Raw genomic sequence first — 72,089 nt, 5'->3', positions numbered from 1 at the left:
ATGGTTCCTTTAGCAGAGGAAGTACAAAGACTTCTTTCAGACTGGTGGGGACTTGGCAGGATGCAAAGGATGAGTTGAGAAAGGTGGTGATGAAGGGGACTAAGGCTTCCGCACAGTCCTTGATAATGTTTGCAGAGCAGGCATCACCTTTGCATAAAGAGGGGTTCATCCTCCGAGATAGCTTTAAAGCTGAAAGGAGGGCTGTCATGTGAGGCTGTTGGGATGAGCGGTGGGGTGATGTGGCTAGTAGTAGCTTTCTTTCGTAAGATTTATTTTTTGTAGCAGGTCGATTTTGTCCTGAGCGGCCTTTTGGACCTTGATACATCAGGTCTCATCTTTGGAGAAGTTGAGTGTAGGGGATGCAGGTGTTTCAAGTTCTCTGAGTATTGTGAAAATCTCTCTGGTGTTTGATTTCACATTAGTGATTCTAGAATTGTATGTAGCCAATTTTGTTTGAAGGATAGCTGTTTTACAGGTTTTGGTTGCAGTGGTGAAAGTGGATTTGAGTAGGGTAGAGGGGGTCTTTCTCCATTCAATCTCAGCCTCATGTTTCTTCACACAGAGTGCCATGAGGTCAGGTGTGAACCAAGAATTGAGATGTGTGGAAGGTTTGGATTTATGAGGTGCAAGAGGTGCAATGCTGTAAACTGCTTGCAGTGTCGTGTTGGAGTATAGGTTGGTTAGAATGTCTGGGTCAAGGTGGGTAAGGTGTGCTGACTGTAGCTTGTTGAGCAGTGGCCTTGCATGCAGTCTTTGGTAAGTTTCCATCTGCGATGTGCGATAGTGGGATGCAGCAGCATAGAGCTATGGGCAGGTAGTCTGTCAAAATCAATGGTGAAGGATACGATGTGGTGGTCAGTCCACGGGCAAGGAAGGTTAGGATGGAGATTTTGAAATTTAGTGTGGTTTGCCAGTATAGGGTTTTACCTTTTTGTTGGGTGGGAGCTGAGATGCACTGTTTTAAGCCAAGGGCATTAAGGGTGCTCACTACCAAGGCAGAATTTGGGTTGTTAGGGTCATCGAGACCTAGATTGAAGTCGCCAAGGAGAATCGTTTTTTAAGTGGTTGATACTGGTGCTCAGCAAGTGGAGTAAGTGTTCCTTGAAGGAGTTCAAGGGATATGGGGGTTATGTATGTCATGCAAGGTGATTGTACTAATGTGGGATAAGGGTCTCTTGAAGGAGAGTAAGTTTAAGTTTTCTGTCAGTGTTGAGCTAAATTGTCTGATAGGCAGGGTGTCTCTTGCTAAAAAGGCTACCCAACACAACCCCCCCGCCTCTGGCGTCAGTTCTGTCACAGCTAAATATGGTATGTATAGAGGAAATGTCAATAGATAGATAAGGGCCAGAAGTCGTGTTAAGCCAGGTTTTGGTAAAGGCTACCATGTCATGGTTATTGCCCATGATGAGGTCGAGGATGTCAAGGGAATGGGCTTGAACAGATCTGGCATTGACTAGTGCACAGTTAAGTAGGGGGATATCTGTCCTGTAGACAGGGATGGTGGTAGTGCTACTAGGTATAGTTGAAGCCTTTGGCAGGTGTGGCTGTAGGTAGGAGCCCTTCTTTGCATGTTAATGTTACATCTGCGCCTATTAGTGAGGATGGGGGTTTGGAGAATGGTTGTAAAGGTGAGAGGGGCAGTCTGTTAAGGACATTAGGCTTTGTGATGTGTTGAAGGATCAGAGTGGGTGCAGGTGGTGGAGCGCTGTTTTTCTAGGCTCAGGCAGATGGTGAGGTCAATGAGGTGCTGATAGCGAAGTTTGGCTTGGGAGGAAGCAGGAGCATGTTGGTGGGGTTGGGGTTGCCTTCCAGTGTGCAGTGTAATTCTGCTGATATTTTGCAGGGGGATTAAGCATTAGGGTGCTTTGCCATAGAGGCAAGGTGTTTAGCAGCTCTTCAGAGGAGTTTACTGGTCAGGGAATTGAACCAGGTTGGCCTGCCGCACATAGCAGGGCCTTTTTATGGGAGATGTAAGCCATGTGGTGGCCAGCTGGATGCAGTCAGAGGACAGCGTATCAGGCCTCCAAGCAGGATTGCTAATGGGCATCTGGTCACAGGCATTGGGCCGTCCTTTACCTCTGTGAGAGGTCAGACACTTGTTGGATGCAGTGCATGCAGGAGGTCTGTAGTTGGCACCCCTGTTTTGAAAGTGGTGGGTCTGACTGCAGAGTCGAGCATTCCTGGTCTGTAAGGGCACAGGGGATGCCAATAGGATTTGTACAGTTCTAGATCTGAGGTGCTGTAGTCTTTTGTGAACATTGGGCAGCATTGTGGTGAATGCTGGGCGTTCCTATTGTGTGCCTATAGTTACCCATTTGCATAGTTCTCCATGTCTCTTAGTTTCTATGTTTTAGTCTTTGTGTCTCTCCATGTTTCACACTCCATGTGTGCCTCTTTCTATGTGTCTCTCACCCCACTTACCCCCTCCCACTTCAGTCATGTTCTCACTCTCTTTTTCAATCTCTCTGTAAGTCTCTCTTTTTATTCTGGGCTAAGACCTTTGAAAGCATAGCGCACTGAAATATTTACGTCACCTATTCAAATGGATTGGGGTTGGAAGCCCGTGGCTTGGAATGCTGCAGCTGAAATGTTAGAGGGAGAAAAGACTTGAAGCTATTTTTCCGAAAATAACTAATGGTCTTCTCTCCCCTGAGAATTTCAGCCACAGGCTTCCAACCCCACCTACATCCACACCCCCAACCCCTACTTACCTTGCGGTGGCACACTTTGCTGTGTGCCACCGACTCGCAGTGTCCCAGCAACACATGTTCCCTTTCACTTCCATAATCAGGATCTGCGCTGCAGGTTCCTTTTCTTTTATATTATTTGTTTTACTTTTTTCGGGGCCGGCTGGGGGGGACACGCCAGCAACCTCCACCCACAATATAGTGAAAAAGGGAGCAGGGGACACCCCTGCAGCCCCAGAATCCCTTGCTACTGAATGGGGGATTTGGTCAAACTTTTCGGCCATTCAGAATTTTAGAACGGCTGAAATTCAGCCAAATCTCCCATTCATTCTTTTTTTCACTGGCTTTTTGGAGGTTGCTGATTCAAACCAAATGTTCAAGAATAACGGTGTACTATATAGTTATTTACTTTAAATTTGATGCTGTCAGCCTAATAAAGCCATCTCTTGGAGAGGTTCATCAATCACAGAATGAGTTTTCCCTGTTTTTATATAACTATTGTTATGTAGAAAAATGGGCAGGTTTTCAGAAAAATGAGGGACGCAATGACAGTTAATACTAAATGAATAACAATAATATATGGCTGAACAAGGTTTTGCAAAGAAAAGCACATTTGCATGCTCATAATCCTCAATGAAAATTGCTAAATCAAAGTGTTAGCTGACTAAGAAGCCGCTTGAGACTGCAGCTCCTTCTCTCCTATCTCTATCTATTATAGAAGATCACTTGATTACATTCTACAATAAATAATAAAAGCAAGAAGAAGATTGAGACAGCTGAGAACCCCACCCCGAAAAAAAGAAACAAGGATCAGAAATGGACAAAGCCCCAGGATCTAAGGACATCTACATCCTCTTGTTTAAGGCTGCACAAGATGTGGGAAAATGTAATCTTTCCTCACTGAGCTTTCCCTGCAGGTTAACCACCTGGAAACCAGACTATCAAAGTAAACAAAGACCACAGTGAGCTGATAACAGAAATATCTGGCATCTTTAATGCTTATAAAGATTCGAAAGACAAATTATCAAATTTAAAGGTCAGGAATGTTGATTTGGAGATGAAGATTAAAATAAAAAATCTATGCCTCGTGCGGGTCGAAAAGAATGAGCAATTGGAGAAAAATATGAACAACCATGTGATTAAAATTTCATCTGAAGTATATAGAGCTGGAATTATTGATCCAGTGGATCTGGACTATGCCTAATGAGTGAGTATAGAGGAGACAGGCAAGCTTCGGGAATTGATTGTGATACTGACAACCCTTTGCACACAGGAACATGTCATGAAGGCTACCAGAGAAAAGGGCCGAGTCTTACATGGTGGAAAACGCTTTTCAGTATATACAGACTATCCAAAAGAAGTTGTGGAGAAAAGGAAGGCGTTTACGGACACCAAAGCATTAACATGCGAAAAAAATATTAAAGCTATCTTGGTTAAACCTACAATTATGATAACATTTCTGTTGGATAGGGTAAAGACCACAGAGGACCCAGAGAAAGCCACAGTGGTGGGTCATTTGCCTAACATGGGGATTACTTTGTTTTTTTCCTGGGGTGGCTTCTTTTTGTAAACAGCATTCTTTATTTCATTTTTTTATCACTGTCATCATGTCACCAATGTTTAAAATCCAGTAAACAGCTCACCTGGAACAATTATTGTGATGCCAAATCCTGGATCAGCCTAGGGTCATTTTATCATTGATGTGCATAAGTGAGTATGCATGTGCACGTGACATGGCGGGCATGGCTGCACAGGTTCATTATTGACACACCAGGCTCCTAAACCTGTTTTGACTCGACTGTAGTCAGACCCTGCTCACTGATCCAGACTAACATTGCAGTGATGACGGGGGTGTCTCACTCGAGAGTGTGCCACTGGGGGCTGCATATCTCTGGAAGGATGGCTGAACATTCACTGACAAGGGAGAGCCTATGAGTGAGCCCATGAGTTGGACCGGAGCCAGAAGACCTGGATAACCGGCACACTCTTCGGAATGTAAGGACTCAGATAGTAAACGAATGAATCAAAATAATGAACATTGGTTTACAATGTCAAGGGGTCATAACATAGCAAATGTGCCTGAAGTCTTAATGTACGGAGAAATCTAAATATGTCATGAGATTTTAACTTTGATACGCTAAGGACTGGGGAGAGGGGCATTGCATTGGGAAATTGTCAATATTAGGGTTTGTAGGCGGTTGGTTGGTTGGTTGTAGCTGAAACCACCAAAAACATCTTTGACCATTTTAATTTGAATTACATGTATTTCTTATTATTCCATTGGCATATTGCTAAAGAATCTGATGTATCTGATGTGACCATGGCAGATATTACTAACCAGAGTTTGAAAATGGTATCTTGGAATGTAAATGGCATTAACTACCCCAATAGGAGTAAAAGGGTGTTGGATCACTCTGGGAGCATGGGGGAAGATACAGTCTTGTTGCAAGAAACTCATATGATTGATTCAGAAAATAACAAACTGTGTAAAGGTTGGGTTGGCCAGGTATTTGACTCTTTATTCTCCTGATATTCTAGGGGTGAGAATAGTGGTCAAATATGGTCAAAGGCGGTATTGACGGCATTCCTGAAGGTTATTGGCAATGGTTGCCATTGACCTTCCAATCTCATTTTGCAGAGTCCCGCAACTGACTGCACTCCCTACAGTTGATGTACTCGTGGAATACTAGAGGGTACTCACATTTGTTTGAGGAGGAGGTTTTTATTGAACATCTGGCAATATTCAAAATTGTAGCACTCCAAGAAACTTGGTTGACCTCTGAGATACAATTGGATGATAGAAGCTTTGTACATCATGTAGCTACCAAGGGCCCTCTCGGCCGTCCGAAGGGGGGGGGTTGTTGGTATCTGTTCAATCACCATGGAAGATATTGAAGTTACCTCTGTCTACTCAGCACGTATTGGTTACAAAATTAACCTGGCTTTTGGAGGGATAATAGTCAATAATATTTACGATCCTCCTAATTTGGTCAATACACTTGAAAATGTGCGGACTGTTGATACTGTCCTAAAGCTGTATAATCACTGCCATACAATATGGCAGTTAGGTGACTTCAATGTCAAAATCGGTGACCTTAGCCAAAACATAAAGTGGATCAGTGGGTTCATGAGATCAGGAAATAATCCAGTGTCTAACAGGCAAGGGCAAATATGGGCTAATCTAATTAATACTCATGGTTTAGTGAAATTAAATGCTTTGACTCCAGGTGATGCACTTATGAAATACACTATGATTGAAGGTACATCAGCTGCCATCCTGGACTATATTTTTATCAACAATATTGGCTTACATTCTATTAGGGATATGGGTATTGTGGAGAGAGAGGAAAGTGATCATCTTCCGCTTTGCCTTTTGTTTGCGCTTCCCTGCCAATGTGATGAAGGCTCTGACCACGATGAAAATGGGATGATTCATATTAATGAGGGTAAAAATAGAATAGTTTGGCATAGCCGTAACATAGAGAATGTTACCCAAGTGGTCTCTGCCCTGTTACCCGAGTTTATCAAGGAGGGGGTTTCGGGAAAGAAGTCTGAGACCCTAATTTTGTCAAACTTCAGCCAGTTTATGCAGAACATTCAAAAACATGTGGGTGTACGAAGAAGCTATAAATCTGTTGCTGAACGGACTAATATTGTGTTACCTCACAGGCCGGGCAAGGATAAAATGATTAGAGAAGCAAAAAAGAACCTTCGCAATGCAATCCGAATGGTAGTAAAGAAAAATGACCTATCATTATCTGTGCAGGTAGTCGCATGTCACATCAAAACACTCAAAAAGAACTATAAACAGTGGCTTAAACTACATAAAAGGGAAAGCGAGATTAATCTATGGAAAAAAATTGCGATGATGGCCCTATCAAATAATAATCAAGGTATATGGCAAACCATAAAAAATGAGATCTGTCCATTAATTGTATTTCTGAGGAAACGTGGGCCCTTTATATCAAAGATACATTGGGTAAAATTGAATTGTCCGTAAATATCCTCCCAATCCCGGACGCAATATGGGCCTGTAATGCCTCTGAATTAGATATTATTAGGATCATTGAAAAATTGAAAAATGCTCGTGCCGCAGGCCCTGATGGTGTCTGCAATTTAGTGATTAGAAAACAACCAGCTCTATGGGGTGCTGCATTACTATTGTTATTTAAACAAATTGGTAGGTTGGGTGCGATTCCTCCTTCATGGCAAACCAGTCACATATTAACGGTACATAAGAAAGTGTCATGGGATAACCCGGAAATTTTAGAATGTAAGCAATGCTTGATGTTTCCTCCAAAATGTTTACTAAGGTTTTGCTTCAGGAATTGAATGCATGGATCGCTGACTCTAATATCCTACGATTTAATCAAATAGGCTTTCGCGATAAATCTAGTACAACCCACAACCTATTGATGCTAACATTTGCAATTGAGCATGCTTGGGCTAAACGGAATTTAGATGTTTCTCAGCCGCATTTGATACTATCCTCCGCAATAGATTGTGGCAAAAACTTAATTCCTGGGGAATTCCTCAAGGCCTCTTATGGATGTTGATGTTGCTTCACACAGATGCCTCAGTAAGAATAAGACTAAATGCCGCAGGTAGACTATCTAAACATATGGCAACTTGTTGTGGAGTGAAACAAGGATGTATGATTGCTGGGATCCGTTTTAACCTTTATTTGTCAGATATGATGAAAGCTTTCAATTTACCTACAGCAAACCCCGTGAAAGTCAATGGTGTGTTTGTCAGATGGCTTGCCTATGCTGATGACCTGTTGTTACTGGATTACACCCCAGTTGGTCTGCATCATATGCTTGACTCCTTAGTTGCTTATTCTATTGATAAAGGATTGACTATTAATATTGACGAAAGTAAAATTATGGTCTTCTAAAAAAAAAGTAGACCAAAGAAATATTCATGGAAATTGGCCTCTAAAAAAGTGGAACAAGTTAATTCATACAAATATCTTAGCATCATCATTGACGAGAAGCTAAATTGGGAAATACAATGGTCTGCACTTAAGAATCGGTGCATAGTGTCTGCGAATGCTCTGAGTGCCATCATTGGCCGAAATAGCGGCTACTTAGTCACTGCGGTCGTAAACATCTATCTGGCAAAAATTAGGTCAATGTTACTCTATGCTGTAGAGACATGGGGACATTCTTTTGGTAAATGCATGGTGGTATTTAAAGCTAAACTTTTGAGGAAGTTTTTGTGGCTACCACATAATCTTAGTGTGGAATATTTGTATTTAGAGTTCACTATTAAAGGTTTCTGTTATGCCTATACGTGTCAATGTGTTCTGTCTTGTGAAAAGGTGGTCACTTTATCCAATGACACGATTATTGTGCCATACATGAAAGCGTATCTTCGCTTAGAAGGCAATGTGTTGGTTGGTACTATAGGCACCTTACAAAGATCACATAGAAAATGGTTGCCTGGGAGTGCCCCTGGAATGTCAACGATTAAGAATAGGTCGGATAACCTTGGGACTGACATGACAGAAAATAGATGGTTCAGCAATTGCAGGACTATACCATTGACGCTCCAGAACCTCAGGAAAAGGGTCAGGCAGATTAAGATTCTCAACAGATAATCTTTTAGAGGACCTAACATACCTACAGAAGTGTTTTTATTTTTAGAGCTACACAAACTGCCAAAAAGTGATTCTGAGATAAATATCTATCTGCTGTGTTTTGGTCGGATGAGCATTGAGGAAAGTCTTTACTTTAGAGGGTCACATTTCATTGGTAAAAATATAATGGACTGCATAAACTTAGTTGGAGAGGGAAGGGAAGGGGTGGGGGTAGGATGAGCGTGAGTGTTATTTATGTAATTATTTCTATTTGCTTTTGGTATACAATCAATCAAACAAGTTTATTCGGATATATACAAATATCCATTAAATGACAAAAATACAATTATATACATATCACATTACAGAAAATAACATGCATATGGAATAAGCAGTCACATAATTTCGTATAAAATGGCCACATTAAAATTGAATAATAAAATCATACAACAAACGGTACTCATATAGTTAGCGCATTGCCAAAGATGATATAGTTCCCCACTCTAGCTTTTATGGCCTTGCAGTTTCAATATACTATTTCTGAAATACATCGCTCTTTTCAGAAACATCAAAAGAGCCCAAGCTGTAAAGACTGTATCCGCACTCAAAAGAAACACAAGAGCAGCCCTATGAGAACATATCACTGTCTTCTTAAGAGCAGGAATCAAAGTCATTTTCCGAATACCCACATACCCTATACAAAAAAGCGGCAGATGGGAAAGATCCTCGCGAGAGTGGCCACACACCGGGCAACCGGCAGAGTCAGGGAAACCTTTCCACTTGTGGGTATTTCCTTGCAGCGCAGTGAATCGAACCGTGCCCTCGTGATCAGCCACCTTTTTTTTTCATACGAGCTCCATGTCAGATATGGTTGTATTCCAGTAAACCTGCTGATACTTGTGTGCACTTGGCCAGATTTATGGCCATATTCTTTTTTTTAAACACTTTATTTAAAAATTTTAACAACAAACAACAAAGAAAAACAATCTCCAGTACATTGCATCGTGTTCAGATTACAATGTCTAAAAGAACCTCAGAAATAAACAAAATAATGTTGAACACATGGACATCAATAATAATTGTAAAAAACAAATACAATTTGTACAAAAATCCCTGACACTCAACCAATAAGACAAAACAACAAGAAACAAAAACACACAACAAAACAGGCCCCCATCACCAGAAGTATCAAAGTATCCCCAACCCAAGTAAGGGATTACCCACCCAGGTTTGGAACCCATATTCTAGCAAAATTATTTTCCTTACTACAGTGTCTCCCAGTGTAGCTTTATAGACTGCCCCCTCGCTTTTGGTTATCAGTGTGGCGGGAGGAAAGAGGGCACCTAAATTAACTTCACCCAGAGTAGAGGAGACATAAGCAAGCCAATGGATTTTTTTCCAGCCAACTTTACCCAACACAGTGCAAATAATAAATTGACAGAGGGAGGCATGTTTATTAGCCCACAGCCGAACCCAAAATAAAAGTGGAGCCATCGCCCACTGGTCTTCCCAGAACTCCACACCCAATTCTCTATGGATGGCTATTCCAGAGGCACTGGTTGGGAGCCCCAACAGATTTTTAAAAAATGTGTTTTCTTTACTTTGAATTTCAGCCACATTTTGGAAGCCCCAGATGGGTGCACCATACATAGTGGTTGCTACAGTTTGCGTGCCATAAATCTTTGTTATCACATCCAAGGGCTGGCCCCTACACTTTGACATAAATCTACATATGCCGCCTATCTGTTGACTCAATTTAGCAGATTGCTTGGCCACGTGGGCCCTACCATTTAAGGCCTCTGAAAAACGTATTCCAAGATAGTCAAAAACTTTGACTCTAGGTATGATTTCTCCTGCACAAACCATAGGTTTCATGGGCACAGGACATTTTCCTCTTACACAGGCCATTATTGCCTATTTCTTAGTATTAATTTTAAGGCCCAGGTTATCCAGAAATGTTGAATAGGCATTGATCAAAACCTGTAACACCCTTGGTGTTCTTGCTAGTAGGACTGTGTCGTCCGCATAGGCCAATACTGGAAACCCCCGTCCCCCCAATACCAGGAAGTCAGCCAATACATCCATGAGATCCTGAGAAAGGCCATTAATGTAGAGGCAAAAACAGAAAGGGGCCAGTACACAGCCCTGCCTTACACCACACCCCACCCGAAAACAGGCCGTACAATGCCCACCTGGGCCACTACGTACACAGGCTTCATTATCAGTGTGGAGGTCAACTATCACCCGCAAGATGTCCCTGGGGCACCCTAGGGACCCAAGCACAGCCCAGAGCTTCGCTCTGTCCTCCTTATCAAAGGCCGTGCTTAGGTCCATAAAGGCCAGATTTACTGCCTCAACCTGACAAAAAACTGAATTGGCCACTAAAATATAAAGATTAAGGCTCTGTTCTATTGTGCCCACTCCCGGTATACCTAAAAACAACATGCATACAAAAAAAGAAAGAAAACTGCTAAGGGCCATAGTTTATCTGCACAAATGAAATGATATACAGGTAGGTGAATAACCTGCTTTCCCCAACAAGATGATCTGCAGTTTTATTGAGGAATAATATAAACACTGGTGTAGACCAGGGCAGTGATCCAGCCAGAAAGTCCTCACACTGCACCAGGTGCAGCACTGTGCACATTTGAAGCTGAGAAAGCTCTCTGAACAAGGACATATCCAATGGCACTAAAATAACTCGACAAACACAAGAGAAAATACTAATTCAAAATTACAGGGTAGCAAATAGTTTCACCACTCCTGCGAGGCAGTGCTGTGCATAGCTCAAGCAGCTCGGATGATTGGAAGCAGCAGAAGAGTAAATGTTTCGGGGTTAGTCCCCTATAGAACTCTATATATACTCTCTATATACTCTGGTGCCTTGACTGGCTGGTGAGAATATATATCCACCTGTAAAATCAAGTGATTTGGGAGTGAGGCAGGGCTGGTGATAAACTAACGCAACTCTAGGCAACAACCTTGGGGTTCACCAGATGAGCTTCATAAAGGGACACTATTTTGTCCCTTAAAGGGGTCTTTTTCATCTACCATCTTGGGATATCTGCAGAAGCTATGAAATGTTGCTCAACCTACCAATACTTCTCCATCACAGACTGATGCAGACTCTACTCATTGCACGTTGCTGCACTTAACTGTTTGTGTGATTTAACAATGTAGAGGCACAGCATACCTACCAAGACGTGCCTCCTTTGGGTCCTTACTGTTAGTTGGCACTGTTAACAGAAGGACCACAGAGTGTGCCACCTCTAGTGCCAGGCAGCCAACAAGCATGAAAGGGACTGGACTTTTAACAGAAACTGCACTCAGCACATTTGGATGGACTTTGCTAGATTGGGGGAATTGATATAGACTTTCGGACTCTATGTTGGAGTGCCAAGCCACCAAAAGAGATGTATTTTATTTTTTTATAACACACCTAATAGCAAGCGTGGATCCAGGATTCAAACCTCTGCTGCTCTTCATGGTTTTGCTAGCAAGACCAACGCGTTGCCCATGTGAATGGTCATTTGCTGAAGGCCAAGTTTAATGCACTCCCTACATTTTAAAATATGTGTATGAAGAGGTCTTTATTCACTTTTTTATGCTATATTGGTAGACAAAAGGCGTCAAACTGTGTCTGACGTAGGAACAGGACAGGTGCCACTACAATCAGTCTCTTATTGGGTGAAATGGTTTACATTCCAATTCGTAAGGTAGGCCAGAATAGTCCATCCAGACTCAATGGACCTCATTCCGAGATTGGTGGTAGTCATGGCACTATTTGCGCCATGACTGCCACCAATAACGGGATCGACTCCGATGTGGTGCAATGGGGCCTTACCGGTCTAGTCCGACCATGGTGGGACTGGTAAGTCCCCATTGCACCAACCATTCCCCAATCCCATTTGAGCCTCCATAGGGCTCAACGGGAATGGGAAGGCGCTATTTAAGGGCCTGCTAATGGCAGGCCCGTAATTAGTGGCCTGGTCCCCTAACGGGACCCGTAAGAGACGTGTGGTCCGACCACACGTCCCTAGCGGTTCCCGTTAGGCGACCTCGGAATCGGGCGGAAGGGGATTACCGTCACTGGTCTCCTTACCGGTGCCCGGCATCCCCTACTGCCCGACTCGTAATGAGGCCCAATATATCAGCCAATCATGGGACCTTATAGCTCTGTTAAGGAATACCCTGTTTTCCTGACACGTGATTGGCCAGCACCCTTTGGCCCTTTAATGTGGGAAGCATGCAGGGCACTATGACCAAAATGCATGAGAGCAAGTTGAACTTGCAGAATGCTATTTCATTGGGCAGAACATTCAGAAACATTTCACAAATTGTTGCTACTTCACAGAATAATGGATTAGATCCTAGATCGATGTAGTATCTGAAAAATGAGTGCCAGCAAAACAAGTGATGTGACAAAGGACCATGTGCTTTTTAGAGGCTTCTGCAAATGTTCTATGGGCAATTTTGTACAGTGTGTAGGTGCAGAGGTCACGTGGATTCGGCCTCAATATTGTACATTCCTCAGACATGCATTGTAATTCTGGAAAACGCATTCATTTTAAAATAGTTCAGTTCTGTATCACTGTCTAAGTGAACACAGACTTTAAATATTGAGTTTGAAGAGCATTGCCACGTTAAAATGAATGGTATCCTATGGCCAGTGTACAAGGCTCCCTACATGTTTCAAAGTCTATGCCTCCGTGTTGCCCATTTTAGAGCGCCATTAAAAGAGGGTGATTGACGACAAATCATTTTAATAGAGATTAGCGATACTCAGCTTTTAATGACAAAAGTGATAGGAATATAAAGTTTATGGGCAGCGAGTGCCAGCGGATAGGACACCCCCTCCCACCATCACATACACTGCATTATTAAGCCTGTGAGGAAACTGCAAAAGGACATTGCCTCCTGAAAAGGATGACTTGTCTGTTCCTTGGAGGTTGGCGGCATTTTTTAGAGCAGCATTACAAACCTGCATTTCATTTTATGTTGTGAGGCATTAACATGATGTTCTAACACTTGTAAATGAACATAGTGTTGCCTAATCTGTCATTTTAATGCCTTATAGATTTTATTTCACTTTGTGTTGTACCGCATTCTCAATAATAATAATCCACTGCTTTGTTGTTCTCGTGCAGAAATTAAATTTCTGTACTGAGTGCATTTATAATAAAAGATGTTGCTTGAGGAAACAAAAAATAAATATGATGAATCATAAAAGTTAAGGGGAAGCGGGCGGGATTGCTTCATGTATGAAAGACAATTACAAAGCCTGTGGTATATTCGTCTGCTTATCGTGCTGTCAGCCACATAATCAGACACAAGAAAGGCTTAGCACAAACAGTTTGTTCTACTGCAGACGAGCACAAACACATCTGCATTGGGCTTGTTCTACCTGTTTATGGTATCTTTCAGGCTAGTCCTGCGGACACTTCCTAAAATGGGTCTCACGATACATTTAGGGAGATTCGTCCTTTCTCGAGTGTATCACCAGGGTTCTGGGACCGTTGAATCCTGGATCAAATCTTTCTATCTGTTCCCAAGTCTCATGTTGATGCGGTGCTTCAATCACAAGTCTGAACTCTAAGATTGAATCTTGGGTTAACTCATGGAGATCGTTCAGCTAATAAGATGATTTCAATCTCCGACAGGTAGTTTAAGGCTCTAAAAACAGCCCAGCTCACGTCTTGGTGCTTTTTTGGGTTCTGTTAGAAGAGGGGTCTGCAACGTTTGCAGCTTAAAATTTTTCAGACAACAACTCCCATCATCCCTCGCCTTCACAGTAAATAGTAGGGATCATGGAAGTCGTATTCCAAAATATCTCTAGCGCGCCATGTTGCAGACCCCTATTTTAGGATGTAAAAGAAGAAGTTAGACAGGGTATGCTCACTATTGCAGTGTGTTCAGGGAATTTTGACAGGGATTGAAAACCTTGGTGTTTGCTTTTTTGTGTTGATTTCTGTTGTTTGGAGAGCATTGTTGCCTGTGTAGTGTTCATGTACCCCTTTGTCTATTGAGCATTTTGTTAGTTTACCCCTGATAAAAAAAGCAATACAAAACTCTGTCATTTATTTTGGTCCCATTTCCTTTTTGTTTACCCTGATAAAACTTCAAACGGCAAAACATCTGCTCCGAACTCCACGGAGCCTTCATGGAAGAATACTTGAGAGCACATGCAGCACCCTATGGCCTCATAATACACATTGAGCCACATATTTTCTTAGACAATCTGCAATTCCGGAAGGACTGGTCATTTATAGCTAATAAATATACCAGAGACTGGTTGGTGTTGATCATAAACACGGCCAAATCAGTAACTGACAAACTTGTAGTGGAACTGCTACCAAAAAGGGATTTACTACAGACCAAAATAGCAGCAGACATCTATGCAGCCAAACTGGGCAGCCTTGAGACATCCCTGAAAGAATTCAAGGACACAAACTTGAATAGAAAAATTACCAAACTTAAGTAGGACTTGCAAGCCTTTACACACGTGAAGATCTACCCTTACGTGACCGATGAATACTTCATGGATGAGGCCAGATAAGCGAGAAGAGATGCTGCACAACTCTGGTTTCAGAACACCCAAAGAGGTACCAACCGATCCTGGTCAAACTCAAGTTCCAATTCCAGCAACAGCTCTGGCAGCTATGGACGACAAAACTGACGGGTCCAATTCATGGGCCACGCCCAAAACAACATCACTGCGGTTCCTTTTTTAGGACTACACGGCAGAGGGCAGAGGAAGCCAAGATGGCAGACCCCCGCAACAACTATCGGTGGTCACCCGCAGCAGGGGACTAGGGACAATACCACCTCCACTCCCTCCATTATTGTAAACCATTCAGAATACATCTTGACACGACACAAAGAGGAAATTCTACAAAAGGGTCTTACATTCATACCAATGGCCAGATATGACCCCTTCCAGCCAAGAGTGGAGTGTATGCAACTCTTACGGAAGATTCGCCTCAATCTATTCTTTGACGATAAAGATTACAACCAACATGATGCCACAGGATTACGCCCTCCCTCCCAGTTTTGTGCACCATCTTGCTCTAACACAGCCGAATCAATCACCTTTCAACAGGCTCTCCTTAAGAGAATAACTGAATTGGAATAGAATATTCCTTTTATTTATAACAGCTGCACCAAAGACCAACTTCAAGCCTTGTCAGACTTGGCATTGAATAACCTGATCACTAAAGAAAAACAGCTGATAAAGGTGTGGCAATTGTAATCCAAAACACCATAGACTACAACAACATGGTCAAAGCCTTCCTGTGTGACAACATAAGCTACCAAGACAACTTGCCTTTCGGTCAGTTTCTTAGATACCGTAGACTATGCAGCAAGACCACTGATTACACTGTTGACTCAAAAGGACTCAAAAAACTGCTCAGACATGCGGCTATCCTACAAGGATTGTCAATCAGACATGTAAATGGGCCATGAACATTCAACGTCCATGCCCTTTGGAACAGCATGAGAAAAAGAACAATGATCCATGTCTCACAACAGTATTCAGTTACTTTCCCCTTTTCAACAAAATAAAAAAGGAAGTGAAAGCTATGGCCCATTCTCAACACCCGGAAAACTGAAATACCATCACCCCTTTTTGCCTTAAAAAGAAGACGCAATATCAGAGATACACTGGTCAATACTGTATCTGCAAGCAATGCTATTTCATATTCCAGTCAGTCCACCTTATCGAACGCCACTCCAGCCACTGGTCATTCCCCATGTGGACAATGTTCCATGTGCACCCAGACCACACGTACTACCACATTGGACATTGGATGAAAAAATCTGTTGGGTCCAGAAACACTTTACCAACTGCAATACAAAAGGTGTGATCTACATGATCACATGTCTCTGTAACCTCAGATACATAGGGATGACTATGCGGGAAGTTAAAAAGCACATGATACAACACCACTTATGCATTAGCACTGGTAAAGTCACAGCACCATAAATCTCACATTTCTTAGCTGAGGGCCACACTGCAGACAATTTCAGATGGACCATTCTTGAGAAGATCAAGCCCCCGATACTTGGGGGCATCTTCCACGACATCCTGTTCAGGCAAGAACAGAGGTGGATCTTCCGACTAAATATGTGTCAACAGGGGCTCAACAAGGCCATACAGAGGCAGGAACTGGCAGTTTTCACTCGCTAGGACAGCACCACACACAGGATATACATTATTTAGGATTTGTTCAGACGAACATGACATAGATCACCCTGTAGGCACCCTATAACAGCCACTCCGACGACTCTGCCTTGGCATTGACCATTGCTCCCGGTCACCCCTGCCATGTAGCCCAGTACTGTTAGTTCATCCATGGCCAACCTGACACCCCTGTAGTACTTTCACTCAGTTCCCCGCTGCTGGGACCTGGCTACAAACTATTCCTGTTTTACACCCACTTGCATTACCTCTCCACCACTCCATTTTTGGCCATTGTTTTTAGCACAACCATGCCCAGTGATTGCAAGCATCTCTGCATTTAGGGCATTGCACACACACTTGCATGCATGTTGAAGAATACACCCCCAACGCTTACACACAGGCGATGGCAATCCGATTTACATTATGCACTAAGCATTGTTTTTGCCGAGGCTTGCCACGCACAACACTGATTGATAGCTGGTTTCCCGGCCCCCCATCTCTGCCCATGCTGCTCTTTGCAACAGGCTTAGTTAACCACACATTGGTTTTCCTTTTGCTTATTCATACCAACAGGGACTAGCCCCTCCTTCATGTATCACACAGTCACCAGCACGCACACGACCCAATGGACAAGCACCCTCGTGGGGCCACACCCAATGCCCCGCCCTCTGTGACGTACACGGAAGAGTCAAATGATCATGGATGCACGATACAATGGGCAAGCGCCCTCGCTGGGCCACACTCAATGCCCTGCTCTCTGTGACACACACAGAAAAGTCAGATTCTCACAAACGCACTTGCCAGAAACATTTGATTTGTGTTCCAGCTATGGCGGCTTCTGTTTAAGATTAATTTCCAACTACATTTGATGTAAGCCTGTACACACAGGCGCAACCTCAGCCTCCAGAACATGTCCACGGCATATATGGAAACCAACGAACGCTCATGGCACCCGTGTTTCTTTTGTGTTTCCCTACAGCTCTGCACTTGCTGCTTTCCCCGAGTCAATATATACTCTGGTTCTTGATACTTCGGCTCCCTGATCTCAGGTCAGCATATAAACAGGTATCTCTCCTGTTAATATCACAGGATGCCCACAGGGTGGCCACACAGTGCCTAGATTGCACCAGTACATGCATGATATTCCCAGTAAGCACGCTGTTCATTCCCCCCATCCTCACTCCCTTCCCTTGTTGGTTCCCCCCGGGATAATATACACACACACAGCCACATAGTGAGTGGCAGCATATTTACATGTCCTCTAGTTACATTTTTGGATATTTTACCAACTTTACTGAAGACTGTGTACATCCACTACTCAGTGGATTGCCATATGTTTTGACTTGGTGTCTGGACAATTAAGGCCCAGCCCTCCTTGTTGTTTTTGTGTTCCCTCACAAGGGACGAAGCAGCACGCCCAGGCAGCCTCAATCCGAGACATGCTGGAACTTGTAATGTTGTTACCACTAAATCGCCAATCCTGAAGAAGATGGTCTACACCGTTGGCAACATCGAATCCGGTCGACCCCCTTAGTTATGGTGCTTTACATAACCTCATGAGATATCTCCCTGAGTCAGAGGGAATGCTCCTTGTGTTTAGTGTATTTTCCTCATGCAAAATGAGCCTTTTAAGGATATCCCATGCAGATGTGGGATCAGTTTTTATACTGTTTTTTGTTCCATGCGAAAACTATCCACATGTGGTTAAGTTGTAGCCTAAGGGTGAATAAATGTAGTATTGAAATTCCCATCGCGCCACCTACCACATGTTAGCTGTGTAGCTGCTTCTTCACAAGATTTAATAAAAATACTTGTTGTTTAAATTCCATGTGGTACTTTTACGCTGGACATTGTTGCTCTTTCTATTTCAATTAAATGTGTGTTGTGAGTACTGCCCACACATTTGATGAGAACTAGGGACACTCTCTTCTTGATCTATCCTCTTTTAGATACGTGGTGCATCATTTGCCATCTAGGGACAGGCACCCCGGCTAGGGCTATGGTGTTCTTCTTGAGGGCCAGAGAGGCCATTGTCACCCTTATGTGGTATGCAAACTTGTCTTTAATGTCATTTGTTTGACCTTTTGCACTTTTTACTCCCAAAGAATCGAGTAGGTTGTTTTATGATAACTGTTACGTTATGGTTAGGGAAGGCAGTTGTATTCTCTCTTTTGTTCTGTGTTCAAACAAGCCCTGTTGTTATTTAATGCTCTTTGCGCAACTCAATGAGTTGTTTGGGTTTTGATTCACTCAATCTAGAAAAGAGGTTGCACCCGTCTTTCTACCATCTATTCTATTAAGAGCGTGATATATTCCCTGCACTTTTCCAACACTCCCAACCCCCTAGCCCCTCAATCCCGACCATTTTCCTGCCCTTCCATTTCCCTGCCCACATCAAAATGGCAGAAGGACATTACCTTGCCTTTGCAGAGGAATTGGTCGATGGGATATTAGCTAATTCATCACTGCTAGTGATGGACCTCAATCAGAATGCCAACGGAAACACTGATGAATGGAATGACATCGAGATTTTGAAAAAGAAAATCATCCGCTCTGAACTCCACAGAGCCTTGATGACGGAACACTTGAGAGCCCATGCGGCACCCAATGGCCTCATTATACACATTGAGCCACGGATTTTCTTAGACAATCTGCAATTCCGGAAGGACTGGTCATTTATAGCTAATAAATGTGCCAGAGACTAGTTGGTGTTGATCATAAACACTACCAAGTCAGTAACCGACAAACTTGTAGCGGAACTGCTACTAAAAAGTGATTTACTACAGACCAAAATAATAGCAGATATCTATGCAGCCAAACTGGCCAGCCTTGAGACATCCCTGTAAGAATTCAAGGACACGAACTTGAACAGAAAAATTACCAATCTTAAGAAGGACTTGCAAGCCTTTACACATGTGAAGGTCTACCCGTACGTTCCCGATGAATACTTCAAGGATGAGGCCAAACAAGCGAGACAAGATGCTGTCGAACTCCGGTTTCAAAACCCCCAGAGAGGTACCAACCGATCCTCGTCAAACTCAAGTTCCTATTCCAGCAACAGCTCTGGCAGCTATGGATGACAAAACTGAAGGGTCCAATTCAAGGGCCGCACCCAAAACAACATTACTGCGGTTCCTTTTTTAGGACTACGCAGCAGATGGCTAAGGACATCTTATTTCGATAGGAAGGAGCAAGTGGGAGCGCTCAGTAGAGGTTTAGGAAGAGCAGCTGCACATGTAGGTGGATGGTAGGGAAGGTTTTGTTGTCCTAATTATGTTGATTTATTTTGCAGTTCTATTTTGCAATTATTTTACAAACACAGTTATGCCCTGGGTATGCTGAGTATGTGCTTTCTTAGTTTGATAAAATCGAAGCATTGCTCGTATACTATTAAAAGCCCTTGCAGGAATTTTTGTAGGCTGTACATTGTTTTTTTGAGCCAGGGTGACACATTGCATACAGCATATCTCTGAATGTATATAATGCATTACTCACCAACTTCAGTTTTAACGAGTACACTTTTTTAACATGGTTTCATACTGTTATAATTCTTGTTCTTAAAGCAGTTTGAAGATTGCTAAACAGGGAATGTGAGGCCTAAAGCTAAGACTCTCAGGTTGATCTGAATATTCCCTAAACAAGAATCCAAACCGACAAAACCAGGACTTATCTAAAAATGCTCTGCAAGCGTTCTCATATATGCAGGCATGTTCTGCTGATGAGCCCTGCCACAGCACTTCTACTACTGTGTACTGCGCAACTGTCAACATATCTCACAAAGACTCCTCACTAAGGCTGCTTCTGTTGATGCTGTGCTATACCTTATTCCTTTGGCAAACTGTACCGCAAGCAGCAATCATTGGGTGTGGTTGGGCTTCATTCTGTTACCAGTCCAAACATCTCCAAGATGTCTGCCCTGGTTGCATGCTGGAAATTGTAGTTCCCAGAAATGCACCTGCGACCACTGAGGTCTCCCTTGCAACCCCTAAAAAATGGAAGCACATGAGCTTTGGCCATCGCACTGTGGCTCTTTGTTTCTGGAGTGGCTGGCTTTCTTGTTCAAACCTCTTGAAAAACAGGCGGTTCCAAAAGCGTAACACTTTGAGCAGTTATCCTAAATAAGAAAGAATAGGAATAACAAATACTTTTGTCTTTCTGGAATACTATACAGTAATTGCTAGACTCATTAAAGGATTATTCCAGGCACACATCAGGGGTGAGTCACATTATTTAGTATATTCTTACATTTTTCAAATTCACAATGCAGACAAACACATCCTAAAAGCATTTAGAGTAGAATAAGCATCCATTTCGGACTACGTATTTTTCTTCTCGAAAGTTTCAGTTATAGCCTGTTTTATTTACCGTTGTCTTTGTTACGATCATCAAAAGACACTCCATCTCCGTGTCCTCGGTCACTTGACAAAATCCTTGTGCCTAAAAGCTTGTGTACAGTGTAGAAATGTTTCACCATAGCTCATAAAGTGGACCTTGATTTCATTTTTCCACAATTAATGCTTTGTAGTAATGTGTCTATCTTTCCTATCTCCATGGCATGCTGTTCAGGATGTTTGTTTGCATGTATGAGGTAACGAGTGCCAAGAGTACCGGATGCCGTGCGCTGCTTTACCTTCGCTACTCTAAATTATTTGATACACAGTTATGAAACCTCCCAATGGTATGTATGTTGCCAACCTCTGAAGCCTGAAAAGTATATCCACACAGGCTTGACAGATGGCCAATCTTGCACCAGACCTGCAGATGAACTGGCCTGCTGTTAATCTCAGTTGCCAGTTTAATGGTATCCACTACAGAGCATAATTTGCTTTCTGACTTTGAGAACAATCAGACACGTTATTGCACATTTTAATATAGCCAGTAGGATAGCTATAGCTGGTAAAATAGCTCAGTGGGTTGAGTGCATGCTGATGCGACATGTATGTGTGTGATCTGCAGGTTGCAGGTTCGAATCCCAGCAAGGTCAACTCAGCCTTTCATCCTTCTGAGGTTGATAAATGAGTACCAACACAGGTTTGGTGATAGCGAATGTATATTTGTTCTGTATAATGCGTGTAAGTGCTATATAATACCACATCGTTGTCATTTGGCCTTGAATTCACAGTAATCTGGTAATATGGGCCTATACACACTGATATTACTGATACATTTGGTGATCCATTCTTGCATGGAGTGTATATCACATTGCAGTGATACTGTAACCATAGTGTACTTAGGAATAATGCTATGTGATAACACTTCCTGTTTTGTCAAGGGGTCAAAGGTTGTGTTCCATTTCTTCCGGTGATGTCACTTCAGGGCGGGGTCAAATGGCATCACAGGAAGTGATATCATTAGAGGTCAAGGGTTGTGTGATGACACATCCTCTACCCCTGGCATTTTGGTAATACGAGGTCCCTGTAAAAGCAAAGCACCAAAGGGTCCCCATAATGATGGCATCCCATTACTCTTTCTTTTGCAGGGGTATTTGCAAGGGTAATTGGGCCCAAGTGACATGTCCATAGTGGATACTTGTTTTCCTGGGCTTTGCTGGTGAACCCTCACAGTACTTCCTCATGCCAGCAGGGCACATGGATAGGAATTGAATGGTCCTTAACCTGGAACCTCTGATGTTTCCAATACCCAGAAGTGAACTGGATTCCACTATCGAATTTAGCATGAAATGCTACACACCTCTTATAAAATATTTTGAGTTTGCATGGTTTACTATGCAAAATATGTTATAAAAGGTTTCTGGTAATTAACTAGCTCAAGTTCATCCTTGAGATGGCAAGCCATGGACCAATGTTGTGATGCTTTATATGGCCTTAAACATTGCTGTGTACCTCTAGGTTTATGAATGGTCAGTTTTAAAGTCCATTGTAATAGCATGCTAAGTCCTTGGTGTTACAGTTTAAGATGGTGTAAGACATGTTTTGGTTATATTGTTTACTATAGCTTTAGTTGATTCTGGATAGTTTAAAAAATGCAAGCTTTACTGGTTTCAATGCAGTCAAATTCAGAGAAAAAGAGGGGCCATTCTAACTGACGTGGACACAGTATAAAAACTGTTAAGAAGAATTGCAAGTTCTGGTGGTTAGCTAAGGTCTTTATGGTATGCCTGGCACCCATGAGAAAGTTCAGCCACTCCACAATTGCTGGTTTTACTGCCAATAACTCTTTGTGAGCAATTGTATAGTTGACTTTAGCCATTGCCATTTTTCAGGAAAAAAGCAGCGGGAGGAGTTTCAACATCTTGCCCCTCATGCATCAAACGATTAATGGGAAACATTATGTCTCAGAAGTTCTTTATACATATTGTATAGAAGTTTAGAGAAGAAACCTCTCACCTGTTCTTTTTATGACAAGACAGGTAAATATGGTAGTTAGAACCAAAACCCTTCTCTCCTGTCCAACATTGTAAAAATTAGAAGGATTGTGTATTGGGGCAGCTAAGATGCCCTCATTTAAGGCAAATACATTGGAACTAGGTAACACTGATCACACTTACTTAGGGCAACATAGACCATAAAGGGTAAGTTATGCATACATAGCACACAACAATAATTATAACAGAATATAGGTTAGCAAAAGATAGCCATTCAATTATAGATGGCTGTAGGCCTCAGAATACCATGAAGGTTTGAAAAGTGCTGGATGCATCAGAAAAGTTCTTTGTGCAGAAAAGGAAGTTTGTTGGGCAGAAAAACAGAGTAGAGTGAGATGGCAGGAATTAAATATCAGAATATATGATTCTAGTGGTGTGACTCATACAATGAAACTGGTTAACCGTCAGAAAAGATAAGGGAAAGAAATGACACCAAGAGAAAAGCAGGCAGGTTATTTAAGTCTTAAAACACAGTGTGCTAAACAAGTCTGAAGCAAAGTGTCGCACTCAGAGTGTTTTTGTTTGGTTTAAGCTTGCAACACATGTCGAAGAATTAGTGAAATTTAGGAAACTACCTAGTCCTGCTAATTTGCATAGGGAGTCATGTGTTTCAGGAAGTTGGGATACCATTGTTGTTTTGACCTTTAAGTAAAATGGCCAATTAGAACATGTTACATTCTAATGTTCAGATTAGCATAACAATGTTTCTGCAATACTATATTTTCTATAAGTGTGTGTTAAAATGGGCAGGCATTTAGTCCTTGCTTTGCTAACTGACCAACTATGGCTTGTATAATGGCTCCAAGTTGGCTGAAAATAAAACGTCTGCTGTTGGCACAATTCGTCTCTAATGGGGCTTTTATTGAATTATGATTGAGCATAGCCTCCGTAACAGAAGTTTTTAAACCCCAAGAGGGCATTTTGTTTTCTGAAGTTGGTGCTGGCCAAGCCAACATGGTTTGCACTTTCTTTTTGTCTATTCCCACATCGTCAAATCAGAGGAAGTACCCCACAAACGCCACTGGAATAGTGCTAGTATTTGCTGATTGCCTGCAATATCGCAATACTGCTTGAACTTGTTTAACGTGTTCATCTTCCAAAATTGAGAATATGAGGATGTCAACTATCGACACTATAGGATATTTATCCAGAAGTCCCTTTTGCAATGCACCATTCAGGAAATATTGAAATGTTGCCTGCTGTTGCAATGAACAAGGGCATTCATTACTTGGTATTCACATAATCAGAAGCATGTCCAGAAGGTGCTAGTCCATTCACCAGTTCTTCAGTCCCTGACCAAGTGATACGCCCTTCCCATATTCGGTTTGGTAGAAATCCCAGCATGTTGGGCTGGCCTGATTCAGTAATACTGGAATGAATGAAAGCAGATATCAATTCCTAACTGTCACCTTATTTATTCCTGGTAGTCAATGTGGGTCTTCAATGTCCTCCCAGAATTATTATGACTGAAGTAAAATGGGAAGGGACTGATGAGACTAAATGGTAAATACATTAGTTTTATGATTACATTCAATATATTCCTTCAAATGGGCATTTTCTGCTTCTTTATCAGCGTACATCATACTGACAAAGTGTACGTTGTCTTAAAGATAACAGTTAGAATAGGCCAATGGGTTTCTTATTACTTCACAGAGTTACAACACTGCAAAGCTTTATAGAATGTGCTTTCTCCATACTTTCTAATTAAAGCATCTAATATTACAAATAAAGTATTTCGAGTTAAAGAACTAACTTCAAATACATGCACTGCTAGGTAACCTTTGAATTGAATACACTACCTGCATAGTTTTTTAGACTTAACAAAATACACATGTACCTGCATTCTTAATTATTTTTATGATTGCAGTTAGAGTAGCCCATTTTGGCACAGATTGCAGGAATGTTGATCTAGTGCAAGTACAATGTTATTCATTGATAGCACTAAAGCACAGCCTGCCCTTGGGCAAAACTAGTTTGTTCCATATTGAAAACCATTGCAACATGACAAGAACAATTGTTTCTAGTATTAGCAGTAAGGCAAAGATTCCACATCTGCAAAACTCATATATTTTGAATGCATGTTTGTCCAGGGGCAATGTTTTCCCTAGTTCTAATACCATTCTGCGTTGAAAGAATAGGTACTTTCCCAAGGGGAAACTTTGCCCTAGTGCTAATGACAGGCAAAAGTCCACTTGTCATGGAACACATTTTCTTTAATCTGGGCCGAGTATCTGAGTATTTAAAAACATGAATTATACTAAAAAAACATATCTAACACTCTCATAAACATCCAACAATTTGAAAATAATTGAAAGTAACTATTCCCTCATGAACTACATATCTGATTTTTAAATATATCTTGGATATTCTTTACTGTGTCCCAATGATTAGAAATTTGTTAAGACAACAATAATTTGCCTCACATAAATGTTGCATAAGCAAAGTGCATGCAATGTACTACCGATAAGGTTAGATATAAAATATTAACAAATCTACCACAAACAGGACTTTGACAGGACAAGAACTGCATCATCATTGCCAGGAAGATGTGGGCCTGGAGTCTATACTGCAACCAAACAATCCCCTATTTACAATCAGACAGAACACTCAGAAAACACTACCTTTTTAAAAACTGTAATCACTGCAACAACAGTGCCAGGGATAAGTGAGCAAACCCAGGACCACTTTACACTGAGACTGAACACTCAGCAAATATAGTCTCTTTACAACAGTGAAATCAGGGCAACATCAGTGGCAGAGATACATGGGCATGTGACCAGGAATCCTGCCCCTTTTTCCTTGGCACTGATTATTGGAAAACCCTCAAACCTCTTCACAAATCTACCAACTAAACTAAAACACACTGTGATAGGTTCAAAGAAGGGTAGCAACAACAAGGTGGCATTTTGACTATAGACTTTTATTTTAAATAACAAAACAACACCTACCTTTCCCTGGCTCTAAAAGGAAATCCCTACTTCAAGTTAAGATAATTGGGTGTTCGTCGTCAGAAAGAATGTCCAACTAAATTAACTGCCCTCTGTCCCAAACATCCTCTTCTGTCCCGACCACTAAACAAAAGAAATAGCTAAGAAAGAAAGGTCAAGAGGATGACTTCCTCCTACTCTAATATTGCACCACAGCCATGTGACAAATAACTAGAGAATAGTAAAAACTCAAACGAGGGGCCCTTCTTCTGATTGATCAAGTTTCAAACATGACAACAGTCTCTAATGCACTGGCGATAATTCAAAATAAACAACACTCTTCTGGTCTTGAACCTCCTTTCCGGCTTGACTCTGTAATCTGCTGCTTTATTTTAACAACCAGCAGAATGACTCCCTTCTCCTGGTACAACCTAGGTGTTCTTCAAGATCAAACAATACTTTTCAAGAGCCTTTGTAGTTCCTTCCAAACGCCAGCCCCACTGAGGAGAATGAGTTGCTTTGTCTTTTTAAATGTTAACTTCTCTCAAACAAGCACTGAGATTCAAAGGGCCACTAGGAACAAAACTGGCAATCCTGATGTGATCGTCCTCCTCAATTCAACATAAAAAACACTCTTCTATGCTTAAACCTCTTTTCAGGTTTGTCTCTGTATTCTGTTGCTTTAGTGTCTGATTTACCAGCCAGGAAAATAAATCCCTTCTCCTGGTGCAATGTTGGTCTTCTTTATGATCAAACAATACTTTTCAAGAGCCCTTGTAACATTTTCCAAACACCTTTAAGGGTGAACTTAAATTCATCCTTTTCGTGGTTTCTCACCTACTAAGGAGACTTAGTTGCTTCATCTTTTTGAAATGTAATGTGTCTCAGACAAGCACTGGCATTTAAAAGGGCCCCTAGCAGTATAAAGGCAAATCCTGATGTGATCATCTTTCTTCTGATTCTTAGGATTGATTCTTAAACCAGGGAGACCAACCCCACTGCTCCTTACATCTGTCTCTCTTATATCACACGGACAGTGATGAAGTAAATCACTAGAAATGTATTTGATACTTGCGTTTCTGTTAGTACAGTCTCTCTGAGGAGGAAGCTCACTCACTAATCTTCTCACACTGGATTTGCCTTCACTACCCCCTTTGAAACAAGGGAGACCTTTCTTATTCATGTTCACACTTTTAGGCTCTTTGTTGGTAGTCACACAGACGACAGAGATTACTCGGAAGTTTCCCAAACTTACAGTAATTTTGCAATTGTCACTGCGGTGAGGGAGATTACTCCCTAGGTTTCCCAAATGTATAAAGTTTCTGTATTTTTTCACTGCAATTCTGTGAAACGAGTAGATTAGAGCCAAGGCTCCAATGGGCAGGCAGCATGAAAGCATGGAGGAGTGCCTCCTGGAGTGCTGACTTGCTGAAGAGAATTTCTGTCAGTTTCACTTTGGTTGCTACTGTTATTGCCACCACGTTGTGTTCTTTACCTTTAATACACTGAGCTATGCATTACAACCCATGAAGAGGATACAAACTCAGGGTGTGAGCATTTGGGCACCTGCTTCCTGCGAGTGCCTCATGAAGGGCTGACTTGCTGCGGAGGATGCAGTGCTTCGAGTAACAGTTTATTTAAGGAAAATACTTCACGATCAGTGCATGGAGCGGCCCTGAAAGTGAACATTCTGTGTATACATGGGGTGCTTTGTCCCACATACAAATCAATCCACAGTGAAGTACTGCACCCCATCAGATGGATTTCAATGCAAAATCGATTCCTCACTAAGTTTCTTCTCCTCATCTTCTAAAAAATGAATGGGCTTGATCCCTACCAACATGATGACTGCACCTTTTTTCAACTTGCACTCGCAACTTCTACACTCCGCAACTCTCAACAATGTATATACATCCACCACTCCCCCATGCTTCCTCCAATTTCTGCCCCTCCACATTCTGGCCACTCATCATTATAATGCTCTCCCACAACCATCAAAGCAATTCAATATATAGAACTGTTCAAGACCAGGGTCACGTTGCATATTCTGACCTTGATATGGACACCTCAAGTCTGCACTGATAATGCTTAGATGTATAGTATATTTATGTATCTTTTGCTACCATAGTTTTTCTTTCTATGTACCATTGCATTTCACTCTCAACTATTTACATGCTCTCATCATTATTATCATTAACACTATGTAACGGCATCCCCACTTCTATTCTATTGTCTATTTAAAGCATCTCCAAAGAGGTTTCTCCCAAACTACCAAATGAATGCAAATATAAAACCAGTGTCATTGTCAATTTGAATTTGTTGGTCAAAAATGTATCAGACCTTAAGACCAGGACCCATACTTAATAAATGTGAGCCTCTTAGCATCCCATGCAAATGGCACTCACTTGATTTAAAAGTTTTTTAAAGGTACTTTGCACAGTGCATAATGAGTAAATGTAACTCATTAGGAGGTGGCACTGCATCTTATAATAGACCAAAATGCTTTCCTCGATGAAGCCAACATTGTGCATGTGTGCTTGATTCAAAGTCACCTTTTTCTGCCATTCAAAATGTCCTTCGGATCAATGCACCCTCCCTGCATAGGACAAACACATGTCTCTAAACAATGATCTTTTCTACACAGTCTACATTATTGTAATGAAAGTAGTCCTTATCAAACAAAATAAACCTGGTGATCTACGGTATGACAATAGTGTGATGGCTCCCAATACAATGACATTGAACGAGAAAGCAGCGCTGTGCAGAAAAAAATCCATTATAAAATCCAGTCGGACATCTGTAAGACTTGAAAATGGAGTCTGATGAATCCGATGGAGTCATCAGTGATTCCCTGGGGGTAACTTCCTCCCATGTTGCCAGGAGACGGCTGCCGATACCTGACCCTGAGGGCAGCTACATGAGGGAGGATCACATGGGAAGGGCAGACTCAGGTGAAGCTGTCATGGCTCCATCGGTTGAGACATGGTATTCCTCATTTTCCCTTGAAAATAACATCATCATGTGTGCAAACCCCATGGCATATTGTCATGCATCTATTCCTTTTCCTACGAAGAACAGGGCAACCCCTCTCATGAAATCTAGAAGCCAACTTTGCCAACCTGATGGGATCACCTTTGACAACTCCTCATATCAATCAAAACCTTTTTATGCTTTATTCAAAGTCCATAAATCATGTGTTCGAAATACTGGGACAAAGAAGACGGAATGGAGGGAATGGACCAAAGACATCACAAGCTCAATGAGCATTCTAGTGTTTTTCCCAGCAGCCCAAACCGAGAGACATTGACAGCTGCTGCAGCGACTGGCAAGTGAGAGCTGAACCTCGCTGTGCAGAGCAGGAAACCGAAGAGCCGGAGACTGCGTGGAGAAGCTGAGTGGAGAAAGACGCTGCAGAAGGAAGATAAGCTGCAGGAATGCCGGGACCCACTGAGGGACTCCTGGGCATTCGTAGATGGATGCAAGAAGCCAGAACACATTGTAACATTTAGAACCCAAAGCAGAATACAAAGTGTGGTTTAAATCAAAGAAAAAAATGCAATTATTAATTAGTTATTTCATATAGCCATTTTTACGATGATCAAACATCCAATGTAAATCTAGACCCTGAATCACTTTTTCCCAGTTAATGTAACCTTCCCTAGGGATACAGAAAACATGGATATTATTCTGTGTTTTTGTTGATTTCACCCGTGTTTCTAGCTAGGTATTTAAGACATTATCAGAAAGAAATGAGAGACTAGTACACCTTAAAAGTCAAGGAGAAAACCTAGAAAGTGAAAATTGAAATGGAATATTTATTATCAATGATGCAGATTTAGACATGTGAAGTTAAACATGATGCTATTAGGACAGAAGAACACTGGATTTTGGGTACAGCTAACAACAACAGAAAACATCGCATTGGCTGGTGCCTTTCTGACTAGGCCAGGGCCAAACAGTCTGCCAGGACTCAAGAACTCATGATGCTTTTCGGTGGCGTATAAACCACTCAACCTCCCGTAAAAAAAAACATTTGGAGTCATTATAACTTTGCCTTTGCGGTAATAATTTGCCAGTAATTCTGTTTAACAGCATGTTACTGCACCGGCAAGGTACAAGTATGCTGGTGAGGTGGTCAGAATGATCTTCAGCTAAAAGCTTACAGCCAGTTTACATGCAATAAATAGCCAGCATTATGGTACGGGTATTACCAGTGTCATTAATACCGCCAGTCCACGTATGGAGTCCTATGGGACTCCATGGAATGCAGATTTATCACTGTTACCAGCATTTGGAATATGGTGGACAATACCAACAGCATACTGTAAACTCATAATGATCCCCATTATCATCATATGCTTTATTACGGAAAATCATAAGAAGACATACAAATCAGAGCCCAATTTATGACAAAAAAATATTAAAAACATAAACTAAAAAATCTAATTAATATATACATTAATCTAATTTAAATTAATGAATGTGCCTAACTAGCAGTCCCAAGAAAGTACATAAGCAATACCCATGATGAACTACTCGGCAATCCAACACATTGTAGATTTTGCAAAGATGTTCAGATAACAGAAACTCTGAAACACTGGATCATTGCTTGTCCCTTTTTTGATAACATTAGGTAATGTTGTCTCAAGTGACAACTTAGATACCTCAACACACTTGTTCTGGTGTAGGTTAATGTGGGGGACGAATGTATCACTGATTTTAGCTTCAAACCATTTTTTCAAAATAATTCTAGATAATTTGGTAGATAATGTATGATTTTTTGCTGTTTCGGTGTCATTGAACGTTTGATTCTGTACATTCCGTTTTGTTGTGTAAGGTTTTCTGTAAATTACAAATGCAACAATAAGAAAAAGGTGTCAGGTAATATTATCCCCACCAATAATATTGCCGTAAATATGGTCGTGGGGTAAGGCCATAGGCAATATTATTAGTGGGGATAATTTATGGGGTTATTGGGACTGGGAGTTGTCCCCCGCTCCATTAAAAAATATGGCGATATTCTTGTATGGCGATATTTTTGCAGGGAAATTTATACATGGAACAAAAAAAAATCCTTGATTATTTGCAAAACTTCATTCTTTTCCCACATTCTTAAGTATGTAGGAACTGAAAAGACGGCATTCTCATTGGATGGTGTTCTACACATAATATATCCTTTAAGGTTGGAACCACGCTGCAGTAGCGGGACAAGCCAAATTGTCTTAATTCTTTAAGGGTGGGCCACCAAAATATCAATAGTAATCATGTTCTTAAGAGCATAAACACATGGGACACATTTCCAAAGAGGCCCAAAAGATAGTAAAACTTGCGAAAGGTGAATGAAATATCCGGTAATTATACATTTCTCTACGCTTTATTTGATATACTTAATTCATTATATAAAATACATAACGTACATGATAACAACACAGAGTGATTAAGACTAATTTTAAAATCATAAAATAATTAAGAGATACACCAAGATAAAATAGCATGCATATGGGCATGTATCTAAAAAATCCTTCATACTTACTAGGCTCTGTGTACACATTGGACAATAGCAGTGACCATAGATGGATCGGGAGTCCGTTTGCACAGTATGACTCCATGCAATGTTCTGCAAATTACACTGGTTTTATATATAGTCTTATAAGATTTTCATATAAGGGACAATTTAACATAAAATGATATGATGATTCTTTGGCAGTGTTACAGAAATAGCAGCAAACAGTTCTGGATGCAGCCCAATTATTAGAGACCTTAACCAGGGGTAGTATGTCTCTAATGAAGATCCCGGGATTGAACACAATCTCTTCAAGGTAAGTTTATGAACAGTTCAGAAGATATTGAAGTTGCATGGACAGTGTCCCCACCAGCTACACCTCTCCATCTTCCACCATCCTCAACTTCTTTCTCCAGAATCTCTCCTCCAGCAACATTCTAATCTTCTAGATCAATCACTTCACAACTGCTCTACCACACAGAAACCTATTTACATATTCACACCACACACTTCCCTTCTTTATTTTACAATACACACGTTCACCCCATCCAGGGTCCTCAAACATTTACCACTCTCCCAAAGTTCCACACCTGACCACCACTTACCCTAAAAGCCCCTGGATATACCTCTTCAACCTGCATAGAATCATTGTACAATCTAACTTCAAGAGACCGGAGGTACTTCATTTACCGACCACTTATAAACAGCCCTCCAACGAACTGGTATTTAAACAATACAATATGTTTATAAGGTCACTTGCTTCCCCACTGCCATTTTTTGGTTATTATTCTCTTTTTACATATGATTCACAATCATTATATTGTCATATACAACACCAATTTGTATCAAAAATAGTAATTTATTATTTTTTAGAACACATTGTTATTAAAACACTTTTTTCAATTTACTTTTTTATAATTGCAGGGGTTCTCCATGCAAATTTATTTTTACAAACATACATTAATCTAAATGATTTTGAAATTCACAATGCATATCTAATGACATGTAGTAATACACCTTTTAACAATTTTATCGAAATAAAAATTTCATAGGGATCTGTTATTTGCTCCCCTCTCTCATAGAGCAGTGCAACACAGTCCATAAAGCATTTCACTCTGTATTACCATCACCCATGCTTACTTTCATACCGCATTCAAACCATACCCGACATGTTTCATTCCTAATACACTTTCATACAGCTCACAAGGAAATTCTTCAGGGGTAAAAACTTTTTTATACCACATTTCATTTTGGTGTACAATTTTGTTTGTCTTCCTATAGAATTTTCTTTCTAGGGATCTACTGTCAATAAGGTTCCATTTATCTATCCATAAGATCTCACCATCAAACGGACAGCTTAATTTTATTCACTTTGACTTCTCAATCTTCTAAGTCTTAGATTTTCGGAGAAATGGCTCTGTTTGCTTAACCTAGATGGTTGGCCAACGGATGCTATCTTAGAACACCCTCCGTTCTTATCCCCTGATCTTATTGTAGAACTGGTTCCTAAACGCGGGGTCTACTAACAGCTACTGCGATGTTGTCATTCGCTGGTAGGTTGGAACACCGTTCTCCAGTCCTCCCTTTTTGCCCCAGGCACCACATCAACTTTTCTCTATGCTGTCTCTTTTTGTTGTCCGTTCTTCCAGGCTCCAAGATTTCGGTTTTCTAACCCGTCTCCCTCGAGCGCGTTAACTTGCTCGGCTAGCGTCTTTATCAACTTCTGGCCACTCTTGGTTACCTGAATCATTGTACAACACTTCCCCCTTTCTCCTCACCACTCCCTTCTTCACTCTCACCGAATCAGCCTTCTTTATTTCCAATTCCACTACTCCCTTTTCTTCATCCTTTATGTCTCTCACACCTCCTTCTTACCTCTTTTAAATCCACCTCCCTAACCTTCCACCTACCCATCCAGGCCAGCCACATACAGAAATTCCCTTTCTCCCTCTCATCAATTCAAAAGGCACCTCCCCATCACAGCGTTGACTGACATTATAAACCCTCTTATACTCACCTCCACCATTTCCTTTGTTTCCTTTTCCACATGCCTCAGCCATCATTATAACCTCCTTTATACTACAATTCACACTTTACACAACTCAATTACACTCTGGATGATATAACAATGTCCTCTTGTGCTTGATCCCACGGAACCTCAAATATTCCTTCATTACCCTTCCACAAAATTGCGTACCATTATCCATCAATAAAGTTGCTGGATATCCTTCCCTAGCAAACACATCTTTGATAAATGTAACAATCATCCCGCCACACACCTCACTGACAAATGTTTCCTTCAGCCACCGAGATAGTAGATCTACCAAAACCACAATATATTTTCTGCTTTCGCCAATATCCATCGGACCCAATATGTCCACCGCTAACTCTTCCCACACATTCTAGGGTACAGAAAAACAAGTCATGGGCCTGGCACATGTACATACTCTTTTACCACTACTCTCACATTCTAAAAAAGCCTCTAACTTCTTCTTCACCATCCATCCAAACTAAACGTGGCCACCAATAATCAGCTTTCAGCACCCCATTTGTTTTGTAAATACCAACATGCCCAACATGCACCATGTCTACCAATTTGTCATGCAATCCAAACAGGGTAACCACTTTCCCCAAATGGTAAAGTATCCCATTCTCTATACTCAATTAATCTATTATCTCCCAATAAGCCCTGGTATCGCTAACCATGCTATCCTTCCGCAGACATACAGACTGTAATCCCTGCATCACTGTGACAATATTTATATGTTGTCTCATCACCTCTATCCACTCTCCCTTTCATATAACCCCATCATGGGTCACAAAAATCTGCTCACACCATTCCTTTTCCTCACTGTCTTCTTTCCCTCCCAAGCTAGACAAACAGTCATCAAAAGTATTATCCTTCCCTGCAATCACTTCCACACTATATGAATGACAATGCATTTTTGCAACTTATCCTGCCAATTTTCTAGAGATCTTATCTAACCCCGTTAAAACTCACAAATTACCTTTATGGGATGATGATCAGCAGGCAAAATAAAATCAAAGCCCCATTTACAAGTAAAACACTTTTCCGCATCCCAATGACACACCAATGCTTCCCTTTCTATCACTGAATATCTTTTTTCTGGACCTTTCAACACCCATGATGCATGCACAATTACCTTCCCTTCCCCACTTTCTCACTTCTGAGATGGCAGAGCACCAAGCCACACATCACTAACAATCACTGTGACAATAGACGTCCTCCTTTTATCAAATTGGGCCAACAAAGCTGCTTAGTCTATATCGTTCTTTATCTTGCAAAACTCATTTCCGCACCTCCATTTCCACTCAAATTCCACTCCTTTACGTAACAACATCCTCATTTCGACTACCTTCTCTGCAAAATTGTTTACACATTTGTTATAAAATTCTATTGCACCCAGAAAGGAATGCAATTTCCCTTTATTTTCGGGTGCCTGCATCTTCTTAATTCCTTCAACCAATTCTCTTTTCAGTCGGAAACCTCCCTGTGATACCTCATGCTCCAAATACTCTAAAGCCTCTTTTCTCAAAACACACTTTTCCTTGCTCAACATCTAACCTCTCTTTTCCAAAATGTGTAAAACCAATTCTAAATGTTCTTCATGCTCCTCATTCGACTCAGCAATCACCAATATGTCATCTTGATAACACAGCACATTTCGTACATCAGTAAATAACCTATGCATTGCCTTTTGGAAAACTCACGAGGCTGATACCAGTCTGAATGGCATTCGATGAAATTGAAACAACAATTTATTAGTTATTAAGGCTGTGAGTTTTCGTGACTATGGTTCTAGAACAATCTGATGATATGCAGATGATAGATCTAACTTTAAAAATACTTTTTCCTTACCAATCATATGTAGCATTTCCCCTATAATAGGTAGGCTAACACACATTTGTTCAGTTGCCTGAAATCTACAGATAGCCTAATAATTCCATTAAATTTGTTTTCAATGCCAATTGGTGACACCCATTCCACAGCTCCTGCTCTTTCTATTATTCCTGCATCACACAACTTGTTGCCTTCTACTTTCACATTATACTGATCCAACTTTATATGCTACAGGAACACATTTGTTTCAGAATAATATGGTATGTGATTCCTTTTGGTCTTCCAATTTTCTCAGAAAAAACAGATGCATGCTCTCTCTTCAACAAATGTCCTTTGCTTGTCTGTGAAAGCAATATCTGTTCCTTAGTAGTGGAGTCCAGTTTCCAATGTAGTTATTTTTGTTCTCTCCATCCCCAAAAAGATACACCCTTATTTGTCACATAAATCTTTCCCAATGTCTTCCTTGCCTTGAATTCAAAAGTACTTACAAAATACCACAGGTGTACAATATGATTCATTTTATACCATGCAGTTTTAATATCTGGAGTTATCAAATTCTCCACCTTCCCTTCCAGTTCCTTCTCAAATACTCTGCTTTCTATCAAAGGCAGCTTGGCACAAGAGTCAGCCTTGATCCACAATGCTTTTCTATTCACCAAAACACTTGTCATCAAACTCTTACTATAATCATCCACATCACATCCAACAATGTTCACTGTAACAACTTCTGGGTTTCCACCATCCTCAGAGGACATACTAGTGTATCATCCGACTAATTGTATACTCGTTTTTAAGAATGCAGAGTTTCCTTGGATGTTTTTACAACAATTGCCAAAAGACCCAATTGTTTACATTTTGTACACATCCATTTTCTTGCTGAGCACACAGGTGCACTGGCCAACTGATTTCTGCTGCCACATCAGTAACGCAAACATTAAGTTACTCGTCAACCTGAGGGAACTTGTTTTTGGGGTCCACCACCTCTTCTGCAACACGTAGTACTGTATCTTGAAGGTCTTTGTGCTTTGTGTTCAGATTCTACATTGAGAATCTCAGTAGAAACTTTCTTTCGTGCCACCTTACTAAGTTTAGCAACACATGCCATTGAGTGTTCCACCCTATTTGCAATTTTGTAGCACCTTGTCCATAGACAAATCGTCCTTGAGCCTAATTCTTTTCTGATGCTGCTGTTTCGATAATGTATCATGAATTGATCACATATGTGTTCATCTAAGGTATTCTCAAAATTGCAGGTGATCACAAGATGCCGTAGCGCTACAATATTCTCCTAGTCTTGAGGTTAAAGCGAAGATCTGACTTCAATAAGGCAACATCCAGCACATTATTCTCTTTCCTCTTTTGCTTTTAGGGCTCTTTTCTTTCCTGCTTCTCTTCTTACCTCTCTAACAGAACTTATTCAGTTTCGTGGGACGGGAAAACTTCATACTTTTCCTATCTTTCGCTTCCTTTACACCTGAAATTCTCCACACTTCCTCTTCCTGTCTCTCTGCTATTACATCTTGGATGTCGCTGCACTTTCTTACCTTGAATGTTGGGAAAACTGAGGTTCTATTTTTCCTTGGCAATTCCATTTCACTGCATCCATCTGTTTCTTTTTCACTCTCTACCCTTTCCATTTCCCCCACTGCACGAAATCTTGGTCTTTATTTGGATTCTAATCTTTCTTTTATTCATCATATCTCCCTTACTTCCTGGTCTTGCTGTTTTAATTTGCATAACATCTGTAAAGTGTGTCCTTTCTCATCCTTCACGCAACCAAACTGCTTATTTCCTCTCTTATTTTTTCTTGACTTTTCTACTGTTCTGCCACGCTTTTTGTTCTCCCTTCATCTCGTCTGGCTCAGTTGAAATCCATTTATCATTCCTCTGTCGGTCTACTTTGTCTTCTCTCCTATCAGGATTCCATTTCAGTATCACTTGCCTCTCTTGGCTGGTTTCCTTTTCACTCTCAACTTAAACTTCATTTTCTTTGTCTTGTCTTTAAATCTCTCTATGGGTTAGCCCCTGATTATCTTGGTGCTCTCCTGTCCTTTTACACCCCCTCATGTTCTCATCATTCTTCGTGTCTATTCCAGTTGTTGGTTCCTCGTCCACCCTGTGCTCAGTCTCGCTTTTGCTCTTTTCAGCTTCTCGGTCATCTCCACTGGATTCCTCTTCCTCTTCGATCTATTACTGTCTTTTCTCTTTTTAAGGTCTCTTTAAAAAATCATCTTCTCCGCTGTCCTTGACTGTCTGCTTTCAGAATCGATATTTGATCCTTCCTCATCCTTTCATATTTTTTGTACTGTTGTTTTAATACTCTGTGCAGCACTTTGGATAAAAGCACTACATAAGCTCTAATAAAATACGAAATAAAATGCAAAATGAATGCCATCTACATTATAAGGATTGACTGATATTTTTGGCAAGGTTTCATACATTTGTTGCTCCCATGCCCAAGGAAGTGCATTATCAAAGAAACCTCCTTTTCAATGTCAATCCCACTTCCACACATGGTCCATATATAATGAAAGAATCCCTTCCATTACACGAATACCTTCAATTGACTCCACATTATTTCGGTTGCTCAAGGGAATTGCAGCAAAATAAACGGGCCAGGCAAGTGCTGCATGGCCATCCTTTGACATATTGCATGAAAGTACCAGTTACCAATACCAATATTCAAGAGCACACTTGACAACTTGGTTGTTTAATTAAGTCCAGGTGCTTGCACTCTCATGTCACTGCACCTTTCCTGACCCCAACCTTGCCATGGTACTTGGTATGCAGGTCTCCTTCTTAAACCTTCCTCTACGACATGTGCAGGTTACCACTCCACAGACTTGGTTCATCGGGTGCCGCTATCGCACAGACAGTGCTACACAGTGGGGGAGCTGGAAAGAACTCTTGTTGCTGATGTGATGAAGATCCAAGGATGGAACAGGATCTCTTCAAGGTAAACGTATTAACAGTTTACAGGATATTCAAGTTGCATGGAAAGCACCCATACCAGCTACACCTCTCCATCTTCCACTGTCATCAACCGCTTTCCCCTAGATTTATTCCTCCATCAAGACTAATCTTCTAGAATACTCACTTTGCAACAGCTCTACAACACAGGAACCTATTTACATATTCACATCACACTTTAATAATGCCAGTTAGATATATCACCTAGATGGCAATAAGGGTGCTACATATGGTGCCAAATATGTAATGCCAGTAAACATGCATACCTCCTTCTTCCATTGAAAAGCCTACTTCATGAATCCCTTTTTGGTCTCTGCATACAGGAGCAATGGGCACATATCCAGGCCCAACCTCGGGGCATCTGACAATGAGGCCACCACACGATCCACAACCTCATTTTTCATTGATGTGAATGCAGAAAAGTAATGGGGCTAAGATGCATTCCTGCCATAAACCCTTTTGGACTTCAATGGGAGCAGTCACCTCAACACCAACCCCCAACGAACTCCTTTGTTATGTGAAGTGCCCTTGTAGCAAAGAAGAGAGGATGGGGTAAATCCAATTTCCTCAGCGTTCCCCATAGCTACCCTTTGCATAACTGCATCAAAAGCTATGTTATGTCAATAAACACAGCATCAAACCTCATTTTCTGCAGGACAACATACTTATGAATTTGCATGTATAACCTAAAGCCCTCAACGAGAGTGCTTGTCATCTGACGAAAGGCCACTTGCAAGTGATTGATAACATCATGTATGGCCACTCTTTTCTTTAATCTAGTGAACAAAAGCCTTGTATTGATCTTGCCAGCAACATCTAATAACGAGATTGGGAAGAAGTTGATTGGATAATTTTTTCCATCCTTTTTAAAAATGGTGACAATTTCTGCCAGTACTAAAAATGTAGGTACAGTGGGTGAGGCAGCAACGGCATTAAGTAATGTTTGGTTAAGAGTACGCATGTTGCAGGTTCTATTTTAAAAGGTTCTGCAGCCAATGCAGCCGGACCAGAAGACTTTTTATTATTTGTTTGGCCAAAATGGCTCTATTTATCTGTTCAAGATTGAAGAAAAGTGGGTCTATGGACGTCCTGTTTGTATCAAGATCAGTTGGTTCCTGGATAAAGGGCTTTCTAGATTCATAATAGAGTGCCTGTAAATTCTCTAGCCACTTATTTGCTGTGATGTACCCTGGAGTTTATGGTTCCACTTGTTTACTCCTACTGAAAACGATTTCCTGAATTTATCAATATTCCCTTTGTTCATTGTATCTAGGAGGGCTTCCCAGTTCCCTTGAGCATAATGATAATTATTATTGGTGAAAGATAGTTCAATCAGCTATAAATATGTTTGGAAACATGAACCTTTTGCATGTTAAAAAACGTTCCACAAGAGGGTTAGCCCTTGATTTCCTGAATATATCAGCTATGGTCCAAACACAATATATCCCTTTTATTTTCTGGAGGGAGGAGTGTTCTTTATTACCAGGTTTATCCCACTGATTGTTCATGCTCATCTTTATCAAGACTGGTTGGATGTGCAGAAAAAAAGGCTTCCCTATATACCAGCAGAATAAGATTAGGCCATATTCTAAACCATAACATTATAGGCCTATTTCTGGTCTCATATTCAATACCCAATGGGCCTAGTTCTGGATCTAAGTGGATTGTTGGCATCACCACTGAGAGAGATAGAAGCATTTGTAGAAGGTAATTCTACATACCACAAAGTACTGTATGTATATATGTCCCAATCAAATGTCTGCACCATATAATATGGATTTTTGGTTTATACACCTCAACAGTTGAAGCTATTGTGCACACCTAATATCGTTTTGAGAAACCCAGCATCGCCCCTACATGTTGGTTCATGATAAGCTTACTTTTGACAAGTTGGAACTTTCAAGTCCCCTTATTGTAAAAAGAAAACTCCCAGGTAATCAAAAGTCTCTGCACACTGAATCCTATCACCCTTTAAATCAAGGGGCACATTCAGGGATTTCCCTTTATGGCAGCCCACAGATGTATTATTAGATGATTTAATAGTAAGGCCTTTGGTTTCACACATGTGTGTTTACCTTCCAACGAGCATGAGTAATGCCAGAGGAATTTTTGAAAAAAGGACTGCACTATCAATGAATTTAGGATTGGCAATTATTTCTGCATTGAGCAATGGGATATCTTCTACAAAAAAGAATATAATGGTAGCACTATCATGAAAGAAAATTCTAAACAAGTCGGCTAAGATGCACTCTTGTCATACTCTCCAATTTTGGAAGTCAGTCAACTGAACCACAACAGGACTTCACCCTCGAAATTATGCTCACCAATAAGGTGCTCCTAATCCAGGCTCTCTGTGTAACTCCATGCCTCCACCTGTCCTATGTATTGTAGGATCACATTGTATTCATGCTGCTAGTGCAAGCCATCTTCTGATTCAGCATTTTACCAGGTTGTTCTGGTCTCTCTATTATGCCTGACTGTTCCCAATAGCTCACCAGATAGAAGGCACAGAGGACAGGGCCCGGTGGTGATTTTGGATATTAACCCATCTCCCACATACACCAGACAGCTTGTGTGTTTCAACAGGTCCTTTGGTATCAGCAGAACATGGCATACATCTGTAAAGGATTGTCCTGTCAAATGGCATGCACTATGCTAATTCTGAAAGCAATTTAGAAGTGATGCCCCATTTAACAGTGTGCTTCACTAAAGTAGGAAATACAATAATTATTCCCATCAGCCTTATTTTTAATGCCAACTTTTGCAAAACCTAAGCAACTTATATTGCAAAATTGTATATCCTTTCCCCTTTAGACTACCTGCTCAACTTTAACTCTTGCATTGAAATAACAGCAGAGCATTTAAGCAATGCTTGTTGATGGCCAAATACGGTGGTGAGAATCTTATGTAACCTCAATTACATTCCTGTTCTTAAACTGTCCTCCAGGCCATCTGAGAGCCATTCTTCTACTCATATAAAACTGAGCCAAGACACAATTGATTGCTGGGTCCTTTAGGGAAATATATCTAGGCCACTTTCACCATGTGCAAGAATATGTGCTTCTCTGCAAACATCTGTATAAACTTGTTAGATGTAGGGAATTAGTTCATTGGCTATCAATTTCCTACTGTGCTTTAATTCCAGGATTCCTGGCTAGTGACTTGCAAGACTTAGTGCTGATTTAAGCACACTAGATTTTCCCACTGATGGTACCAGATACACCAGACTTTGACATTGCATATGATAGATTGACTAGGCAGAACTACAAATAGACTATCACACAGGCTTTCATAATCATGCACCTTTATAAACTCATTTGAAAATTCCAGCAACACAAAGAGTCGTTTACATACACAAACACATGAGAAAAACATTAGCAAATCATCAACATGGATATGCCTTTTGTAAAAGAAAGAACAACATAACATGCAATTTCTCATTTTACCATATACTTTGCATTGGGAAAGAAACCAATTCTACACATTGCAGATTAGCACAATTTCACTTGCTTTTAATATCCCTGCCTCAAATACTTTTAGTGGACTGATGGTAAAATTGGAATACACCTTCACACACCATCCAGTGAGAGAAGTACACTTTATACATAGTCTCACTTGCTGTCACCCCCTTTTGACCACAGCTAAGCTTACAATAAATCAACAGATCCATCCATGCATGTTATCAACAGGAGACAGTATTCAACTTTCAAGTGCACATTGTTCGTAATTCATAAGAACATGTTTTATTTGCACTTGTATTAGCACATGTTTAAACTCCCAGGATAAACCCCCACCCAAGACAGAAATCTCTATTTTCTTGTGCATTCTGTATCTATAACCTTGGGAGTAAAACTGACAAACTTTTAGCACTCCTGCAGAACACCGCCCCTTTTCAATAAGTTATTATTTGCATACAGGAAAACACACTTGTTCTCTGCTGCAAAGAGAACAAGTGGGTTTCCACCTTTCGTGCCTAATTTGACACTTCACTAATTAGGAGATGAGTTATCTCTAATTAAATATTTCTCTTTCATTTTGTCACATTCTCACCAGTGTTGCAATGCAGATTTTGCCTGCACAGCTGCATGCCTTTCGTCTCACAGGGACTCACCCCCTCTCTCACCCACACTCAGCTGCCTGAAGGAGCACAATGAGGACTCTTGGCACCCGTCTCCCTCCTTTATGCAGCCTGGCTCAGCTCACCGCTCACCGCTCACCTTCTCTGGCCAACCCCCTTTTCTCTCCTCCTCACCAGCATTTTGTATGGATTCTTTACCTCTTTCTCCTCCTATTCTTAATGTCATTAGTCAATCGTCACCTCCCCTTTTTTCCAAACCCCTCAGTAACTTTCCAAATCCTTTCTGGTTTCCCACAGTGACCTTTGTACAGCAATGTTTTAAAACCCAGATGAAATGTGCAACATGGCATCCTGGCATCCTTTCTGGCTTTCCTTTTTGAACAAAGGAGCTGTTTTTGCAAAACATATTTTTCTGCCTAATTGTGCTCTGGATCTAATGCCTGCAAAGCGCACAGCTGTTCAGCTTTCAATGTTCATATTTTTCTTCTAGGCCCATACTGCATTGTGAATTCATGCACTTACAGCCCCCGGTCCAATTACTAATGTCAGTAGGATTATAATTAGTGACTATTAGTGGTGTTTGTAATGTTATTTTATTTGTATATATTTTATTGGACATTTATAATGCACTTATACAGCAAGAACAGTGTTTCGACGTGACACAAAGCAAAGGAAAGGGAGCATGGGAACAAGAAATAGTGAAAAGACAAATAAAATAAAATAAAATCATAAAGCAACAGCGGTCCTGCTAGGCCTTGTGACATTCAGAGCGTGCAACTGCATAAAAAGAGAATGGGGGAGGGAGGGTGAAGGGTGCGATTTGCAGGGGCAACAGGTAAGGGCGGTAAGGTTGGAGCCATCACAATTGATGGCGGAGATCAACCACCCAACAGGTAGGTCCAGTTCTGAGACAGCACCCAGGCATGTGTAGGCACATGGCCAGTCTACGGGGTGGCAAATGCCAGTGACAATTGGCCAGGTAGCCAGGACCCTATCGGACTCTTGCGGGACCAGGCTGCCAATCTCAGCGACTGTGTGGAGGGAGAGAGGGAAGGAGGAGGAGAAGAGAAAACCCTTGAATTGTTTGTGGAACTTGAGGAGATCCAATTCAAGATGGAGAGAGAGAGAGGGGGACTGTTCCAGAGGAGGGAGCCAGCCGAGGAGATAGATCTGCCCCCAGCTTTCTGCTTGGAGAAGTGTTTTGACCAGCAGAGAGTTAGAGGAAGACGATCAAAGGGATCTTGAAGGGGAGTATTTAGTAAGAGAGAGCTGCAGATAGTGCGGTCCCAGGCCCCAGACAACCTTATGTATTGTAATTGTAACTGTAATGGATGCAGCGGGTCTTGTATTTGATCCTTGCAGCAACCGGGAGCCAGTGGAGGAATATTAGGGCTGTAGACATACGGTTCCTGGGCTTGAGGCCAAGGATTAGTCTTGCAGCCCTATTCTGGATTAGTTGAAGAGGATGGACGGAGAAAAGAGATAGGTTAAGGAAAAGGCTGTTGCAGTAGTCTAGCCAGGAAAGGACCAGGGTTCTAGAAATATTGAGCTTCTGCAGAAAGGAGAGGAAAGGGAGAATGCCTTTGAGGAGGTAAACCTGAAAGTGGGCCTTCTTGGCAAGGTCCAAGATGTGAGGATTGAAGGATTGAGAGGAGTCAAAGATGACCCCTAGATTTCTGGAGAAGAAGGAGGAGAGCCCATAGAATGTGGCCAGAGTGCAGGGAGGAGGCGGGGAACAAGTGTACAGATAGGAAAATTCTTGCTGGCATTAAGGTAGTGATCATTGGAGGTGCACCATGACTGGATAGCAGACTAGAAGTCAGGGATAATGGAGAGGGAAGAAGAAGAGGAGGGGAGCTTGAAGAAGAGTTGAGTGTCATCTGCGTAACTCTGGAAGTGAGGAAAGAAGGCGGAATTCAGGTAAGCAAGAGGAGCAAGGTAGATCTTGAAAAAGGTCACTAACATTCTGAGGGAGTCAATGATCGAAGTAGCATTGGAGACAGGAAGATAGGGAAAATAGGTGTACACAAAAGCTACTACTGCTCGGGCAGAAGCTTCTGTGCCTGTGACCGACACTCAGGTTGATGCACAAGTACTGAGACAAGAGGCCTGGAAGGGTACACTGGCATTACAACTTGAGGATTAACATTCCACTGAGGCAACAGATAGCTAACAGATAGCAAGAATCCAGGGACAGTGGTGGCTTGGTCCATGCATCTCACAACATTGTGGAAACCCTCCCCAGTGTTGGGCATTTCAGCCTCGCCATCTGCTGCAAGACGATCCACTTTCTGCTATGACTTTGCTTTTGGCCCATCAGAAGCATCCCCTTTTCCAAATGTTAGTGTTGTTGGGCTACTGCGTACGTATGGGGTTTGACAGGCAGTTGATATCTGGGAGAGGGGGTATTTCAGAACATTTGCACCAGTGAGAGTGCAATTAGCACTAATGTCGAAACATATTATTTGATTGTCTTTTGAAATGTTTGCCCTTTTCCAAGTCCTTTGCCCTAGCTCAAAAATATAGTGAAAGAATATGTTTTTTGTACTGGGACAATTTTTGTTCTAGTGCTAATTGCACTTGCAAAACGTTTCTGTAATATGGTCCTGGATGGGTTGCAAGACTTTATTAGCTCGACAATAGCAGCACCTCAGACACCTATTTGTGGTAGGTGCAGTAAGACATTAGAAAAGAGTTAAGAGGAAGGTGATTAATGGCCACTGCCAGCCTTGCCCGTCCAAACAAACTGCCTGATGTTGCTTGCCTCAATGAGTACGCGCTAGTCTCAGTTAGTATGCATGCCTAGGTAAGTAGAGGTTTTAAATTGCTTAAAATAGAAACATTTTCCGTGACTATGATGTGGATTATCTGAACAAACAATGGCATTGTGTTCAAAATAAATGCATTCATCATTCATGTAAGAATGTAATAAGCATGTCAATGATCAGTGAAAAAGATGTTTTATATTTATGTACCATTGTTCAAATAAGTGTAAAGAATTATTGCATATTCAAGCATTCATGTTATGTTTTCATGACATGTCATAACATTTCCAAATAAATATATAGTTCATTTAATTTGATTATGAAGTATACAGTCACATTGAGTATAAATAAGGCACAGAGCTGTAGTCAAGGGTATATGTGCCACTGCAGAAGCAGCCTTTCAGTAGATTAACAATAATGACTACCAGTAGCCTACCATTTCTATAACACTCAACGCAATCTTTTTTTAAATTAGTTTATTAACCTTTGCACCCATCACGCAACTGCCTGATTACAGATAATATTTCAAAAGGCATCTGAGGAGTAATTGTGTTTGATTTGCTGAGTCATTATTTGTTTAATGCAATACCCCAGCATGACCGGAATTATTTAAAGTTCAGTGAATCACTGAAGCACACACTGTCTGTTCAGTGAAAATGTGCACACCATCAGCTTCTATCTGAGCCTTGCTTCTGGTGTGAAATGAAGAGGGGGTGCACAGATCTCTGTGTCTCTCGGTTAACATAGGGAATGCCTTTTAATTATTTTCTATGGCTCAGTTAAGTGGATAGGCGTCCCTATTTACTGCTATTTCCATTATTTTACTATCTGTTGCATGGTGCTGAATACAATCACATAACAGCTTTGAGGGGAGGAGAAAATGAAATCTGGAACCAATATGTTCCAGGGAACAAGTGGATCTTTAAGTCTCATAATTTTTGCTCATTCACATCGCGGTGCAATGGCAGTGGCAATGAGTTTCAAAGTGAGTAGCCTTTTGTGGTGAAAGGCTCTCCCTCAGTAGCATGCTAGAGATAGATGGCAGGAGTCTGTTTGACTGGTTGGGGGTAGACACATTTGAGAGGGAACAATCCTGGACATAGATGGAATTGTGGCTCAACCAGAGTATCTAAACGTCAATGGGGCTGATTCACAAAGGTGTCAATGGCAGTACTGGCAACTCTGTGTTACACTTGGAGAGAGATTATTCAAGTCACGAAGAGGTTACCAGTGGTAACCCTGTCTTACTCCCGAGTACTTATTACTTTACAATGGGCTTCATTACGAGTTCGGTGGTAACTGAACCAGAAAAACCGGCAGGTTACCGCCGGACTCGTATTACCATTCCGCCTCCGTGATTCCTGGAATTAACGGGGCATTACGACCCCGGTGACCCAGGAATTTCAGAGGCAGAATTCTATAAGTCCCCATTCCCAGGACTCCATGGGGATGGGGACCATGGAAACACTGGCTCCGTATATGACAGAGCCGGTGTTTCCATGTCCGCTTGCAGGCGGGTGGTGTTAAACCCGCCAGGCCAGACCTGGCGGGAGGGACACTTCCCGCTTGCAGGACTCTTAATCAGCTGGTCCGGAAAGAACGGTGGGGGCGGATTTACCACCACTGTTCTTTCCAGACTGGCAGGGTCGTAATGAGGCCCAATTACTCTTTGTAAATTCTTAATCAAATAACCTCCAGCCAGGAACAGGTCAGGAGTAAGTCAGAGCTGCTACCGCTAATTTCTTAGTGAATCAGCCCCAGTTCTCTCTTGTGAAAGCAACCACTGAAGGGACTTTCAATTCCAGCTGAATTGATCCATGTTATCAGACCAAAGATTTGTCTGGCGTCATAGTTCTGAACTCTTTGCACTTTTCATAGTGCTTTGTAAGTCCAAAACAGATGGCATAGCAATACTGAACCCAGGGCATTGCCACTGTCAATACAAGTACAGTAATTGGAGAATTGTACCTCTCTCAACAGTCTCAGACAGTAGTAGTCTGGTATTGTGATATCCTCTGTCAACAAAAAGACAATAATCTGTCAAATAAAAATCTACACCCAGGCTTGAGAAATGGAGGTATCAGCTGTACCTAATGCTTGAGAATGAGAGAAAGAAATGTGGACTGTGTCAATCAGTTACAGTAGTGTTTAAACTTTATAGATTGGCGGCCCTCAAATCATATAAATTAAAGTAGCAGTCACCACCAGGCTGGCAACTGCCAGGGTCCTCCTGGAGATAAAGAAGCAGCTGTGTGTAATCAGCATTCATGTGCAAGTCAATGGCATAACTATTTAGAATTTGACCTTTTGGAATATGCAAATGCTGAAAATGAAAAGAGATAGGGCTGACCATGGGTGTCTCCACAATGGCAAACTTCAATCATCTGAATGGGAAGCTGTGCTCCACTCTATCAAATGCAGTGGACAAGCCCAGCTGCATTAAAGCAAAAAAGATGTTTGCATCCCCAGCATGTGCAGTTAGACATCCCTGATATCTTTGAGTACCCTCAGTGGTGTACATATCGGTAGTCACTGTGAAAATAATATGCCCAAAGAGGGAAAATAGTCAGTAACATCCAGTTCCAAGGCTTTAGCCAACGAGGGGAGACCAGAAATGTGTTCATAGTTCCGTAGGCTTTCAGGGTCAGCTCAGATTTTTTAGAGATAGGTGGGTGACAACAGAGATATTAATATGGATTTTGAAACATTGGGCCAAGAATGTGACAAGCAGCATGGCTTATGGGTTGAAGAACTTAAATAAACCAAATCAGTCTAACTTCACAATCAGTCCTCATACATGCTTATCGGTAGCACCATTAACCAAGGTACGGCAATCACCTAATATGCAGGATCGTTAGCTGTAGATGTTTCTACATGATCAGAATGACCCACATTACATCATGACCTTCAACACCCCACCAACGCAACCCCTAAAAACCCCTAAACCCTCACATACACATATATGCATATGTATTGTTCAGAGGTGGACTGGCCTATAGGGAACTCTGGAGATTTCCCAGTAGGTTTCTGCACCACGGGCCTCTTTGTGTGGTAACCCATTTTATTTCATATTTATCTCATAGAAAAAGGGCTGGGTTTGCTGAAAGTGGTTTATATGGGTCCATTTTAAACATTATTTCCAGGGCCCTCTGTGGTTTCCCGTCCACCCCGGGTATTGTTCAATAACATTTAGTTCTTTCACAAACTTGGCTTGTCTTTTGGGTGGTTAATATAGCACTGCAATTAGTAGAGAGTAGGCAAGATTAATGAAAAACTTAACAACCATATATTTTAAAGAGTTATTAATAGACGGGTGATCTGCTTGGACGTGAGAGGTGTTGCCAAGATAAGTGCTACCTCACCACCAACTGGAATGAATATTGTGTTCCATGTGGAGCAAATCATTGATCTTTTCAGGTGCCATGCATGAGATTTGTCCTGCTTTTGATCATTTCCCCATCTACAGTATCATCGGGTGCCAATGCATGTTGGGTGGTAATATGACATTTCCAGATGAAGAGATTGAAAGGGTTTTCTTTATGGATTTGGCATAATCAGTTTGGGTGACACAATAGTGGGAGTATGTCGATAATAACATGTACTGGTTGCCAGTGTTTGGGTGCTAAGGTTGGGCTAACACATGGGGCCTCATTACACGGCATGCGGTAACCAGGTTGCTGCCGGTATTTTACCGTGTCCGCCTTGGGGGATGGCAGAATTACCAGCCTACTCCAAGGTGAGCGGGGCGCGTAATTGCCCATTCACCAAGGCACTTCCCCATTTCCATTTTTGCCCCCATAGGGCTCAATGGGAATAGGGAAGGAGCTAATTACGGTACCGCAAATTGCGGTACCGTAATAAGCACCAAGGTCCCTTTGTGGGCCCGTTCCTTAATGGCTAGTAAAACCAGCCGTTGAGGTTGGGTCCGGCAAAGGGACCTCGTAGTAAGGCGGTAAGGGTTTACCAGTACCGGTGCCCTTACCGGTACTGGTAAACCCTTACCGCATACCGTGTAATGAGGCCCATGGTCTTATAATTCAGGTAGGATATTTGATGGAAGAGATTGCGTACAAATCTATTTAATGTGCATGAAATGGTGTTGTCCGTGTGTGAGGGGGCAAGAGTAGCACATAGGTTGGTTTGATTAGCAATAGTTAGGGATTCAGTGCAGTCAAGAGAAGTACCAGTAATATAAGGAACGGGAAGGAGCCCCTTGTATCTGTGGGAAAGGAATGTTGTGCATGTTGACCATTTATGAATGCAGTATTCTTGAATACATTGATTATTTAAAAAAAGCTACATTATGGATACTTCCTTGGATTGTAATCTTTCCAGTCTTGTGTTTGTTAATGCTAAACACAGATTAATTTTTGACTTTGTCTCAACATACAATGCTCGTCCATCAGGTATTTAGATAATGCCTCATGTGAAAGCATAGTGAAGGACTTAAAATTAGAACTCTGCGTTATCAATGACCAAGACAGGTTGGCCTTCATCGGCCCAAGTAGTGAACAAAGACAATGGTCTGCAAGTGTTTTGGGATGCCCTATTTTAAAGTTATTTTAAAATGCTTGTTCTGTTTTTTTAGTCACCTATGAAAAACCAGAGGGTATTTCACAAACTAATCCCCAGGGATCCCATACTCAGGTGGCCAGTGAAAGGCCATTGCTTTTGGATCCCAACCCTGTTGGTGGACAATCAAAGGAGGATCACCTGGGTAGGTGGTCCTCAGGGAGTGGAGGAGAAGCATCTGATGGTGAGACATGGTATCCCCCTTTTTCCATGACCCATCTAAACCCTATCCCTACTTATTGCATGGGAAACTACAGCTCAAATTATTCCTCCCCACATTACATTAGCAACACTACAGGGTCAGGGAAGATGAAGAATACGGTCAGGCAGATTACCTCTACTGACTTGCAAGGGCTATGTCCCTGTAATGAGGCCAGGCTGAGTCAGACATATCATTTTAAATATATGCACCTGTCACTTTTAACAATCCTGTTCAGGCGAATAAAAGGTGGCATGCACAAGTACACTTTGAGGGAGGCTGGGTATGAGAAGGAACAGCTCTTTTGGGGATGATGCGAACCAGGCGATGGAAGTTGGAAGGCCAGGGGGCTGATCTGCAGTTACGACGATCGAGAGAGAGCAGGGTGAAAATCCCACACTTTCCAGAAGCTGTAAGCATTCAAAGACTGCAACCGAGTGAGCGAAAGAAAAAAACCTTCAAGGTACTTGAGAGCAGCCTGTGACCCTGCCGCGTGAACAACAGAATTGGAGAGGAGCAGAGGAGCCGTTGGAGATGGCCTTGACTGCTGCATGAAGAGCATTGATGAAAGAAGGCTGATTTACACAACCAGTGAGTTATCGAAGGCAACAAAGTTCTGATCGATGTTAAAAGCGAAAGTAACTGTAACTCAAAGTTGAAGGTTGCATGTATGCTGATAAAATACGTAATGGGAATGACAATTGCTGAATTGTAAAAAGGAATGGAAACAAAGTAACAGATTGGTCCTGCAAGCCAAAATCGCACTTTCAAAAGTCTCTGTGAAATGTTCTCAGTTAATTGGAAATCAGAGGCAAGACAGTAATTGCGATCCCGAAGGAAAGTTGAATGAATGAAAAGCAAAGTATGTGAACTCTGAATATGCCAAGAGGGCAAAATATAAGAACTGTGATAAAGGCCAAGAACCAAGAAGGCAATCCAAAGAGAATAAGAAACTACAAGTACCAAGAGGCATTGGTGTTGTAAGAGAAGGAAGATTGTGGATTGTAGAATTATTGAAAGAGAGGACGAAGTTGTCATGCAGAGGTCTATGTAAAATCCTTGCAGTTTCAAAGGTCTTCAACAGTGAAAAGACACCCGAGACAAAACGTGGGGAAGAGAACCCCCATGAGGAGAAAGACAGGCTCAAGCCCGGCATAGGGAATACTTTGCAGAACGGTGTGATAAAGTGAAGGGTGAAAGACAGACTTGAGCCCGGCAGAGGGAAGCCTGTGCAGAACTGTGTGATAAAGGGAAAGGTGAAAAACAGGCTCGAGCCCGGCAGAGGGAAGCCTGTGCAGAGCTGTGTGACAAGGTGAAAGATGAAAGACAGTCACGAGCCTGGCAGAGGAAAGTCTGTGCAAAACTGAGTGATAAAGTGAAAATTGATAGACAGGCTCGAGCTGGCAGAGGGAAGCCTGTACAGTAAAGTTCAAAGTGGAACTATATATGTGTGACGAGGCGGGCGAAGCCTAAGGAAGTGATTGAACTACCAGAAGTTTGAAGCCCAAGCCGGAACTGTTAAATTGTACCAGTAAGCCAAATTGTGCAAGACTGTGAAGAGGGGACAAAATTCGAAGGGCCTTCTCAACCTCCCTACATGGCTTATAACTTTGTTGCTGTTTGACAAATGTGGACACAAGTTTCCATAAAGATTAAAGACCCAGCCTTGAATGTTTATGCAATGTCTGAATGGATTTTGTCAAGTGGGAGCGAAGTTACATGACTATTGTATGTATGTACATTTTGACAATTTTGACAAAATAAAATATGGGCAGATTTGCAGTAAACTTGTGTAAGGAGCATTGGCAAGGACCTGAAAGCATGGTTTTGCAAATGTGTCTGTGTTTTATTTTTTGAAAAGTTTTATAATATAGGTACAAAAAATGCTGTTATACTTGTGGTGATTGAGGTATAGGTTGTGGCCACGGGCAGTGGCCAGATTGTCTGGGGCATGGGATAAGTCTACGACCCGGACAATCTGGCTATTGGCCATGACCATAAGGGGTCAGCAATTGGGTTAAAGTGGGCATGGCCACCAATCACTATGTTGTAAAGTTTTTCGAAATTGGGATAGGTTTGAATGGGGAAAATAAATCTGCTCGTGGGTACAGGTTGAAGTGCTGATGGGGAATGCAGCAATATGCACAAGGAGGGTCAGCAAGAATTTAAAAGCATGGTTTTGCAAATAGGACCGGTGTTTTATTTTTTTCAAAAGTGTAACATGTAAGTACACAACACAGTGATATAACATTGGTGTTTGGGCAAGAGGGCCTCGCCGTCATCAAGGAGAAATGTGTACTGTAATGTGCTCATTTGGGCAGGCAGCATGGACGAAGCAGTAGGTTTGAATGGGAAAAAATACGCTGTTTGTGGTTACAGACTGAAGTGGGGAACTAGAGTACTGTCTCTTTCTTAAAGTATGATTGCTGCAGTCCATTTGCTTGAGGAGGCTGTTCCATGAGTGAAGTGTTCATAGTTGGAGTGCTTGTTCCAAGAGGTGGTTTCTGTGTCCTCTATGTTTGGTGTCGCTCATGTGTAATGTTTTCGGTGCAGCATTAGGGGGGCCTGTCATCTGCTGGAAGAAACATGTCTCTTATTAGGGCCTTCCATTCCTTGTATGTGATGTTTATGTCGCCGTCGAATCCAGTAATTCCTGCACTCCAGGCCTCCGTCTCTGCTGCAGCCCAGCAGGCGAGTTCATTGTTCCATCTGCTCCATTGCGGACCTCCGGGTGTCTCCATGCCATTGCTATTGCCCTTTTTGCTAGTATACACAACATGTCCATTAATTTTACAATGTGGTTGTGTTTGCTCAGCCTGGGGTATGTGCCTAGTAGGCACTCTGTTGGGGACCAATCATATCTTGTCACTCCTGCTTTCCCACATGTTTGTTCTATTTTTTCCCAAAAGCTCTGTATTTTGTTGCATTTCCATAACATATGCATAAGTCCTGCACCCTCATTGCTGCACCAGGGGCATGTTGATTGTGCTTGCTTATTGAAGCCAGCCACTATGAGGGGGGTCATGTATGTCCTATAGAAGGCGCTCAATTGGATTAGCCTAAATCTGGTATTTCTGGATATTTCTTTCGGATATATCAGAACCCTATTCCCATTCTTTCTCGGTGATGGTGTCTTCTAGGTCTTTCTCCCATTTTTCTTTTAGCGTAGCACTTTGGGGGTTAGGTCTGTTCAGTAATTGGCCATACAGTCTGTACACAGGTCTCCAGCCGTCACTCAGGCCGTACATTTCATTCAGCAAGGGGTTGATCGTTGGCTCCTCCGGCCATTCGCCCCATTTCCCTTTGGCTGTGTGCTTTATTCGTTGGTACCATAGGAATTGTCCACTTGCCAGCCCCTGTTGTGTTTGCAGTGAATCAAAGTCCCTACAGGCCCCTTCCTCGAACATATCTCCCCAGGTGTACAATCCCACTGTTTCCCAGCTCCTCATAATGGGTATGTCTGTAGATGTTTTCATGCATCTGCTAGCATTGGGATGTCAGGTGACTGGCAGGTGGTTCAGGTTAAGCAGTACTCTGGCCCTTTTCCACACTAGTCTGTCGAGAGTTGCTATCATGGGGGCGTTCTCTTTCTCTATCTGTGATTTCCAGAGGATTTCTTTGAGGTGCGCTGGAGCAATTAGTTTTTGCCGTATGCCAGTCTCTGCAGTGGTCTCATCTGACAGCCATTTGGCTACGTGGCTAAATTGTGCTGCCAGCTAGTATTTCTCTAAGTCTGGCAATTGTATCCCCCTTCTCTGTGCTGCAGTGTCAGTATGTCTAAGGACAGTTTGTGTCAGGTTTTCCCATAAGAATTCCCTGAGCAATACATCTCGTTTTTTGAAGAAGGCCGGCCCTATGTGATAGCATACATTCTGAAAATAGTACAGGAATATTGGGAGAATGATTATCTTGGTGATCGCTGCCCTGCCCATCATTGATAGGGGTAGTTTGGACCAAAATTCATAGAGTTACGGAGGCCCTTAACTACAGCCACCGTGTTGTTCTCATGGGTTTGCTAAGGTGTGCGTTTGATGTTAACCCCCAAGTACTTGAATACCTCTAGTTGCCACTTGATTCCACCTATGGCAAGTTGGTTGTAGTCGTCTCTCTTAGCCCTGCCAACGGAAATGCACATGACTTTTACCTGCTGAATCGTATCCCGGAAAAGTTGCATAATTGTCTAATATCTCTAGTGCTAATGGGGCGTTGGTGTGCGGGTCATCGCCGGCATAGAGCGATATTATATTGTATTTTCCTCCAACCCTTATCCCTACATCAAAAATGTGTTTCCTGAAGTATATGGCTATAGGTTCTAGCCCAAGGATGTATTGCATGGGGGATAGAGGGCAACCTTGACTGGTGCCCCTCTGTATTGCCCAGGCTTTCGACACCACTCTCCCAGTTTTCACCCTAGCTGTTGGGTCGTTATATAGCACTTTGATTCACCTCACAAAGCTCTCTCCAAACCCGAATTCCCTCAGTACCTCTATCAGCCGTTCCCAATAAATAGAGTTGAATGCCTTAATGGCATTTATTGATAATATTGCCATATGTTCCTTGTTGTCTAGGGTTTGTGCCATGATGTGTTGAAGGTGGCGTAAGTTGGCCGTTGTATTTTGGACCTGTACAAAGCCATTTTGGTCCTCCTGTACTAGGCTTCCTACCACCTTAGCTAGGCCAATATGGTGGTAAATATTTTGCTGTAGTAGTTTAGCATCGCCAGTGGGCGATACGAGTCACACTCCTCTGCAGGTTTATTTGGCTTGAGTATCGGGACTATCAATGTTTCTCTCATGGTTTCTGGTAAAATCCCCGTCTTGTATGCTTCCATGAACACTTCGTGCAGCAATGGAGTCAGGGTCCTCTCATAGGCTTTATAAAACTCTGATGGGAGGCCATCGCTTCCCGGGGTCTTACATGTGGCAAGGGATCTGATAGCCTCTATCACATTTTCAGTGGTGATTGCCTCATCTACTGCTTCTCTGTGCTTTGTTTAGTTTGGGGAGTCCTATCACTTCTAATGTGTCTTGTATATCTGTCACCTGAATCGGGTTACTGAGTGCGTATAAGCTAGAGTAAAAATCTGCAAAGGTGTTGTTGACAGATTGTTGTGTTTTGTGTGTCACTCCATTTTCATTTTTGAGTTCAGTTGGTAAATGTTTTGGATGTTCTCGTTTGCATAGCCATGCTAATAGCCTGCTCGGTTTGTCTGCCTCCTTGTGTGCTCTGGTGGTGCGGGTTGTGTAGTCGAATTTCGCTAGTCACCCCCATGCTTCTTGATATCTGTCTCTGGCCTCTTTTAGTTTTATCTCCTCCTCTCTGGTACCCTGGGTATTAGTTTCCAATTGCTTTATTTCTTCCTCCTGGGTGTCTAACTGTGTTTTAGCAGTTTGCGGATACCGCCTGCACCTGCTATTATTTCCCCCCTTTTTACCACCTTCATTGTTTCCCATAATGTGCTCCTTCTTGTTACGCTGCCTTTGTTAATACTGACACATTCTTCCAGTCTTTCTCCCAGTCCCTCTCTGAAGGCTTGGTCTGTTGGGGCTGTTGTGGGCATTTTCCACATTGGTATCGGGGGTCTGGGGCCCTTAATGTCCCTGGTCATAAGTAGGGGTGAGTGGTCTGATATTGACCTGTCCAGGTACTGCACTGCATCTACTTGCGTTAGTTGGTCTCTGTCTATAAAGAAGTAATCTATTCTTGTGTATCGGTTGTGTGGAGATGAGTGATATGAATAGCACCTATCTGTGGGGTGTGTCTCTCGCCAGGCCTCCACTAGGTCTAACGGTCAATCATCGCATTTAGTGCTTGGGGAGCTGGGTTTGTTTGGTGTTGTGGTGGTTCGGGTCTGTCTAGGATCCCATCTTTTACACAATTGAAACTCCCCAGATGAAAAAAACATCTCTGTGGTGGGTTATTTTGGTGCATAGCTGTTTAAGGTGCTCTGCTATGGCGTATTTGGGGCAGTAGGAGTTCACTATACAGATCTTGGTTTGTTTAACAATCCCCCACATTATCATATATCTACCTTTTTTGTCGGCCTCTGTTCCGAGTAGTTGGAAGGACACCTCTGGGTTCATCCACGTGAAAACCCATCTTGCATATTTGGAGTAGTGCGTACCATACCCTTGTCCTCTCCAGCATTCTCTTAGTTTGTCCGTGGCTTCTTCTGTGAGGTGTGTTTCTTGGAGCAGGGCTTTCAATATTTTCTTTCTTTGTAAAAAGGATTTAATCCCGTTTCTCCTCAAGTATGTGCCCAATACCCTCACATTCCATGTCATTATTCTAAGTTGTGTCGACATGTTCAAGCGTGTGCACCTCTGTAGGCTTTCTCCATTCTCCTCTCACATGTATTTGGGTTTTTACTGTTTGATTTCCATCCCTCCAGGTTGCACCCTTTCTTATCGCTGATTTCTCTCAAGTTTGTAGAGCCTGCCACGCTGCATTTTCGTATCTTGTAGACAGTGTAACAGTCATAACAAATAACATAAACCGAACAGTTGTACCTAGCAGATGCATTTCTCTTGCAGCGCTCAGGCGCCCTTGCACTGTCTTTTGGAGCACAAGTAGTTTTGTGCTGGCAACGGGTCCGCACTGATTGGTTTGTGGGTTAGGCCTGTGTGTACAGTTGGGGAGGCTGAGCATGTCTCTCGGCCTTTTCGTGGCTTCTCATTGTTTCTGTGGTTGTGTCTCATCTATAAGCTGTTCTTCCTTTGGTGGATATAGAAGCTTGCAGTACTCTCCCATTACTGTCTCCGCTTCTGGGCAACATGGCTTTGACGGGCCCCCAGCCATTATAGCAAACCTGCAAACCCCGGTTGATGACGGTGGACGGAATGTCCGGTGCTTCTCTTCGTTCCCCTCGGCAGTCCACGTCTCCGGTCGGCAGCCTGTCGAGAGTCTGACTTCCAGGGAGCTTCGGCAAAGGTTAGCGGCCCTCGATGCTCCCTCGGAGCTCGGGAAGAGGGAGCTTAACCAGGTCCTCTCTTAGATCAGTCTCAACGTCATGGTGGCTTTCAGATTGCGGTGAAAGTAACAGCAGTCAACCTTCTTCTTCGTGCTCGGCTGCAAGATCAAGCATCAGTATCGACTTCAGCTTCTGAACGAATTCTAGCAGTGAGAGGCCCCAGATATACTGTTGATCTCCCATTCATTATTCTGGGTCACATTCAGGCAACCAATCACTGCGAAGGGCATTCAGCAGTCAGTCAGCCAATCAGGCAGACAGTGCATTCAGGCCATTCTCCTCCCTCTCAGAGACTAAGAACAAGGAATGTGTATTGGGACAAGTACCCAGCAATTCAACACTACACACTGCATTCATACCAGTGTTGGGCAGACATCCACAAAAAGAAGTGTATATTGGTCACACACTCCATTCGCCCAGGTCCCACCCACAGGATGTATCCACAACGTACAGTCACTGGGAAGGCTCCAGCCAGTCTGGCTTGGACTTCACTACAATACGATATATGGAACTTCCAGCCAACAGCCAGTCTGGGGGAAGAGACAGAGTCAGGGCTTCCCAGGTCTTTGGGAAAACAAGGTACTAGGCAATAGAAAGTGAGAGGCCACAGGGGCCATCATGTTTCGTATCAGGAATCAACTGATTCCAATGGCAGGTCCTGGGTTTCCCCAAAATGGAGGATACTCATAGCACTTGTCACATTCAGCATGGAGCTGCCACCAGCCCATACCCTGCTCTGTCGGCCACACACAGGTGCCCCAAAACATACATTAGGGGCACAGGGTAGTACCCCCATCCATGGGTGCCATAAGGGTATCCCATGGGTATGTACACCAAACCAAAAATAGGAAGAGCTGCACTGCCAGGAGTTCCACATGGACTCCTGGGCAGAAAACAATATAGAACACAAATAAAAAGGACTACAGGACAAGGGCAATGAGGCCCTGTCCCTCCAATGCATTTCCAGCATCACAGCTGCCTACACCAGTTGTTGGCAATAACTGCACGTCCTTCTGCACGTCCTTCTGTCCACCAGCATATCTATATGCCCAGACCACCTGCAGAAAGGCAAGCAGTGGTCCAGGATTTGTATGGGGTGGCACACTTCCGAAAAGTGCTAGGTGCCTTGACTGCACATGTTGCTCTATGTCCACATCAAGCAACAGAGCATATCTACCATAACCTGAAATCGCTGGCACTCCATCAATGTTCAGGTTGTGTGTGATGACAAGGGCATCATTACTGAAGGAAATGCCAACTATTGTGGCAGCACCCATGATAGTTACATCTTCAGGATGTCCCTCTACACTATGCCCTTGAAGCTGGGAAGCATAGCAACACATGGTTCATTGGTGAGTATGAATAGCCATGCACATGCATACATGTTGCACACAGACCAATAGACACTGTCAACAAATGACAATGACAACCATTCTCAACTCTACAGGGGAGGTGACTTGAAATGTGAAACGCTGGAATGACCTAAAAAGAAAAAGCATTATGTGATATGCAGTGGCACCCACAAAACAAAAAATCTATATGGGAACCCCGGAAATCTATCGCACCCAGAGAAGGAAAAAAGCATATGCGACTCAGCGTAAGCCTCTAAAAATACAAAAGTAGACGCATGTATCTGTGAAGGTAAATCCCCCATCAAAATAAGAAGTTTGTACGGTCCCTGAAGCGAACGAATTGTGTGGCACCCCAAAGTCCTGTCACTCTGTTTCCAGCTGCCCACGGATTAATACACAGAAGACCCACTCTCCTGCCTCTGAGCTATTTAACCTGCCTCCCACTGCCGTAAGCTGCATCTGCATCCTACCTATCCATCTGCTGCTGCCTGTCCAGTGTGTGTGTCTGCTGCCCACCTACACTGCTTTTGGAGTTCCTGCTGTCCAGCCATTGCCAGTGTTCCTGTCCTTGACCCTGTGACCACCTCAGCTGCTTCACTGGACTCCCACCATGCCATACCACCACCACTGTTCCACCACCCATCTCCAGGACCACCTTGCACACCCACACCTGCCTAGGGGCTTGCCATGTCTGCACCATCATCTTCAGACCAGAGCAGCAAACCCATGGCAGCGAGGAAGAGGGCTGTCAACTTCACAGGGAAGTTAACATCCTGGTGGAAAAGGTGCTGGAGAATTATGATGCCCTCTTCAACCCAGTGATACAAACAGCAAGGAAGGACGTCAGCAGATCTGGGACGGGATTACGGATGCCATCAATGCAGAAGGGGTTGCATCCCGGACCTTCAAGACCATGTAAAAGCACTGGGAGGACCTGAAATCCAGGACCCATAGCAAGGCCCTGCGCTTCCTTGAGGCTGGTGCCACCACAGAGGTGCACTGTGCGCTCAGGTGCCTGTTGTCCATTACCAACATGCACATCCTCAAGAAGTTGTACCCGGTGCTGCACACTCAGGCCTGCGAGATGCGTCAACGTCTGGAGTCGACTGGTGAGTATCCATTTGTTGCAATGCTCTACAGTGCATGTGCATGTTGCTGCATGTTGGTAGTGAGCCGCTCAGGTTTGCAGCAAGTATGCCTCTTAGACGGATGTCTGCCTGCATGCCCTAGACATTGCTCTCCATGTGTGCATTGGACCATATTTATTTTGAATGAGATATCACTTACATTGTGTGCTGTACTACTGCCTTTCATACCGTGTACATGTATTGTTACTTGTGTCTGAGACATGTACATGTGACAAGTGTGACAGTTGAGGTAGTGTTGTCTGTGTCATGTGCATGCATGATGTTCATGTGTATGTGCCGAAGATGGGCATGTGTGACTAGCCATCACTCACGCCTGGATGCAACACATGCTTTTAGATGTCTGACGTAGTCATGTAGATGGATTACATTTAACGGGACTCTGATGTGATTGCTCATTACACTGCTTGAGGCCTCTCTGTTGATGTGTGTGTGCATGACATGTGTATGTGCACATGATGCATGTGTGGTTAGCAAATGCAATTGCTTGGTTGTGAGAGTGTCACATAGCCTAATGTGGATGTTGGGAGTGATGAGCACGTATGTATCTGCATGGATGTCGATTGCATGTCCATGTGTGTGGGGGTGGAGGATGATGGTTGTTCCCTTGACTATTCATGTTCATGTTAATGTTGGTATTGCCAGACACACATTGGTACACTACACTTATGTTTCTGTTCTGTGTCTTCTTTTCCACAGTTGTCTCTGATGAAGAGGGCAGAAACAGTGCTGTGGAGCATGGCAGCAGGGATACTGCCACTAGGCTGAGGCGTAAAGCCCAGCCACGCCCCCATGAGAGCACTTCTTCAGGGAGTGAAGTGGCTGTGGCCATGCCGCTACCATCAGGCAATACTGGTGGGGGTAAGTACAAGAAGGCGAAGGAGCGAGTGGACATCTCGGCAGCAGGGCGGACAGGTGATGCCACACAGGGGCCATCCATGGTGGAAGACGCCCAAGAGTCATCCAGGTTGTCGGGGGGGGAGTGGGCGGAGTTGGCCGTTGAAGCACAGCCCATGGGGTCAGGTGGGGGTTTTGAGGTGGGCGTTCCTATTACAGTCCTGTCCCAGGAGCATGCAACTGGACAGGGCACTGTCGACGTGCCTGTGTAAATTCTTATCCCTGGGCCATCAGATGCAGCTGTATGTGCCTGCTGGGATGCTTCCACCCAGACCCACCCGGCAGTGTCTGCTTTGTCCACCCAGATTGCCACCCCCTTACCATCTGGTGTTGCCATCCGGGACTATGTGATACCCCTGCAGGCCGTTGTGGCGAGGCATATAGCCATCATCCATGATGATGTGTAGGGGTGCCTTCCAACCCAGATACCACCAGGACCCCCTGTGCACCAGTCCCACCCACATTGCCCAGTCTGGTGGAGCCAACATCACTGCCAGAGTTGGGAGTCCAAGCTCAAATCGGCTAAGGTGTCACCATACCTACCCAGGCACTGACAGGGTCGCCGGCAATGGAGAGACAGTAGGCACCCAGAAGCAGGGCATGGGCCATACGCCCCTGGGTATCGTCATCAGCCCAGAGGGCATACACACAAAGCAGGCACTGGGCAGTAAGGCAGCAGCTGGCAATCAGGAGGAGGCTACAACTCTCGTGGAAAAACACTCATAGGGGGCAGGTGCACAATGTGAGTCAGGTGAAAAACCGTGGACCTGCGGGACAGGATGTTTTCTGTGTTACTGAGAAATGGGCAGCAGATCGGAGCAGAGAGGCAGCAGGCTTGGAAAGCAAGTATTGTGTTGGCTGGGACTTGGATTGCGCTGCGTCGGGCAAGGAGGCGGGTTGCCATCCTGGAGGCCACTTGCAGGGAAGCCGAGGTGATAGAGACACAGATGCTTGAGACCCTTCAAGCCATCTAGGCAAGAATGGAGGGCCGCATCAGGAGTGAGGATGTGGTGCTGGACTCAGCCCTGGTATAAAGCCTGAGTGAGATTTGTGAGGATGAGACTGACTAGCCCGCTGCCTGTGTAAACAGTTATTTAGGTGTAGGTTTCCTTTCCTTCTTTATTTTTGAAGAGCCAGTCACAAGTAGGTTTAGTATGTTCTGGCTTTTTTAAATAAAATGAGATGCGAGTGCATTACAAAGGAGTAGGTGCAGAAGATACAGTGGATGGGTTGTGAAGTTGCCAGCACATTTAATTGAGTGGAGGCGTGATGTAAACCACTAGAATGCAAGTACACAAATACTCATCTCTTGCACTCCTGTCAGGACCATGCTTGACACATAAATTCACAGAGCTCCATGTCACAATGGAATGCTGGCCACCAAGAAAACTGCTATGGAAAGCATAAGCAGACAAAACAAAGCAATGTGATACAGCAAGCAACAATAAATGCATGCTAAATGTGGGATGCAAACCAAAAGAGTGTGGTCAATGCAGACTTCATTGTCACAGCATATACCTGGTCACATACTGCATTCAATAAAATGCAGCAGTACCATGCACCCAGCTGAAGTGAACTTGATGCTACAAACACCATGGTGCAGCACACATGGTACATGCATGCAAAGGCACCAACACCACTAACCCTAATGTGCTGGTAGAGAACATAACATCCCAAAAAAATGCATAAATAACCACATGTCTGTGGTTTTAAACAGGTGCTGCACACCATAATGGTTGATCCATTATCAAGACAGGCAAAATGTGCTTTCGATCCATAAACCCACAAACATTGCAAGGGATGTGAAGTGTCACTCATTACACATGATCAAAGTGTCATGAGAAACACATTAGCACAAATAGCAACACCTGTCACAGGCCACAAACAGTCAGCCATGTTATCCACTCCCAAACATCCATGAAAGGCCAACACAGTTAGAATGCCCACATTTTAGAATGTGAAAACAGTGGCCCACCAATCCATTGAAACTACATAACCAGACCGATCATCAGAAGCACACCCTGTGAAAAATGCCCCCATTAAGAAGTACTGGTGGCCCACAAGACAAGTGAATATCAAGTGAACACACACAGTGCTAGACTCCCAAACACCACACAAGTGTCTGCTAATGCCCTTCACTTACCTGTACAGGGAACCCACCTGCCTTGCATACAATGCACACCATCGCAAGACGATTCCCCTAAAAGAAATCACATGTATAGTAACAACAGAAACAACATGCACATTCATAACAACACATGATTTGATACAGAAAATATGCAGAGACCGCCCACTGCAGGAGTAACACAGGGTGCCAGAGGTTGACTGGAAATAGATTGTAATGAACCCAGGAGTGCAGTGTACCACATCAGAGTGAGGGAGAGAGAGTGACACTGTGAAGGAAATGCCACATCAGGGAGTACACTGGCTGGATTGAAGATGGACAATGACATGTTGTAAAGCACAATAGGTGCGGCCAAAGAGGAATACACAAAGGTAGGTAACGCAGTGACATGAACACCACTTAAATAACTATCTGGCATGTTAGCATGCAAACCACATATAAGATAAGTAAGGCACGCAGCAAACAGTCAAACCAATGACGCATGCTCGACATGTACAACGCTGACTACACCAGCATGGTGTCAATCCCGCATCACCTTCACCCGGAACTGTGTCTCCTAATCAGGTACACGACAGACAGTGCCTGGTGGAGGGCATGAGGAGCATGGACGTCAAAGGGTGAATATAAGTATCTAAAAATGTTTAAAAAAAGAAATAAAATAAAATGAAAAATGTCCATCATAGTCCTGGGATGAGGGGGTCCACCCAGGAGGGCAGAGGAGCAGGGTGCATGTCAAATTCCACATGGGTGAATGTAAAAAAAAAAGAAAACCTCCATGTGCTCATGGACCACACCGCTATGGTGGACTGGGAGTCATGTCTATACTGGCACCACCATCCTGGGTTGAATCAGACGGTGGTAGTGGTGCTTAAAGCTCACCACACAGTGCTTTGGCCTGCTCCTCAGTGGTAGCAGCCATGTGTGACATTGATGAATGCACCAGCACATTGAGGAGTCGGAGATCGCCATGCATAACCTCAGAGATATTCTGCCTCAATGTTAGCATCTCCTGTTGGAACAGTCTCCTGGTGGTTGCCTCTTCCTTATGGATTACAGCTCTGTGGGCCAGCAACTCTTGCCTCAGGGATTCCCTGTGTGCCTGACCCTCTGCAAGCAGAGATCTCTGCCGAGACCTCAGATCTACACATCGGCTCCTGATGTTGGCCTCCATACACAGCCTGTGTGAGCGGCATGTGGACTGCATTACCTGCAGCTGTTGCTCCACCTGTGTTGCTTGTGGGATCATGGAACTGGCCATCCTATGCATGCCCTAAGTCAAACTCTCATAGGGAGCACACTGTCGGTGCGTGGCATACAACATCTGCTGCTCCCACAATGTCTGCCCAGCCTGCACACGTCCCCCACGTGTGTGGGGCCCAGACCTGCCTTACCCAGTGGAGCATGGCCCTTGCTGTGATGCCACTGTCTCTGGCTGCAGGACTGCAACCCTCCCTTGAACATTTGCCCCAGGACCAGAAACCAATACATGAAGCATGGCCTTGCATCTGTAACCAACACAGACGGCCCTGACACCGCTGACTGGCCTTGTGAAGGCACCTGTCACCCTGCAGACAATAATTGGTGCACTCACCTCCGCCAGCATTGAGGACTGCACATCCAGCTCAGCATCAGAGCTACTGGAGTCCCAAGAGTCAGAATCATACGCAGAAAGCCTCAGGATGGTCTGTTGCACCAGTGGATTCTCACATCCTGCCATGTCACGTCCTCCACTGGTGGGCTGGACAGTCACAGACTTTTCTTCCTCCTCTTCCTCCTCCTCTGCATCTAGTGCCTCCTCACCTGCACAAGGACAGAAAAAGACATGAGGAGTCATGTGAAACGTGACTACAGTAAACATGTGTATCAAATTGCTGTCATGCAACAAAATGCAGGGCATGCCACCATGATATAAACAGTATGAACCGTTAGCTCCTTTTTTAAAATAAGGAAGCGCATTACTACATATATGAGGGTGCAGAATAGCATTCATATCAATAACCATACCGACTCAGGAAGTTGGCAAACAAACACTGTTTTATTGTCAATTGTCTAAAACAGGGAGTACAACGGACATCAACGGATGTCTCACAACATAATCTCAAAGCATAACATGAAAAAACATCCTTATATAGCAAAAACATGTCATAAGTGACATCATACTACGTGGCAAACTGAGAAAACTTATACGGGATTGTGATAGGTCTACGGGGAACATCTAGGTATACTTTCTGTAGGGTATTGGATTGTGACTGTGTCTCTATAATCACCCTTTGTGCAAGTCATCCTCAATATTTATTAGATACACGACACACCATTGGTTCTTAAACTATAGGACTCTTCAATACATGGCCCTCTATAATTGGTTGGCATGCTTGTACCCTTCTGGAATATTAGACTCGCTAGCAGCACGTAATCTAGTACCCCAGGTGCGTGTCAGTTGACTTGACCATGCCTCCCCACCCAATTAGCCCACCATCCATCATCACTCATGCTGTCTGCCATTCTAAGCATCATCGAAAATTATCACTGCTCCTGAGAATAGAAGGAAGTGTGAGTACATTCTTATTTTCACATCCTGATGCAGCTTGCCCGTTTTATATTTCCATCCATCCCACGTGACAGGAGACCACATTTGAGCTCCTTTCTTTGTATTTAATGATATTAAATAAATAAAACATGGTACTCATAGTGTTTCCGTTGCACCTTAACAGGAGCTCACCTTGTTTCTCACGTTCTTTGTATCTCCTTGAGTAGATAACCAGTTCTTGGCTGCCCCAACACTTGACGCTAGGCCAGACAGCCTTCTTGATCCTTCCAAGATTGTCAGCTGCTTTTCTCCACTGCACCACATTTTCAGCCCTTCTCGTTCATGGGTCCTGGCTTACTAAAGTTGCAACTTTGAATATCCAGACCGTATACATTTATATATATTTATATTGGCGGCACCGCCTGCAGTCTATTCACTACGTATAACCAGCCTTCATGGTCATTTAGTCTACTTGTGTTGCAGCATCTGTACAGTTATAAAGCGACTTATATTTTCTTCAGTGTTCTTTGCACGTGCAATCTTCATTTTGCACATGAACTGTTACTCGATTCTTTATCTCAACATCATATTCCATAAGGTCTATTCATTCTCTTCTCTGATCTTCCTTCTCAGTGTGTCTCTCTCATTTCTTGTGACATCACCATCCTCTTGCGTTCACTGCTTCACACTTCAGGGGTTTCCCCTAAGAAGCTGTCACCACTCTGCCTGTACATCTTATAGGGCCTTCTCAATGATACCTTGTTTCAAAGACGTTTTGCAGCATTGGGTCACTATTGGTGTTGTGCATGTCACAATTTCTGGCTTCCATTATATAGGCAAAATAGGGGCGAGATTTCCGGTAGAGGCATTTGGCTCCTCCTCTACAGCATACACACACTATGTACAAGAAGCCATCTGATCATGGCATATGCAGACTGGCAACAACATTCCCTGCTCAGGATCATGCAGCCAGTGTACTCATTGTCAACAAAAATGGTTGTTAGGAAGCACATTAAGGCATAGGACATTGCAAACATTTGACTAATACCAGTGAAATGGCATGGTCATGTGACTCTGTGACATGCTATAACATGACTTGTCAACAGGCAGACACAAATATTCACATCGAAATGTGCATCCATCACATGCCACACCAGTGGTGACCTGGCACAGGGACTGCACACAATGGGAACAAGCCCTAAATTTGGAAAAAAGAAACAGTCCCATCTGAGGTATGACTGTAAGAGTAACACCTAATCAAGGTCTGTAAAGTGGAGAGAGTAAGTAACTGCAGTTGGAGATAAGAAGAAGGTACTGTGACCCACAAGAGGCACATGGGCGTGGACCCATGGAGTGTGTGGTGAGTGTGGGAATTTAACAGGGACCAGTCCTCACAACGACTTATCTCCAGAATCATTGCCATAGGGGCAGCAGGGATGTGCACAGTCTAGAAATATGCACACTCACTCATGGCACACCGGGAGGCATGTTGGTAGTGTTCTTTAAATTGCTATGTAGCATGGAAGCACCTACGTACATGCCTGAATAGAGAATCTACGCCGTCTAGTGCATGAAGTGCATACATACCAAGAAATATTACAATTAACAATTACATAATACATAAGTACATTAAAAAACAAATTTATTTTGTTGGAGATATAGTGCTCAATCAAATGAATTTCTGTTTATGTGTGTACATATTTTCTTAGTGTATGCAACTTGAAGTATGCTGTTAACATGATATCCCTGCCTTGGGCCTTTTCTGCCGCTAATAGTATGTTACCATTGTTGAAATAAATATTGTGTTCACCTGGAAGACGAACTTGAAGTGTTATTGTTGTATACGAAAGGCAACGGCTCCCTCTAGCTGTGGTAATGGGTGAAGTGGGCAGGACGGCTTGGGACAAACATACATCTGGCCTGGCCTTTAATTATACAGTATGAGAGTTATTAGTTGTTGTAAAGAGCAAGAGGTCTTCCATGTTAGAATATGCCATTGTTAAAGGCTGTAGATTTCACCATTCTGGTGTGATAGCCTGCATTTCTGAGCTATGGTCATTTAATTGAATTGTATTTCTTCGGTTGGGCAGAAAGCTCCAAGCAGCCAATGCCGGAAAGGGATGCAGTACAATTTTTAGCTAATTGTTCTGAGAAAGGAAGTTCTCAGTGGCCCGAAATGAGACTCGAGGCAGCAGGTGCCTTCCAGATTGAAAGACAAATGAATACACAATGGTTGTGAAGAACACTGTGGGATACGCAAGAAGGTCCCGGATAGCATCATTGGCACAATGAAGAACTCGGCTGTGAGCACAGCGTCCCCATTGAAAGTAGGTCACTTGGTGCAGTGATACAGTACCTTGGTAAAAAAAAAAATAGGTGGTTGCTTCTAGAGTTGGCCTCATGTATCAAGATGTGAGTTGCATAGTGAGCAGGTGTAAGTGGCGAGAAGCCAAGAGGGCTAATTATGGGGAAAGGATTGTGGTGTTCCATGGGTTGCAACAAAATTTTGATCTCGCTGATTTCCACTCACTATATCATTGGTTTGTCTTGGTGGGATGCTACAGCCAGAGCTGTCTCAGATGTTGCTGTCCATTTAGGGTAGAGCTTTTTTTTAATCAATTGCACATTGAAAAGTGCCAACCAATTAAAATGATGTTTATTATGCTGATCATAAAATTATGTCATGTTCATGGGGTGGTGTTTTGATGGCCACGAGAAAGGAAACTTCCAATTATATTACTCAATGTATAGTGTTCTTTACGGCTCAATGCCAAACAGCCAATAGAAATGTTAGAATTAGAATTAATGTTGCACTTGTAGAACATGTTAATTTTGCGATTTCTTGCTTTAAATATTGTAGCCCCAAGTGGGTCTGCTGATATGGTTCTCAGTTCAGATCCACAGAGCTGTTTGATTCTCCCAGCCGTATTTTGCATAAAAAAGCATTTTTTTCATGAAATCTGTATACTCTATTTTTGATTACTTTTGAATTACCTTTGTATTACTTTGGGGTACTTTACCTTTACACTTTTTTCAGAACAGCAACACCCAGAATGCATCTGGGTGAAAGCAAGTACACCAGACTGAAACCAGGGGAATGGAATTTAAAACAGGAACGGAATGGACTGGTATTTTTCTTGCCAAACATAGTTGAGGCACCCATCATCGAACATAACAAGCCCAGGTGGATACCAGGCGAATTCTGGGGAAACAGAAAATTAAATGAAAATGAAAAGGGACCGAGACACAGACCTCCTATGCACACATTTCAATAAAACAGATCAGCACAGCAAGAACACCACAAGGAAAACAAGCTTCCTGAGCACTTGGAGATTAGCAGGGGGCAGGGCTAAGAAGGTTTTTTAGGCTTTGCACCTGTGTGAGTTTTAGGACCGAGGTCAGGGGGTGCACTGACAGACCAGGAGGAAGACAGTTGGTTAAGCAGAAGAGCTGGTGGAGTTGGAGCAGAGTGCAGCTGAGGTGTTGTTGAGAGAGACAGTGGCACCTGTTGTATGTAGTGTAGTTTGAGTAGGGGTGTGTGAAAGGAGAGTGTAGATTGAGAGAAAGGGTTGAGAGCAAAAGCATAGAGTGAGAGTGATAAAGAGAGTGTATGGTAGGATGGTTTAGAGAGAGTGCCAGGTTATAGTGGGTGTAACGGTGAGTGCAGAATGAAACAGGATGGGGAGTAGTTAAAGAGATAGGTGGAAAGTGTTTGGTAATTGTATGCCCAGTAGTGTAGATATGGAATTGTGCATGGGCGATAGGTGAGGAGTGGACTGGGGAGAGTGGGGAGGAGAGGTTTAAAGAGAGATGTGAGGAGGGTGTTGAGAAGAGACGGTCAAAGAGGGATCTCTGTGGAGTAGAGGGGGAGTTGGTAGAGAAAGTGCAACCATCAGAGGGACAGAGTTTATAGGAAGAAGACTGCAGGGTGTGCGAGAAGGTGGAGGAATGAAAGGGGAGAGTGAGAGGAAAGGCGAGTAGAGGGTGTGGGGAGTAGGAGCACTGAAATCAGGGAAAGTAGATAGAAGGAGCCTGTGATTGAGAGAACAGATCAGGGTGTCTGTTTCTGTAACAAGAAAAATTATCATTTTGTATTCACAAACATGGGGAGTGTTCAGTTAGGAACCCCATTGAAGAACTTTGAAGAAGCCCGGAGGGAGTCAGATAGACACGATTTCTGCATTAAGTCATAACCTGTAGCTAGCTCTTGGATAGCAAGGGTTACTGATCGGTAGTTGACAAACCTGGGGTTACGGAACTCACGGCTACGGAGGTGGGAGCCTATGGCAGGTCAAAATAGTAAAGTAATTTAAGCCATTTTATAACCCTTGAACCTTCTTTTGGAGTCTGACAGTTACTCATGCCATCCATGACAATCCTTGTATCATCCATCAGCAAAAGAGCTACTTAAGGGAATACGCTGGTTTGAGAAGAACAGCATACAAATAGCACTATAAAGCTCACTAGACTGGAAGGAAGTTCTCTGGGGGATATTATGTGCATAAAGACCAACCCCCCCCAATTAAGCATAGGCGTGAAACAGTGAGGGGTGATGACAGGTCAGGAAGCCGCAACCAAGCCAGGAAAGGTCATCAAGAAATGAAGGGCTGAATGTAGATATGAATGATATTCCTGGATGCATGAGGATGAACATGATCACATTGAAATGAGGAAAATGGTGGTTCTTCATGATGGTCCAAAATTAAACTGATGTGGCTGCCAGATAGAAAGTTTAATGATGATGATTGCACCCAAGAGACCATTGTACTGGAAAGAAGCACTCGACAAAGAAGTCCACCTACTGTATTTCTACTACGACGACAATACTGCTGCATTACCTGACTGCTGTAGTACAGGTTTAGTGCAAAGGTGGGTGATTTACCTCAAGCAAAATGCTGAAGGTAAATCTTCCACCTTACCACCAAAAATGAGCAAAATTGGTGTAATCACTGCCAGAATTACTTTTTTTTTAATTTTATTTTTATTTGATTGGCTGAAGGAATTCAACCTTACAAAAAGAAACTTTGTTACAACATAATTTAGATAATGACAAAAGGAAAATAACATATTGTTTACAGATTTACATCAGTTGCATACAAGCATACAAAAATACAACAACCCCACTATTATTATTATCATCATTAAAACACCCAAAAAAGAAAAACAGAAGAGCTAAAAGGATTGTTTAAAACTAAAATTTCAATTTGGACCGATGTGTGTAATTTCATAAAAAAGGATAACAAAGCACTTTGTATTTAGTAAAGTACCTATTAAAAGGAGCCTAAACCAAAAAATGTATGGGGTTATCTTGTGACAAGAAATCATGTGGCAGAATTGTTTTTATGAATTGCGTTAATGCAATGTGAATCGCAGTTTGATTGCTCGTGATTAGAATTGTCCATATTTCAAAGGACGATCGATCGCAAAATATTTGCAATAAATTGCGAAAGTAATGTTCTCGGAGCCCAGAGAGTGCAAAACATTCAGCTACTAAATGAGATAGTGTTTCCACTTGTTTGCAGTTTTTACAAAATCGGCAGAAATTATGATTTTTTGGAATTAATCCACGCCTAGCTAAGATCTGGTTTGTTGGATGAAGATCCAAACGTAATCTTAGCATTTCTGCACGAACTTAATGTGATGGACACTTTATAAGGTAATGGGCCATTTGTTTGAACTTTTTAGGGGGAAATAGGTTAAAATCAAAGTCTACATAACTTGTACACAGTTGATGCGTCAAAATACAATCATGCCAATAGATTTTTTTCTTAGCTTTGTCGGGATTAGTAATTAACAAATCAATTGAAATATCAGCATCAACTAACGAACTCAAGATGACTTTTACCCACTGTTTAGGGAATGCATCATGAGATGAGCAGAGATACATAGCTAGTGATCGCAAAATGTTCGTGTTATTAATTCCTAGCAAATATTTGCGGTAAATGTTACGCATCTTCCATAAGACCAAAGCAGAGAGTGTGATCAAACCTAATTCGTACCTTAATAAACAAATCGGAGTACACAACGGTAAGCAGAACACTGCTTTCCAAAATTTACCTTCCAGGTGATCCCAAAATGTTCTGGGCTGTGTTATGAAGGTCTCAGCTCCGTATGAAAGAATAGGGACAACTTTTTGGTTGTAAAAGGTGACAACATGAGTAGATGCGAATTTTCCATATTTATGTAGTATTATCCTTGCTTGTGATGTTAAAGTCATAGTTTTTGCCCTTAATGTATCTGCATAAATTTGCTTTTTACAGAGCCTGAAAAGGGAAGACCTAAATATTTGTAATTAGTTACAATTTTTAGAGGTAATTTCTGCAAGAACCATTGAAAATTAGACATTGTTGTGTTCTTTCTTTTTTGACAGGTAACTATCTGCGTTTTACTCTTGTTGATAGTCAGATTGTTATTACCAACATACTCATCTAATTTGTTTAGTAGTTCTTGCAGTCCTTTTGGGGTTTGTGAGATTAAGACTAAATCGTCGGCATACAAAAGCCATGTGATTTTTTGGGACCCTAACTTGGGAGCATCAGAGAGCGCTTCCTCAATGGAGATTCCTATGTCTAATAGGAAAAGACTAAATAATGTTGACGCTAAAATGCACCCTTGTTTTAGGCCTCTCAATGTCTCAATTTTCGCAGATAATAAACCCTCAAGAGATAGTCTGACTTGCATAGTTGTGTTTGAATGAAGCTTTTTTGACTATGGTTAGTACTGATGATGGGCAGCCATAATTTTGCAGTTTCTGAAAAAGCAACATTCTATCCACCGAATCAAAAGCTAAACGAAAGTCTGCAAATGCCATATATAGTGGTTGATTAATCTTGGCATATTTCGACTTTAGCATGTTTAGCGTGATTAAGTTTATCGAGGTCCCTAAGCCTGCCACAAAACCAGATTGAAACGGGTCTCGTTTAAGATCAGCTTAAGTCCATCTGTTCAGTTCTTGTAATATGATGCGACAATATAATTTTCCAGGGGTATCTAATAAGGCGATGGGTCTGTAGTTCTCAGGTAGACTCAGGTCTCCATTTTTGTGGATAGGAACAATTAGGGAGTGTTTCCACGAGACAGGAATCTCTTGTGTGTCATTTATATGCTCAAAAATTTGATACAAAATCGATGTCCATAACTCAGGATGCTGTTTGAAAATTTTGTTGGATAGGCCATCTGGACCCGGAGCTCTGGAATGACTTATTTTGTTAATAAAATATATTATATCGGATTTAGAGATGTCAATGTGAAATGGTTTATAAGGAAGTGTCCTAGAATATTGCATACAGTTAGGTGGAAGAGCATACATTTTGGAAAAGTGATTAACCCAACTCACTTCCGGGACACTCTGAATTTGGGACA

This window comes from Ambystoma mexicanum, chromosome 4q (genome assembly GCF_040938575.1).
Source record: "Ambystoma mexicanum isolate Mex_15411 chromosome 4q, UKY_AmexF1_1, whole genome shotgun sequence".
Lineage (NCBI taxonomy): Eukaryota > Metazoa > Chordata > Amphibia > Caudata > Ambystomatidae > Ambystoma > Ambystoma mexicanum.
The sequence above is the reverse complement of the archived record's forward strand: the minus strand, read 5'-3'. Positions refer to the sequence as shown.